At 39.4% G+C, this 58,352-nt stretch overlaps 3 protein-coding genes across 4 annotated transcripts; 2 read left to right on the forward strand and 1 right to left on the reverse strand.

Moving 5' to 3' along the window:
* Positions 1–2,507: 2,507 nt before the first annotated feature.
* Positions 2,508–21,246, forward strand: LOC103180389 (zygotic DNA replication licensing factor mcm6-A). Its single transcript, XM_007896211.2, has 17 exons — positions 2,508–2,706; positions 4,096–4,242; positions 4,551–4,661; positions 5,727–5,976; positions 10,151–10,316; positions 11,728–11,873; positions 12,560–12,710; positions 13,575–13,716; positions 14,425–14,566; positions 14,966–15,073; positions 15,991–16,146; positions 16,245–16,373; positions 17,679–17,840; positions 18,604–18,739; positions 19,112–19,267; positions 20,474–20,610; positions 20,942–21,246. The coding sequence occupies exons 1-17, from the start codon at positions 2,612–2,614 to the stop codon at positions 21,059–21,061; spliced, it is 2,454 nt and encodes an 817-aa protein (XP_007894402.1). The 5' UTR covers positions 2,508–2,611; the 3' UTR covers positions 21,062–21,246.
* Positions 21,247–24,784: 3,538 nt separating this feature from the next.
* Positions 24,785–42,695, forward strand: LOC103180388 (lactase-phlorizin hydrolase; the record flags this gene model as incomplete). The annotated part of the gene is made up of 17 exons (XM_007896209.2): positions 24,785–25,373; positions 25,937–26,022; positions 26,524–26,580; positions 27,298–27,357; positions 27,901–28,003; positions 28,924–29,023; positions 29,649–31,015; positions 32,175–33,731; positions 34,419–34,687; positions 35,344–35,634; positions 36,145–36,343; positions 36,545–36,747; positions 37,638–37,747; positions 38,311–38,445; positions 40,267–40,490; positions 41,212–41,442; positions 42,302–42,695. Coding segments are annotated over 17 exons (5,601 nt in total), but the record flags the coding sequence as incomplete, so codon positions are not given.
* A 1,013-nt stretch (positions 42,696–43,708) lies between these two features.
* ubxn4 (UBX domain protein 4) lies at positions 43,709–57,899 on the reverse strand. 2 transcript variants are annotated; one of them, XM_007896208.2, is made up of 13 exons: positions 57,722–57,899; positions 55,252–55,354; positions 55,082–55,110; positions 52,192–52,310; positions 51,391–51,601; positions 50,863–50,980; positions 50,319–50,373; positions 50,000–50,164; positions 48,867–48,994; positions 46,688–46,790; positions 45,935–46,066; positions 44,589–44,812; positions 43,709–44,242 (listed from the first exon to the last, which is right to left on the reverse strand). In XM_007896208.2, the coding sequence occupies exons 1-13, from the start codon at positions 57,801–57,803 to the stop codon at positions 44,104–44,106; spliced, it is 1,608 nt and encodes a 535-aa protein (XP_007894399.1). In that variant the 5' UTR covers positions 57,804–57,899; the 3' UTR covers positions 43,709–44,103. The 2 variants fall into 2 exon arrangements, with proteins under 2 accessions (XP_007894399.1, XP_007894398.1); XM_007896207.2 differs by having other exon boundaries at positions 50,863–50,983.
* Positions 57,900–58,352: the final 453 nt, after the last annotated feature.

Raw genomic sequence — 58,352 nt, forward strand, 5'->3', positions numbered from 1 at the left:
AGTCTGAGGGAGGTTGAGGAGTTCAGACCCACAGGAGTGAAGACGTTGACTGGAGCCAGAGTATGGCTTTTGTCTTGCCGACATTCAGCTGCAGGAAACTTGAGCTCATCCAGGCCTTAATGTTCGTCAAACAAGCTGACCAGACATAAGCCGACTGGGAGTTGCAGCTGGAGAAGAAGTAGATTTGGGTGTCATCCGCATACATATGGAAGTTGATCCCATGTCTATGGATGACATTAGTGAGAGGGAGCATGTAGATAAGCAAAAGCAGTCGGTCTTGGATGGAGCCTTGGGGTACCCTGGGTGGGGGAGGAAAAAACATTTGCTGAGATGTATTGTTGGCGGTTTGTTAAATAGAACTCGAACCATGTGAGTGCAGTCCCATTAAGGTGGATGAGGGAGTACAGGCGGTGGAGGATGGGGTGATCGACTGTGTCGAACATGGCGGAGTGGTCCAAGAGAACGAGGAGGCAGAGGGAGCCCTGGTCACAGAAAGAGGACGTCATTTGTTACTTTGACGAGTCTGTCTGTGCTGTGGACAGGGCGAAAATCGGACTAGAGGGGTTCAAGTCGGGAAGGGAGCAAAGTTGATTTCCAAAGATGTGTTCCAAAACTTTGGCCAGGAAGGACGGATTTGAGATAGGTCTGAAGTTTGTGAAGTTGAAGGTAGGTTTTTTTAAGGCGAGGAGTGATGACAGCGGTTTTGAGCGAGTGAGAGACAGAGCTTGAGGAGAGGGACTGGTTGATTGTGTCAGCCAGTAGTGGACAGAGGAGGGGTAGTTGAGTGACCAGAAGCTGGGTGGGGAGAGGGTCTAAGTAGCATTGATGGGCTTCATCTGGATGATGGTGGAGGAAAGGAAGAAGAGATTAGGGCAAAGGAGTGTAGGGTGTGGGCTGTGGTAAGAGGAGTGGGTGGTGAAGGAGGCATGTAGGGGGTGCGGTTGGCGACATGGGAGAGGAGGAGGCAGCCAGGCAGATATTGTCTCTTAGAGATAGAGGTCCAGGAGGTGGTGAAGGAGAACAGGATTTGGGGTTTATTTTTGGCCTTGATAATGACCTGTGAATGGAAGGCGGTTTTGCTTTAAGAGAGGGAGTGGCAGTATGTATGAAGACCCTCGAGCCACAGTTGGCAGTGAACCATGAGTCTGGCTTTGTGACATCTGTGCTTGACCAACCAGGTTTGGGATTTGAGGATGTGACTGTACCGGGGGAGTGGGCAGGCTTGGAAACGAACCTGGTTTTCAACGGAACAAGGGAATTGAAAGTTGAGGAGAAGTGATCATTTAGCAGCTTGATGGCTGCTATTTGGATCACTGCAGGTGGAAGGCCAGAGGAGAGAAGGGATGAAAGGGCATTCATGAGGGAATCGGGGGAAAGAGGGCGGAAAAACATGGTGGAGGGCTTGGAGGAGGGGAGGGTGGTCTGAGATGGCTTAAGTCATGTCTAGGTTCTTACAGCAACAAATAAGCAAGCGAGAGCTCTTAAGTATAAAGAAGGTGACTCAGAGGGGACCTCATTGAAGTGTGTAAAATTTTACAAAAGAGATTAAAAAAGTAAACCCAGATAGATCAATAGTTAAGGATGCACCGAGATACAGGTTTAGAATTGTAAAGGGTAAATTCAGGAGAGATGCCAGAAAGTTTTTCTTTACTCGGGTTAATCGACCACTGGAACAGGTTGCCAAGAAAGGTGGTAGAGGCCAGGACATTGGACTCATTTTTTTTTAAAAAGCAGCTTGATGCTGTGCCGAGAGGGTAGGTGTTGTGGAAGGATGAGGTGAGGTTGGCTTTTACAAACCTGCACCTAATACAATTACAAAGGGTATTCTTCAGACCAATCTTGTGATCCAGGTTTATGGATTTGACGAGCACCCTGTCAGCTCTGTGTCTGGGCTCCACTCTCTCACTCGCCTCTGTTTACGTCGCAGTAACGCAGGAACCCGGTCATTAAAACACTGAAAATAATTTGGCCGATTGTTTGTGGGACACTGCGGTGCGTAACTGGCTGCTGCGTTTCGCCCACAAAATATAGTCAGTTCACTTTACAGTGTATTCTGTGAAGCGCTTTGAGATGTCTCAAAGGCGCTACATCAAATTGCAAGGATTATTATTATTATTATTATTATAGGTTTGCCAGAAATTAAAATACGTTTGTAGCCCAAAGTCAACCAAATCCTAGCCCGAAAGTAGCCCAAATAATGCCTTGCCTCCTGTGGGTAGCAGAGTGACCAACCTGGGTTGGTGCTTTTCAAACTGCGTAAGAAAAGGTCTTCAAAGGCGGGAATGACACAGATTTGCAGAGGCCATTGCAAATGAAAACTTTTTTTAAAAAAAAGGTTTTTTTTTCACGCACAAAACAACAGCCCCACTCCGGCCGCTCGGCTCACCGGAAGTTCTGGGTTCGTCCGTGGGGGCGGAAGTCCCGCCTTCTCCTCGACAGCGCGTCCTTCCATTGGCTGGCCCGGGTCGGCGCGCCTTTCCATTGGTCCCGGAGTGGCGGGAACAGCTGGTCACGTGGGCAGCGCGAGCGGTGCGGGGGAACGAACGGTTCCGCTGTTGGTTGTCCGGTTTTGAATTGAATTCGGAATTTCAGCCGTTTAACGGAAGGAAACATGGACCTGACGGCGGCGGCGGCGGCGGGAGGGCAGCAGGTCAAGGACGAGCTGGCAGAGAAATGTCAGAAACTGCTGCAGGATTTCCTGGAGGAGTAAGTGCTGTGAGGGAGGGAGGGAGGGAGGGCGCTGGTCCCAGTCCTGGCACCAAACTTATCTTATTAACAATAATCTATTTTACTGTTAAAATAGATTATTATAATTGGGAGTTTAAATTCCCCGGAGAGGAGTTTTAAAAAGCCGAGATTCCTGACCCCCTCTTTCTCCCCAAACCTTCTCCCACCGACTACCCATTGACTGTCTTCCATGTCATGTGTTGATCTGCGGGCGCCGAGGATCACTGGCTGTAGCTGAGGGTTAGACCGCCCGCCTCGCAAGCGAGAGACCTGGGTTTGAGTTTCCTCACTCCACACTCCTCTGTTTACTTGGCAGTAAGTAGGAACCTGGTTGTTAGTCGATTGGCGGATCGCTTTTCCGGGGGTAATAGTTCCTTCAAAATAAATAATTTATCGCTCGATCCATGACTGTTTGTGGGCCGCTGCTATACGCAATTGGCTGCTGTGTTTCGCCCACAGAATTTACAGTCAATTCACTTTACAGAGTATTCTGTGAAGCGCTTTGAGACGTCTTGAACACGTGATAAGGCGCTGTATCAAATGCACGGATTATTATTATCCAAGTTGATGAAGATTTTAACCACTTTATCTTTGAGATTGAGAGATTGCCACCGCGGTGATTGTCCAGTGCCCTGGGACGCCTTTTCCGACATGAAGAGCACTATACACGTGTAATTTGTTGTTATTCCTGTAAGCCGAAGCCCTAACCGAAAGCTTGCCAGATAGTGCTCTCAATGCCAAGTTTTGTGGTTTTAGCTGGTTAGACTCCAGCAGTATCCCAGTGAATACTCTTGCGAACATGCACCTATTGCACCCGTGGAGTCCTGTAGCTCAGTGGTTAGAGCAAGCGAGACGCTTGGGTTCAATTCCAGGCAGCGCGAAACCTTGGGCAAGTTTCCTTACTCCACACGCCTAATAATAATCCCTCCAAAACAATAATAAATTGGTCATTTTCAATCCACGACTGTTTGTGGGACACTGCTGCCCCATTTTGCCCGCAAATAAATGATCACTTCACTTTACAGTATATTCTGTGAAGCACTTTGAGAAGCCTAGAAGACTTGAAAAGCGCTATATCAAATGCAAGGATTATTATTATATTAATTACTCCTTGGGATTAGGGAAGCAGGATGCAACACTCCAGGGAGAGACCGCGCATTCCAATAAATATCTTGGGAATTCCCATGTATAGGTGGGATGCATACAACTCAGTTTGGATTGGATACTCTTAAGCACAATGATGGGTTTCTGCGTGTATCAGCCATCTGGCTGACCAAAAAAAACAAATAAAGGACTGTTGTCTGCTCCTCTTTAGATTGCAGTATGTGGAAGCAGTTTTGTAGGAATAAACCTTTCTTCCTTATACAGATTCCAGAACAGTGATGGTGAGACTAAATACTTGCATGATGCTGAAGAGCTGATCCGCCCAGAGAGGAACACGCTTTCTGTGAGCTACATAGATCTGGAGCTGTATAACCAGCAGCTGGCTACCACTATTCAAGAGGAATTTTACAGGTAGAAAAAAANTACTTTTTGATCTTGGCATAAGATAAGCAAAAATAATGTAGAAAGATACAGAACTTCACATTGAAGACGCCGTTCGGCGTGGAAGACGATATATAAATCCCAAGTTGTTGTTATGTAACGTCATGCAATAGGTATTCAATAACTTTAATAGTATTTAAGATAAAACAATTTTGCTTTATTGGAGGGAAAATGTAAATTAAGCTTTTTTTAAAAAAAGCCTACCTCGCTGTAGAGAGAAAAGGAATAGCTACATTTTCTGTGTTATTATGGCTGAAGATTTTGCATTTTATTTCCAGGGTTTATCCTTTCCTTTGTCGAGCTGTTCGAAATTTTGCTAGAGATCATGGAAATATTCCACCAAACAAAGAGTTTTATGTCGCAATCCAGGACTTACCTGCCAGACACAAGTAAGAGATACTTTGATGTCTATATCAATATGGATAGATTTCAGTGAAATTTCTATGAGGTATATTGGATTGAAGTAATCTGTTAAAGTTGTATAGTAAAATTCAGTTAATTGAATAGTTTGGTTTATTGAATAGAATTTAGAGCTCCAGAGATGAATCTCATATTGTGTTTAGCCTGGTCATAAAAATAGTTTGTTTTATTGAATAATTTTCATTGTTAAATTGAGTATTCAATTAACAGAATTTCACTATATTTAGGTGAGAAAGAGACAGGTATTGCTGTCTAACATAAATACAATGGCCTTTTCAAATCATTATTGACTCGATTTGAAGAACTAATTAACTTGTCATTTCAGTGATTTGGCTGTTTGAGTCTGATCTGTATAAATCTCAAACAGTAGAACCTCACTAATCCGGTCACGTTTAAGAGTTTATATTCTATGCAAGCTTGGCATAACTCATACTTTGCATAAGTCGTATGAAGTGTATGGTCCCAACTAATACGACTTATGTGAGGATTAGTGTAGTAATAATCCTTCTATTTAGTAATAATTAATAATTACATTTGAAATAGAGCCCTTCAAGTCAACAGCAAATTGCATTTATTTTGTCAGGAGGATGTCTCAAAGCAGGGTACCCTTTGCAGAGTATACTGTAAAGTGGAGGACTTTATGGGTTAATTAATCTGGCTGTCAATTTGCACAAAGCAATGAACAGTCATGAAATGAATAAGTGAATTTTATTTGGGGAAATTGTTGGCCAGAAACTCCCTTCTGTCTTCATATAGTGCTCTGGGATCTTTAACGTCTACCTGAACAGGCAGACAAGACCTTGGGCAACACCACCTCCAAACATTGCAGCACATTGGAGGTGACTTAGAGGGGATAGTACTACCAACTGAGCCAAGCTGACACAATTAAATGTGGACTAAATTGGGGGTTTAATATTACAATGACTGGAGTTTTACTGTATTTAATCTGGTAACAATAATATACAAATTCTTCCATAAAAATAAATTTTGGATCAAAAGTTTAACCAGGTGACATTTGATTTACTCTAAACCAGAATAAGAGAACTGACTGGAGCAAAGATTGGAACCCTCCTGCGCATCAGTGGGCAAGTTGTTCGAACACATCCTGTTCATCCAGAGTTGGTCAGTGGAACATTTATGTGTCTGGACTGTCAGACAGTGGTCAAAGATGTGGAGCAACAGTTCAAGTACACACAGCCAAATATCTGCAGAAATCCTGTGTGTTCCAATAGGAGGAGGTTTATGCTGGATACTAACAAGTCACGATTTGTCGACTTTCAGAAGGTGAGCATTCAGCTACTATTAAACTTGGTCATTTTGTTTTTGATGTAGTGGTAAAACATTTTACATTTTAAAAATGATAAAATAAAACTTAGTTTGATTAATTTTTCTGGATTGTAGTGCTCCAGTAAAACTTGCATGTCTTATCTTTATAAATCGTATGATCACCTAATCATAGAATTATACAGCACAGAAAGAGGCCATTCGGCCCATCATGTCTGTGTTGGCTCTTTTAAAAGATTGATTATCCAAATCAATCCCACTCCCCCGCGCTCTCCCCATAGCCCTGCAAATTTGTCCTCCCCAAATAATTATCTACTTCCTCTTAAAAGTTGTTATCGAATCGGCTTTCACCACCCTTTCAGGCAAAGCATTCCAGATCCGAACAACTCGCTGTGTGAAAAAATTTCTTCTGAACCTCCCCTCTGTTTCTTTTAACAACATTTTAAATCGGTGTCCTCAGGTTACCGACCCACTCACCAGCGGAAATAGCTTCTCCTTGTTTACCCTATCGAATCCCCTCATAATTTTGAAACTTTATTAAGTCTCCTCTTAACTTTCTCTGCTCCAAGGAGAATAATTCCAGCTTCTCTAGCCTCTCCTCATAACTGAAGTCCCTCATTCCTGGTACCATCCTGGTAAATATCCTTTGCACCCTCCAATGCTTTGACATCCTTCCTAAAGTGCAGTGCCCAGAACTGAACACAGTACTCCAGCTGAGGCCTAACTAGTGTTCTATAAAGATTCATCATAGATTCCTGGCGTTTGTATTCTATTCTATTCCTATTTATAAAGCCTAGTATCCCATATGCTTTTTTTTAAACAGCTTTATCTATCTGTAGTACCACCTTCAAAGATTTACTTACATGAACCCCCAGGTCTCTCTGTTCCTTCACCCCTTTTACGATTATACCATCTAGCTTTTATTGCCTCTCACTCTTCCTTCCAAATAGCAACACATCACATTTCTCCATGTTAAACTTCATCTGCCATATGTCTGCCCATTTTATCAGTCTGTCTGTGTCTTGCAGTCTGCTACTATCCTCACCATTTACTACTTTTCCAAGCTTAGTGTCATCTGCAAATATGGAAATTGTACTCCCTATACCCATAACATAACTTGTAGGAGCACGAGTAGGCCATTCGGCCCTTCGAGCCTGCCCCGCCATTTAATTTTAAGGTTGTGACCCCTGGTTTTAGTTTCTCCAACCAGGGGAAAACAATCTCCCACTGTCTCCTCTATCATGCCCTTTGATGATCTTATAGGTTTCTATAAGATCCCCTCTAATTCTTCTATATTCTAGAGAATATAGGCCCAAATTGGTCAGCCTATCCTCGTAACTCATCCCCTTCATCCCTGGTACTAACCTAATAAATCTACGCTGCACCCCCTCCAAGGCAATTACATCCTTCCTTAAATGAGGAGACCAAAACTGCACACAGTATTCCAGGTGTGGTCTCACCAGGGCCCTATACAGTTGCAGCAAGACTTCCCTACTCTTATACTCTAATCCTTTCATAATGAATGCTAACATACCGTTCGCCTTCCTAATTGCTGCTGCACCTGCAGATTAACTTTCTGTGATTGGTGTACAAGGACACCCAAGTCCCTCTGGACGCTAACACATTCCAATCTCTCCCCTTCTAAAAAATAACCCGCTGTACTGTTTTTGCTACCCAGGTGGATGACTTCGTACTTCCCTACATTATACTTCATCTGCCACCTACCTGCCCAATCACCTAACCTATCTATGTCTCACTGCATTTTTTTAATGTCGTCCTCTGTGTTGACACTTCCTCCTAGTTTTGTGTCATCCGCGAATTTAGTTATATTAACTTCGATGTCCTCATCTAGATCGTTGATGTAGATGGTAGATAGTTGAGGCCCAAGGACTGATCCTTGTGGCACTCCACTAGTCACATCCCGCCAATCTGAAAAGGACCCGTTTATCCCTACTCTTTGTTTCCTACCCATTAACCATTCCCCAATCTACGTTAATATGCTCCCCCCAATTCCATGGCCTCTTATATTTTGGACTAACCTTTTATGCGGCACCTTATCAAATGCCTTCTGGAAGTCCAAATAGACCACATCCACTGATTCATCCATATCTAGTTTACTGGACATATCCTCAAAAAACTCTATGAGATTTGTCAAACATAACTTCCCTTTTGTAAAGCCATGTTGACTTGGCCTAATTATATTGTGCTCTCCTAAATACCGCACTACCACATCCTTAATCAATGATGCTAAAATTTTTCCTATCACTGATACCCAAGTCAAGGTCATTTATATAGATCAAAAAGAGAAGTGGTCCCAATACCGACCCCTGGGGGACACCAGCGCACGCTTCCCTCCAGTCAGAAAAACACCCGTTCAGCCCAAGTGGTATATTCACGCGAGGCCCATTCAGTTTCCTGTCAAAGCCACTTAGATTTCTTTGCACTTTTTGTATTTATTACCTCCTAACTCATAACGGTGCCCCTCATATCCTCCATTACTCCCCTTTTGGAGTCCTGTAGCTCAGTGGTTAGAGCACTCGCTTTGCAAGCGAGACACCTGGGTTCAATTCCAGGCAGGGCGAAACCTTGGGCAAGTTTCCTTACTCCACACACCTAATAATAATCCCTCCAAAACAAAACAATAATAAATTGGTCATTTTCAATCCACGACTGTTTGTGGGACATTGCTGTGCGCAATTGGCCTCTGTGTTTCGCCCACAAATATACAATCAATTCACTTTACAACATATTCTGTGAAGCACTTTGAGACGTCGAGAAGACGTGAAAAGCGCTATGTCAAATGCAAGGATTATTATTATTTTACTCAAGCACTTACCGGCTGGCTGCATTGAATCGTAGGAAACATAGTCTTGATCTGTTGACTGATGCGTGGAAGAACTTTTCCCGCGATTCCTTGCTGGTATATGCGGATGCTGCGACGCGTCAAGACACATTGAATTGTGGGAAATGTAGTCCTGACCTCTCATAGCCTGAGCATTTACTGGCTTCAGTGACAAACTACCACATGCGCACTCACCAGCTGCATTGAATTACACATGCTTATTGATTAAATCAGGTTTTACATTACTTATACAAGTTTGCTTGCAACTCGGGCTTCGCATAAGTTATTAAATGTTATGGTCCTGTCTACGAGCTTCACTGTACTAAACAAATTTAGATTCCAGTGCTCATTTTCATGTTGTACACCAACTATTTTTAATCATTAAATTCTGACACCTACTGATTTCTCTTTCCTGTGCTCTTTTGAGATTTCTCTCATCGAGACTACATCCTGTACTCTTTTAGTCATTGCTGTTCTCTCAACCATTCACTGGCTTGGCCATTCTTCCTTTGCCTACTTTGACCATTTCCTGCTTATGCACACAACATTCCTTTTCCTAGTATTGCCTTCCATTCACTCCTGCAAACATCATCCTTTGGCACACTCATCAATCCCTTCAGCAGTTGTAATGCATAGGCATTCATGTCATTTGGCTTCCTCAGTTCAATCCCTACCCTTTTAGGATGTGTGTCCAATCCTACTTCTTCCTCCTTTCTTTCTCAGACTCTGATTGTTACCTTGGTCAATGGTTGCAATTTGTCCACCTCCTTGCCCTGAATATGATATCTTTTTCTATGGAAGCAATTTAACACAGATTGGACTGCTTGCCCCTAATCTGCTTGAGTGGATTGTTAAATTCCAAATATTCATCCTAAATATTAGCATCATCCCACCAATTGAGAAAAATTATACCATACCAAAAAACAATGCCGTAGTTGAATGTGTGTGCAGTGATTTAAATCCGTGACTAGAAACTGGGCCCTCAAATATACTAAAATGGGGACTGAATGTAGAAAATGCTGATCGTCAGTGTAAGGTCTGTGCAGATAAAATAACTCTATGGAATCCCATGCAATTTTTCAGCATTGGTACACAATGGACTTTTTAGTGTTTCTTGTCTTGCTTCTTTGACAAAATAATAATTTTTTGAAACCGTAATAAAGTATATTATTTTACATTAGCGCCACCTTTATCTTTACCAAAGAGCTCTTGTTACTGCATTAAGTGCAAGCAAAGGAACTGCAGTATTTTATTTCTGTTGGATAAAGAATCATTAGTTTCTTTGTTCTTGATCAATTAAGTAGCTAACTCGCCACTGCTTTGCATACTCAGGTTCGTATTCAGGAGACTCAGGCCGAGTTACCCCGTGGCAGTATTCCCCGCAGTGTGGAAGTTGTCTTGCGTGCAGAAGCTGTGGAATCCGCACAGGCTGGTGATCGATGTGATTTTACAGGAATGCTGATTGTAGTTCCAGATGTATCTCAACTGTCTACACCAGGTATGAAGTAAAGTGAACATTAGTTAAGATCAAATACAACTTGCTGATTTTGATTTGTAACAGCGAGGTGAGATGTAATTGAATAGAAAAGTGACTAAAGTGTAAACTGAATATTGTAAAGAATTTGTAACCCAAGAAACCCATAACATGACATGTAGGAACAGGAGTAGGCCATTCGGCCCTTCGAGCCTGCCCCGCCATTCAATCATGGCTGATCTTCTAATCTAACTCCAGCTAATAACCTGACCCTGTCTTATCCCCATATCCCTTAATCCCTTTTGCAATAAGAAATCTATCTATCTCAGTCTTGAATATGTTCAAGGACTGAGCGCCAACAGCCCTTTGGGATAGTGAGTTCCATACATTCACCACCATTTGAGTGAAGAAGTTCTTCCTCAACTCAGTGCGAAAGGGCTGCCTCTGATTTTAAGGTTGTGACCCCTGGTTTTAGTTTCTCCAACCAGGGGAAACAATCTCCCACTGTCTACTCTATCATGCCCTTTGATGATCTTATAGGTTTCTATAAGATCCCCTCTAATTCTTCTATATTCTAGAGAATATAGGCCCAAATTGGTCAGCCTATCCTCGTAACTCAACCCATTCTTCCCTGGTACTAACCTAATAAATCTACGCTGCACCCCCTCCAAGGCAAGTACATCCTTCCTTAAATGAGGAGACCAAAACTGCACACAGTATTCCAGGTGTGGTCTCACCAGGGCTCTATACAGTTGCAGCAAGACTTCCCTACACTTATACTCTAATCCTTTCATAATGAATGCTAACATACCGTTCGCCTTCCCAATTGCTGCTGCACCTGCAGACTAACTTTCTGTGATTGGTGTACAAGGACACCCAAGTCCCTCTGGACGCTAACACCCAGCCAATACTATTCAGCTGTTGAAGGATTGTGTTCCAAGTTGGGAGAAAGTATATTTCAACTTGCTAATTTTGCAATATAAACATAATTGTTTGTATTCATTCTAAGCAGAAATAACTGTTCTAGTAATATGTTTGTATTTCTACATCAGGCTTTCAGTTTATTCACATTGTAAACGTACAAAAATCCTATATACTATCAGGTAAATAACCTGAAATCCCTCCAAAGACAATTTGTAAGTGATTTTGTAGATTTGATCCTTGCCACTTCATTAATATTTGTTAATTTTACAAATGGTAAGTTCCTAAGAAAGAATGACACTAATGCAATAGAAATTCGAGTAATTGGCAAGAGCCAAACAAAGTTCATTTTAGTGGTTTGCGGTTTTGGCTAGACATGATGTTTTATTGCTGCACCTTGCAATGTCCATTGTCGCTGACAGATTCATTGATGGATACTATTTTGGACTTTGTGTAACAACTGATCTGTAATGTAATTTGGTTGTTTTAAATCAATACTGTTATATTGCTTTAGGTATTCGTGCTGAGACTGGTTCCCGTGTTGGTGGTGTTGAAGGATATGAAGCTGAAGGAGTCCGAGGTTTACGTGCATTGGGTGTACGTGATTTGTCCTACAAACTGGCCTTTTTAGCATGTCACGTGGCACAGACAAATCCACGGGTAAGTGTTGTTGGTGTTTTTGTACAGGATATTAATATTCTAGACAAGGGAAGTTTGTACGTGAAAAGGTGCTTTTTTATAGTGCCTACCTCTCCGACCTCCTAACCCCATGTTAGCCTGTCCGTTCCCTCCGCTCGGCGGACTGGCCTGCTTCAGGTCTCTTGCACTTCCCACCCCACCATTGGGCATTCAGCATCTCTGCCCTCAAAATTTGGATCTTTATCCCACAATCCCTGTCTTGCCTCCTTCAAGTCCTGTCTAAAGATCTTCCTCTTCGACCTTGCCTTCAGCCACCCTGCCACGCCCCTAACCTCCATCCCTCCTGACCTCAACTCCCAGCTCGGTTCCAAAACCCTTGACTGTCCAGCGCCCTGGGATGTCTCTGACGTGAAGCGCACTATACAAGTGTAATTTGTTGTTGTTGTCATCTTAGGCTATGAGCATTAAATCTTGGCGTCAGTCCTATGGAGCTTGAACCTACAGTTTTCTGACCCTGAGTTGAGAGTGCTGCCAATTGAGCGAAAATTAGATGTGTAAAATGTGACATTTGTCCTGAATGAATATCTTAACTGGAATTTCTTATTAAAACTGTAACCACAGTCAGACAGAGGGAATGTTTGAGAAGATTAAATTAAGATTTTTCAGTGTCTTAAGTGTATGAGGCTAAAGTTGTCATTTTCTTTCAGTTTGGTGGTAAAGAGATAAGAGACGAAGAACAAACTGCAGAAAGTATTAAAAATCAGATGACCGTTCAGGAGTGGGAGAAGGTGTTTGAAATGAGCCAAGACAAGAACTTATATCACAATCTCTGTACAAGCCTCTTTCCCACCATTCATGGTAAGTGATATTTTGTAAGTTCTCTAAATGTTTCATGCATTATAATAATAATAATCCTTCCATTTCATATAATACCTTATTACGTCAGAAGTAAGGGTCTCAAAGTGCTTCCCAGAATTTACTTTAGGATGTAATGTCTGTATTTTATAATCGAACATGGTAGCTAATTTGCACACAACAATATCCCACAAATAGCCATGAAGCAATTGACCAGTTTTATCTGTGAGGTTGTTGGTTTAGGATACTGGGAGAAACTTCTGTTTCTTCAACTAGTAGGATGGGATCAGCCAAAATAGTCAATTAGGGCCTTGATTAACATCTCAACTGTATGACGGTACCTCTGACAATGCAGCTCACCCTTAGTCTATGAGCTCAGAGTTTCAATATGAAGCTTGAATCCATAACAATTGTCTGGAGAAAGAGTGCTAAAAGCAGCAGTAGTGAGCACACTTGTCAATTTATTAAATGGAATATTGCTGTGAGTGGCTACTTTTGTTAAAAAGAATGAAGCCCTGCCACATTTATGAACTGCCATCAATTTAAAAGAAGCAGAACCTTTTTTATTCCTAGTCTAAGCCTTGTAGAGGACTGGCAATTACTGGAAACACATTGAGAGGTATATTGCATCCACCTAATATCAAATTGAGGTGAACAATGATTTTAAATTCTCGTAGGTAGCTGGGTAATGCTATTTTGGCTCATTAATGTTTTAATGAGTTGTATAGAGCTGCAAGTTAAAGATTTTCTTTTTTTTATTAACGCTTGTACTTCTACAGGGCAAAAAACTTTGCAAAAAGCTAGTTTAGGATACAATACTTGTGAGCAAAGGGACATGATGAGTTAAATGTCTTGAATATGTTTTAGGTAATGATGAAGTGAAACGAGGAGTCTTGCTGATGCTTTTTGGAGGTGTTCCAAAAACTACAATGGAGGGAACATCGCTGCGTGGCGATATTAATGTTTGCATAGTTGGAGACCCAAGCACAGCTAAGAGCCAGTTCCTTAAGTAAGTTGTACTCAGCTAGTTTATCCAATTCTGATAATAAGTACTTGTGAAGTTCAATATCACAAATGTTCCCTCTGTTATCCAATCTGTTAGTAATAGTCACTCCTTTAATTAATGTATTGCACAGATGCTAATTCTATTTGATTAAGGGCTTCACCAAAAAGAAATGTAATGTCAATTATAGAAAGAAGACTCCACTGGTATTGAATTATTAAATGCAATTAATTAATTGACAAGGTGATAAACTATCCCTAACAAATTTGCATCGACCATGTTGATTATTTTAATGGGTGCAGTACCCTGGTTTATTGGCACTCTATTTTGTGCCAAGGAATAGAATAATATGGGTTTATGCGCATAATTCCTTTGTATACTATTTCGTGAACAATGAAAAGCGGTACAGGTACTTCTCCTTTGGTGATTGTATATCAAAGCAAGAACCGCCCTGTGTTACACCTGTATACCTTATGTCCTTGACAAAGTCTTGGGAGTTATTTGTCTGCCTTTTTTGGCCCAGGGTAGCTTAGAAAAAAAGTAGGTCGAAAGGAAGAGAAAATTCTGATAAATTGTGTTGGTATTCAAGTGGTAAATTTGTTTTTCATTTAATATTCTTATGAATAAAATATAGTTTATCTCTTTACAAAAATGGAAATTCACTGAAGGTTATGGTCTTTATTATAATTGGTTTATTTTTCTATATAAAACCAGGCACGTGGAGGAATTCAGTCCTCGTGCAGTTTACACAAGTGGTAAAGCCAGTAGTGCTGCTGGTCTGACAGCTGCAGTTGTAAGAGATGAAGAATCACATGAATTTGTCATTGAAGCTGGAGCATTGATGCTTGCTGATAATGTAAGTGTTGTTTGTACTACTTATTCTTAATTGTTGCATAGATTTGGTCTGAAATCCAATGAATGGTACTAGTTTAATGTTACTCTGAATTGCTGTACAAAAACAGCTGGCAAATATTTGCACTGCTCATGGGCTCCATTGTTCTTTTAATTCTGCAGTACTGGGTTTCTGTCACCAGAGCCCCTCATGAGCTTTAACCTTCAGCATAGTGTAATATTATTTTGTGTACTGTAAAATCTTGGTAGCACTTTCAGCATTAACTTGTGGAATTTCTTTTGTAGTTTACATTTACTATGATAGAAAATTAGTATAATATTTCTTTATATACCATGGTTGAGTCAGAACAACTTTCGACTTCCTAAGTGAAACCTATATCAACTAAATGCTTTCTGTTTTTAGGGTGTTTGCTGCATTGATGAATTTGATAAGATGGAGACAAGAGACCAAGTGGCTATCCATGAAGCTATGGAGCAACAGACCATCTCCATCACTAAAGCAGGAGTAAAGGTAGCTAGTTAAAATAATCAAACTACCTTTGAGTGTTTACTCTGAATAAAATCCTGAATGTGCTTCTCATAGAACATATTTATATGAAGCTATATTTAACTTGATGGCAGAGTCTTACACCGGTTCCAAAAAATAGGCTGATTTTTTTCACAGTCTCGTATATAACAAATGTTTTGCCCACAAAATATACAGTCAGTTCACTTTACAGTATATTCTGTGAAGCGCTTTGAGACGTCTAAAAGACATGATAAGGTGTTATATCAAATGCAAGGATGATTATTATTAACTCTCCTAACTTACAAGTGCTAGCTAATCTATAGGGATTCATACCTTTGGGTGATGATTCAATTCGGCAAGTTTTCAGCTCGATGAACTGATGGTGAAAAAATAATGCAGTAATAAAGCAATATTATTGTGATACTTAACACTGAGTACTATGAACACTCTGCACATGCTAGTAAAATCTTTAAGCCCAACTATTGACCAGAAGTGGGCGGGGGGACAAACCCACAACCAATCTTCAGTTGGACCGGAAATAGTGATGTAACATCAGTTAAGAAACGCATACAATTTTAGGTTATTAATTAGTATTAATATGTAAGGTAAGTCTTTATAGAAATTTTAAATTAGGATTTTTCTGGATTAAGATGTTTGACATAGACGGTAGACATTAAAAAGGAATTTAAAATGTTTGGTAAATTTCAAAGCAAAGGAGGACTTGATTCATAATAGAAATCTACACGTCAGGAGGTTCTGCGTGGGCAAATTTGTCTTTTTAATAAGGAAGTGAGAGTTTTGGGAGTGTGCCTTGTGATTCTCATCGAAACCTAACATTGTATAAATAATATTGGACTTTGCATTAGCAGCAAGTTAAGTATCAAAATTAATTACTAAAAAAACCCTCTGTTTTGGCATAGGCAACATTGAATGCCAGGACTTCAATTTTGGCTGCAGCAAATCCAGTCGGTGGACGATATGACAGGTCTAAGTCTCTAAAACAGAACATAAATCTCACAGCTCCAATCATGTCTCGATTTGATTTGTTCTTCATTCTGGTTGATGAATCTAATGAGGTAGGAATATTGGTCATATTCACAATGCTATTTGAAAAGCTTTTCCATTTTCCGCAAACTTGATTTTAACTATTTTTTTTAAAAAAAATCTGAACCAGGTTACAGATTACGCCATTGCCAGACGTATAGTGGACCTTCATTCTCGAATTCAAGAATCCATTGAACGAATCTATTCCTTGGATGACATCAGGCGGTACTTGTTGTTTGCAAGACAGTTCAAACCAAAGGTCAGTTACACCATGAAATGCAATGTTTGAGTAAATAATTTCTGTGTAATAAATGTATTAAATATTGAATAAATAATTTGTGTGGCATTACACAACAACAGCAACAACAAAATTACATTTGTATAGCGCCTTTCATGTTGGGAGGCACTGTGATGTCAATAAAGTACACTTGGAATGAGAAGTTGGCAAAAAGAGAGTCAGTTCTGTTTAACAAAGTCAGTCTGGCTCAGTTGGTAAAAATCTGACCTCTGGGTCAGAAGGTTGTGGATCCAACGTATTGGATCAGTTAGTCAGTCTGGCTTAGTTGGTAACTCTTATAATAATAATATAATCCTTGCATTTGATATAGCACTTTTCATGTCTTCTCAATGTCTCAAAGCGCTTCACAGAATAGACTCTTGCCTCTCGAGTTGTGGGTTCAAATCCTGTTAGGGACTTAGAGTTCATGGTCCATTGCTGACATTATGAGGGGGCGTTGCATTGTTGAATGAGCCATCCTTCAGGTGAGATTTAACAGTCCTGTGGAGATCTAGCGTATTGGTTAGAGCACTCGACTCACAAGCGAGAGGACCAGGGTTTGATTCCCGGGCAGGGTGAAACGTTAGGCTAGTTTCCTTACTTCTCATGCTTCTGTTTACCTAGCAGTATGTAGGAACCTAGTTGTTAGTCGATTGGCAGATGGCTTTTCCGCAGGTAATAATCCCTTCAAAAAAAAGTGTTTATTCAATCCACAACTGTTTGAGACACTGCTGTGCGCAATTGGCTGCTGGGTTTCGCCCACAAAAATACAGTCAATTCACTTTACACTATATTCTGTGAAGCACTTTGAGACGTCTCAATGACGTGATAAGGCACTATATCAAATGCAAGGATTATTATTATTAACAGGTCTACCTGTTCAGGTGGATACTAAAGAACTGACAATTATTTGAACAGAGAACAAGATCCTCCCCAAGTCCTGGCTCACATTTGTCCAGGTACATTTGTCATTCAACTTCTGGTTGTGAGAAATTCACTTACAAATAATCACTAACTCAACACTAATTATTGTGAGATGCTTTGAGATTTTTCAGTGTGATAAGACTATCAAATAATGTATTATAAGATTATAGGTCAATATTTTACATTTTAAATTTACAATTTTATTCATGACTGTACAAAATGGAAAGATTGATCATATATTCTTGGGCGCAGGGCATTATCTGCCATGATTTTGAGTTTGCTATAACTACTGTATTTAAAAACAAACTGCCGGGCTTATGCTTCCTCAATCAAAGTATGATTTCAGTCACATTGCTTTTCCAGATCTCGAAGGAATCCGAAGACTTTATAGTTGAACAATACAGACGTCTCCGTCAGAGAGATGGCTCTGGAGTGACCAAGTCAGCGTGGCGGATTACAGTACGCCAGCTGGAGAGTATGATTCGCCTCTCTGAATCCATGGCTAGGATGCATTGTTGTGACGAGGTATGTAGAATAAATTTAAGTGTGCACTGAATGATTCGGTTTAATATTGAAGGAAAAAAATGATGGCTTAGAAAATTGCAACTCCTTTTAGTATCACAACGTATTGGATCAGTTAGTCAGTCTGGCTTAGTTGGTAACTCTTATAATAATAATATAATCCTTGCATTTGATATAGCACTTTTCATGTCTTCTCAATGTCTCAAAGCGCTTCACAGAATAGACTCTTGCCTCTCGAGTTAGAAGGTTATGGGTTCCACATTGAGACTTGGACCTCACAGGTTCAATCCACTTTAGAGTACATTCTGTTACGTGCTTTGATGTCTCAACGAGGTGATCGGGCACTATATCAAATGCAAGGATTGTTATTATTTGTGCGAGGTGCCATACTGATGAACAATATCAAATGAAATATAAAATTTAGGCTTGTCTGTCTGTTCAGGTGAACATTACAGATCTTGTTGATTTTTCAAAAAGGGGAGAGTTTCTCCTAGTGCTGGCCCACAATCCTCCAGAAAAAAGAATGGTCATTCAGTTCATGGCTATGGGACGTTGCTATCTATGTATATTGTGGCATCGTAAACTGTATTTGCTTACATTGTCACTATACTTTACAGTGAACCCTGTGAAGCACTTTGAGACATGTTGGGAAGGTGATTAGGCGCTGTATCAAATGTATTATATTTACAGACAAGCAATCACTGGGTGTGGTAATTTTCTGCAGGCTAGATCAGGTAACAGTAAATGATGTTTTTGGCTCCTGTAGGTGCAGCCTAAGCATGTCAAAGAAGCTTTCCGCTTGCTGAACAAATCCATCATTAGAGTGGAGACTCCAGATGTAAATTTTGACCAGGATGAAGAACAAGAAGCAATGGAAGAGGAAACCCCTGAAGGGACTAATGGTAAAGTAACACTAAATGAAAAGCATTTGTTGTAATTATCCAGTGACCAGTGCCTTGATTAATTATTTCATTCCTCTTCTGTTTCTTAAGGATCTATTTCAGGAACTGAAAGGGCAATGAACACACCTGAATGTTTTTAGCTGCAAGTTAAACTTCAGTACTGAATACAGGCTGGATTAATATTCCACATAACTGAGATGAATTAAGTATTGGGAATGATTTGTTTTAGTTAGTTGCGTTTATGATCTTTCAAGTCTTGTATGATCCCCAGTGACCAGTGTCCTTCCTATTGTAAATCCTGGTAGATTACTAAAGTGTATGCCCACTTTAGAGGATTTCAATTGTTCCAATAAAAATTACTTGTTTTGACAGGACATTCTGTTATTCCAAATGGAATCAATGATGCCAGTAGCCACCCTGATAGTGGTGCCAAAGAAGAAGTGTCTAAATCGATAATAAGAATGTCTTTTGTGGAGTATCGCAAGATTTCTAATCTTATTGTCCTCCACCTACGGAAGCTGGAAGAAGGTAAGATTTTATGCAGTGGCTAAATTGTACATTGCAGCTTAAAACAATTTGTTGAAGTAGTAGCTCTATATTCAGATGTGCAGAGATATCCTACAATTACAGTGCTTGAAACTTGGGTTCTAAGTAAGGAGACAAATCCTTGTCTTTACTATTTTGGCAGTGGACACTTTTGTATTGACCAATAATTGACAGAGATAGTATAAGAAAGTGTTTGTAGGAGGATTTTTACTTGTATCTCACTCAACAGCACTTAAACCTAAGATCAAACTGGTTCTTCACTCTGTTTTTCTTCGTAAGCTCCTTGGGACGGCCTTCTGACATGAAAGGCGCTATACAAATGTTATTTTGTTGTTGTTTTAATTCTGCTGGGGCTCAAACAGCAATTACAATGCTGACCTAAACGCTGCTGTTCACAGGCTGCTGTTCTCTACTTCACCTGATTCTTCCACATGAATATCTTGGAAAGAGTGTTTAAAATCTAATAACTACATTGAGTTGCATTACCATTAGTGTTATTGGCTTCCTTAAATAATCCTTGCATTTGATGTGTAATAACATTCAAAAGAATATCTTAAAGTACACTTCACAGGTATTTGACAAATGTAGTTGATGTGTGAGCAAACGTAACAGCCAATTTGTTTTCAGCAAGGTCCTACAAAAACTATGAAGTCACCAGTTTGATTGAAAGGCAGAACGCTGGGAGAAGCTTTGTGAATAGTATCATTAATAGCCACACGAACAGCACCTCCGTTTGACATTTTCGCCCACAACATCTACAGTCGATTCATTTTATAGTATATTCCGAAGCGATTTGAGACATCTCATCAATGTGATGTAGCAATATATTAAATGCAGGAATTATTATTATTTTAGTTTCTCCATGTGCACAGTGTGGCAAACAGGTGCAGCTATTCTACTTGCTGAAGTAGCTGTGACAGTTTTGTCAATGATAGGTGCCTTGACTTCATGTTTTTCAGATAAGTTTGATATATAACTACATTTACTGCACAATTGTTTTGATATCTTGTTGGATTATTTGAATCATAACAGTCAGATACTAATAACAATGCCCAAAAGTGCTTGAAAGTTTTCTGTTCAATCTCGCTTTCAAAAATGGGAATGACTGCAGTAAACTCAGGCTTCAATATTTCTGTGCTAATGATGACATTTTGAATATTAACAGCTTTGCAATTTATTCATTCACAGAAGAAGATGTTTCACCAAAGAGAAGTGATCTTATTGACTGGTACTTAAAGGAAATTGAATCAGAAATCGATTCAGAGGAAGAGCTAATTAACAAGAAGAAACTAATTGAGAAAGTTATTCACAGACTTGTTCACTATGTAAGTAACGCTATCACAATTCTGTTGTAATATGATTAGTTTTGACATGTTTGGTCAGTGTCTTGTGTCTTCAGTATTGAATAAAGCAGAAATTCAGTTAATTAAGAAGTTAAAACATTTTGTACTATCATGCACATTAGATGATGTTAAGATATTTCACATAGAATCCTTGACATTAGACAGGAGACACGCAGCCTATCAGTGTAGCCTGCATTTCAACCAGAGTTCTAGAATTGAAAGTGTATAGTGGAAACCAGTCAGCTAGAATCGGTATTTTAAAGTTAACTTATCACATGGTCGAGTCTTGATATGCGTTTGAATTTATCCACAGGATCACATTCTGATCGAATTGAAACGCACTGGCCTGAAGAGCCGAAAAGAGGAGAGAGATGAAACATTGGAGCTGGATCCCTATCTGGTGGTCAACCCCAATTACACATTAGAAGATTAAATCTGCATTAGATGTTTGTGGCATTGATGGCTATTTTCATCAATATCACCAATGGACCCTTAAAATCAAGGGATACCAACTTCTAAGTGAGGTACAAATACTTCTGCTTTTATCTATGCAGGTTGTAGAAAGGAATTGCTTTTTATGAAAGTGTTGAATTTTGACTTACCTGAACTGTTTTATACGATTAAAATTTTGAGAGCTTTTACACTTTTTAAAAATCCGATAGTGCTGTGCTACTTTTACAGACTTGCTCTGCTTACACCTAAACAAACTTGGTTATATTTCAAACCTGCTTCTGTAATGACTGTTAATAAAATACTTGAAATACAAACCTGTTTCTTGCAGTTTCTAGTTATATTTTATAGGATTATGTCATTATTTCAGCCTCTAAGATGATGAAACAAGTGATTATTATATCAAGATTATGATGGAATCTAAAACAGGCCAGTTTGATGCTGGCAATTTAACACTGTTTGAGGAGGGAGAGAAATCAAGTTGCAGTATTCAACTTATAACGGTTTATGGTACAGTTACTGGCTCAAAGGGGCATTAAGAGGTTTGGAACAGGAAATAGTGTGGATGGGAGGAAATATATATTCAGTTTGAAATAAATGCACATTAACATGAGGATCTTTTACCAACCCAATTCATATTAGATAAGATGAATAGTTATTACCAGCATAATAACTGATCCCACACTAGCTTTCCTAAGTGAATGGATTTCATAAAATCACTTTCAATTCCATATGTACAGAAGTTACAAAATCATATACTTTCAGCTAAAGCATCATACATTTTATTGTTTTTGGTCACAAATTTAATATAACCAAGTTCTGTGCCCCTATACAATGATGAACGATTCCCATTTTTTAAAAAAAATCTGGAAGCTTCTTGTTATATGATTTGCGGACATACCACTTACTCTCAGAACCAATGGAGGGTCCCATTTGTGTATAAACTCTGGTAACACTTAATTTCTGTATTAGTTTATGAGCAGTATATACTGGAAATAAAATTGCCAAGCAAGCAACAGTTTATGAGCAGTATATACTAGAAATAAAATTGCCAAACAAGCAACAGTAGATAGCTTAATCTGCAATAAGTAATTTTTTATCAATACATTTTGCATTGCATTGTCATCATAAATGAAAGATTAAAATTGACCCTTCATCCGCCCACATAAACTTCTAAATATGATTGATATTTGAGTTTGGATGGCTATTGCATATTTAAACTTTGTTCTCATAAATAACTACCATAATTATGCTGACATTTCATTTTTTCCTTTATTGTCATGGAGAAAAATCTGTTATGAATTGGAGCTACATGCATAAAAATGTTAACATCAAGATTACTACAGACTGACTCCACAATAAACCTAATTTCAGAACACCACAACTATTTACTCCACTTTACAGCATATCCTATGAATCATTTTGAGTTGTCTCAACGATATGTAAAATCTGGTCATCTGATATCAGGTCATCTATACCAAGAATTATTAATAGACCAACCAGATACAATAAAGAAAAAAAATGTATCTAGCTTCCTGAACAACAACAAGATTCCATTTATAGAGCGCCTTTCACGTTGGGAGGACGTCCCAAGGCGCTGGACAGTTCGGTCAGGTCCCGAGCAGGGGGGAAATGGTCAGGGGGAGGGAAGGGGAGGGAGCGAGGAGGGGGTAGAGAGTCGAGAGGAGAGCTGAAGGTACTGTCAAAGAGAAAGGTCTTGAGACCGGCCTTGAAGGAGGAAAGGGAGGAGGCGGCGAAGGCACTGGGTGATAGAGTTCCAGAGCCTGGGGGTTGAGAGGCTGAAGGCCCGGCCACCGATGGTAGGGCGGTTGGGGCGGGGGATGTGGCGCAGACCGGAGCCAGAGGAACGGAGGGTACGGGCAGGTAGGTAGGGGGATAGTAGGTCAGAGAGGTAGGAGGGAGCAAGGCCGTGAATGGCCTTGTAGGTGAGGATGAGGATCTTGAATTCGAACTAAATACATTTCAAACTGATAAGAGCTAAAGTACTGCAAATTGCTGGTAATCTGAAATAAAATCAGAAGTCGCTGGAAACACTCAGCAGGTCAGGCAACATCTAAGGAGAAAGGAAAGTGAATCATTGACCTGAAACGTTAACTAATTTTCCTCTCTCCATAGATGCTGCCTGACATTTAAATCTTGTTTAAAGCTTACAAGCAGAGAAAAGTACCAGGTGTCCAGATTTGTTGCAGATTGATGGTTTTAGGGCAGCCAGTATCTGACGCAAGCCGTCATGCTTAAACAAATCCTAACTATGAAACCCATCTGCACAGGGAAATTCCCATGTATTGGAATGCACATACTCTTCCCTGGAGGGACTCATCCTGCTTACCAAATTCCAGAGAATATTGGGTACAAACTCGAAAAAGCCTAGGCTTGGGGGACCTACAGATTGTGCATTAGGTACTGCTGGAGTTAAACCAGCTAAAGCTGTACGGTTGGGCATTGAAAGCGACATCTGTAAAGCTTCCTGTTTTGTGTCCAGCTAAGACCACCTTACACATTTGAGCTTTGGCTTGCAGGGTTAAGAGAAGTTGGGTGGGAAGAATCCCTGCCCTCAGTGACTGAAAAATTTATGTTCAAAAACAGATATTCACATAAAGCCATCAATCTCAAGAGCATCAGCTACAGCATTTTACACCCAGTATCAATCAGCAAGAATCATAGAATCCCACAGCACAGAAAAAGGCCATTCGGCCCGGTGCCAGCTCTTCGAAAGAGCTATTCAATCAGTCCCACTCCCCTGTTTTTTTTCCATAGCGTTGCAATTTTTTTCTTTTCAAGTAAATATCCGATTCCCTTTTAAATAAATAATAATCCTTGCATTTGAAATAGGGGTTTTTACGTCCTCTGGACGTCTCAAAGTGCTTCACAGAATATATTGTAAAGTGAATTGACTATATTTGTGGGCAAAACATGGCAGCGAATAGCACACAGCAGTATCCCACAAACAGTCGTGGATTGAGTGATCAAATTATTATTGTGTTTTTTTCTTGAGGGATTATTGTCAGGCGTGTGGAGTAAGGAAACTTGTCTCAGGTTTCGCCCTACCGAGAATCAAACCAAGGTCTCTCGTGTGTGAGGCGAGTGCTCTAACCACTGAGCTACAGGATTCCACTTTTGAAAGTTATTATTGAATGCTTCCTCCACCGTATCAGGCAGGCAGAACAAATCATGAAAATATTCTCTAAATATTTCAAACTTCTTAATGCAAACAACCAACCTTCCCAACTAAATGTGAACCAAACTTGCTAGATTCATCAATCCCTTCACACTGACATTACTGAATAGCCTGACACATCCTTCCAATTTACAGAAAAACATGCATAATGATTCTTAACAATAATTCCACTCTCCATATTCATGATAAACAAAATATTGAAAAGTACTGAAAATTTAAATTAGATTGTGATCAGGTCCCTTTTATGGACTGTACCTTGTTTCATCGCATGATCATGTAACCTTCAAAGTAACCAATAATAAAATAGATTATTGATGTTGCAACTCCATTATCAGCGCTAAATTAAGCTATAAATTGCTTTAGAACGTTCCCAATGCATCATTGCCATGAATGAAGCAATAGACATCTAACCATGGCTCTGTGCAACATTTTCTTAATTTTGTTTTCCTTGAGTCTGTCTAATGCACATCACAAAGAAATAAAATTACCTCCTGATTTGATGGTAATTGCCGGCCCTTTAACACCTGCTTTAGTGCAGGCTTGGGCAAAAGAAGAAGAAATCCCCCAAGAACCACCTTTGTGATCGGTTTGAAAGAAGAAGCAAAATACTTTTGCCAAGACCCTCCTCCAACTCATTTAAAGAAACATCTTTCAACTCTCCATCACAGCGGAGTATCCCACTACAAGGTCATACTCTCTTGGTCTCATATTGTCCCTGACGGCACATCACAGAAGGTAGATGACAGGGTTGTAAAATGTTACGCAAACCTTCTAGACGAGTTAAAATCTGCACATCTGAAGCCTGTGGTGGTTCTACATGATGGTGGCATTCCACAAGCTCCGAATTCAAAGTTCGGTGACTGGGAAAAAGAGGCACTTGTTGACTCATTTGCAGACTATGCAAAGTTTGTTTTTTCAACTTTTGAAGACAAAGTTGAAACCTGGATAACATTTAACAATCCGTTGGAGATGATGAAAGGAAGATCTCAGTCAAGGCAAAGCGATCTGAACATGGAACCTTCAGTAGCTTTAAAGAACATAATCCTTGCTCACAAAAAGGCTTACAAGATTTATCACAGCAAAATACCACCTACAGGCAAGTAACAAATTAAAGCTTTCTAGTTTTCAAAACTGTGTCGGAATTTGTTTAAAACAAAATTGTTAACATATAATTGTAATGGTCTTTTAAAAAATCTATATTTTTAAAAAAAAAGTTTTTAAGAAAACTATTCGAATCACATTATGTAGATTTTAATGTATCTCTTGTTTTACTGTATCCAAGCCTTCCAGTGTGTCTGGGCAAGAAATAATATAGCACCGTAATGTTTGTTATCTTCTGGTTCTAAAGTCAACAAGATAAAAGGTAAAAACTTGTTTAGTAAGCTCAATAATATAAATTCTCTGACTCCAGTCGGTCAGTCAGCCATAGAAAACTACAGCATTTTCATTTAATCTGTTGTTTTGAGACTCGTCAGCCATGGTCTTATAGAATGGAGGAACAGGCTCGAGGGGCTGAATGGTCTACTCCTGTTTCTATGTTTCTATGATTCCCTCTTAGGAGGGCTTGACTTTCCCACAGTCGAAATTTACATGTGATCGATTGAAAGTACAATAATTAGTTTGAGAATTAAGTCTAGCATTAATTTATTTTATTTGCAGGTGGAAGAGTATCTGTTGCTCTGAACATTAATAACATGGTTTCAGCAGACAGCATGTCCCAGGCATTTCAACAAGTTATCACTGAGGTAAACTATTACAGCTTAATATGTTTTTAACAGCATCGAGTATAAAGACTAACTTCAGCTGTGTTGCAGCTCATTTATTTGCATCACTTCCTCTATCTGCTTTACAGTCGATGGTTATCTTTCTACAGTATTCATTTTCCCAAGAGTGCAAATATTCTTAAAGAAAAAATGCACCAAAAAATCTTATGTAGGATACCAGCATGCATAATTCTGTGTGTTGCTGAGAAGGGACAAGGACAAAAGCCATTTAAAGCATCGCACACAAACAAGATCATATAATTTTAACAACACAATGACTTATTTTGACATAATTTATGCCATCATGATGATTATTACACCTACAGTATTTGTATATGACAAAGGTTAGTAATTGTTCAGCTAAAAAACCTTACGGAATTTGATGTACATCTTTAGACAGTTATACAAAATGTGCTTGAATGCTTCAGGTTGGACAGAATTAACCACATGTTTATTCTCTAAAACACTGCTTTCTACTTCCAGGGAATGGTAGACTTGATTGCTGTAACTGTACAAAACGATTGTGGGCAAAATCTTGAGGTGAGATCAACTATGTGCTGCTAAGCTACAAAAGTATTATTAATCTTTAAAGTCTATCTTAGAAAATAAGAATACAGTATAATATGCAACAATTCCAAGTGGTGAATCATTCTGGTAACCAGAAGTATATCATGCACAACTGGAATGCATTGCCTGAAAGGGTGGTGGAAATTGATTCTATAACAGCTTTTAAGATAGAAATAGATAATTATTTTGGGAGGACAAGTTTGCAGGGCTATGGGGAGGGAACGGGGGAGTGGGATTGATTTGGATAGCTCTTTTCAAAGAGCCGGCACAGACACGATGGGCCAAATGACTTCCTTCTGTGCTGTATAATTCTATAAACCCACCACCTTATCCTTCGCCAAGTGTGCAGTTTGATCCATTGGATGTCACTAGCACTTGTCCATCATCCATCCTACCCCACTGGTTACCAGTGCCAGTTTACTACCTGTTTCTATGACTGGCAATGGTCCTTTCTAGCTCTGTATTACCTTACCCCAAGTTAAAGATCGCCTAATAAGCCATCTCATATAATCTTGCAAATGAGACTTAGCCAAGAAAAGTCTACCCATTCAGCTGTTCCTCTAGAACTTGATTGACAAAGAATCTTGGAGGATGTTCTATATGTAGTCAATGTGCGCAGTCAGCATGCCATATCTGTTCATTCTTGTTTTAGATCCACAGACACTGTAACTTCTCAGTAACTTCTTTCAGGTGGAGACTTCAGCAAAGGCAAAAGAAGATTCCTTACAGGAAAAGCTGACAAAAATCCAGGTACTACTGAAGTTAAAATAAAATGTAGGATTAGTTAGTAAAAATACAAAATGATGACTACATGCAATTGTTCTTAATTTAGCTAAAATGTTGCAAATCCCAAAGTTAATTAACAGAAAGCCAAAAATGTGTTTTATATTACATTTCTTTACTGCAATTGAAACACACTAGATTATATATAGTGTGAAGGTATTGCAGGCTGGAAATTTACTATTAGGTTGATTATTGTTATCCTCCAAGAAACCTCTACATAGACTATAGCAAAGGTTAAATTTGTTTCCTTGAAACAAACTAAATGTAGTAACTCACATAAGGACTTGTTGCTGAGAGAAAATGAGATTTGCTTTTCCTGATAATGAATTGCAGTTTGTACTTTGTAAAGCAGAGCCAATGAGGGTCACAGTAATATTTAAATGAGGAGTTGCTGATAAATAACTGTGATATTCCCTCTTTTGGTCATTGTAAAGTGAAAGATCAAATCAATGCTTGATAAGTTTTGGAAAAGTTCCTGTTTCTCAACTAGGATTTATTTTGACTTTGCAGAGTCCCAACACTTTACAGATTCTGGTTTTCAGCTTAGAGTTTTCGAGATGTTCTGCAGGCTCTCAAGAGCATCCAAAAGCTGAATTTGATGAAATTCTGAAAGGTTTGTGAGAATAATTCAGCTCCTTCCCCTTTATACAATACAAAATTACATTTGTGTAGTGCCTTTCACATCGGGAGGACATCCCAAGGTGCTTTATCTCTTCTTCAGTACCACATTTCAGTGTCAATTCCAAGATTGGTTAGCAATGATTGTGCAATGAAACTGCAGCAGAGATTAGCTGCAGGGTGAGGTGTGGAAACACTAATGATTAGGTAAACAGTACATAATATCATAATAATAATCCTTGCTTTTGATATAACGCTTTTCACGTCTTTTAGACATCTCAAAGCACTTCAGAGAATAAAGTGAATTGATTTGTGGGCAAAACCCGGCAGCCAGTGTCACACAGACAGCCGTGGATTGAGTGACTAAATTATTTTTTTCTTCTTGAGAGATTATTAGCAGGCATGTGGAGTAAGGAACCTTACCCAAGGTTTTGCTTTGCCGGGAATTGAACCCAGGTCTCTCGCTTGCTCCATCTTAGCTTAGCTAAGCTCCATTTAGCTCCATATTCCATCACGTGTATTGTGCGATTAGCGTTCACACTGATAGAATAGTTTTGGAAATTGTAACGTGCAAATTTACTGCCACTAACGGGTGTGGAGGGTGTGGGGGGGGTATAAGGAGGGGCGTACAAGACCCCATTTGATACTGCACCCTACAAAGAGCAGCAGAACCCTGAGGCGGGGAAGCCTTGGTCCCTTCAACAAAGTGGAGTGCGCAGAGGCTACCGCGCCACAAGGGTCTGTTGCGTCCTGTAACAGGATAATGACATGTTGCGTCTTTTTTTCTGTAAGGGTTTGATACTGTCTGAGATAAACGTAAATATGTATATATCAACAAATAAATATATATTTTGTAACAAAAAATGTGCAAATTATTGTTGTATTACATTGTTACTTACGTTTTCCCATTTGTAGCTGTAACTTCGGGGAAGTTGCGGATTGCAGGCTATGATGCAAGCAAACTCTTGGAGTATTTCCCCATTTCCCACCAAGAAACCTCCTCAGATAAAGAAAGGTATTGAACTGTAAGAGGTATGAGAGGTGTCAGCCTGGCTCAGTTGGTAGCATTCTCCCCTCTGAGTTAGAAGGTTGTGGGTTCAAGCCCCGTGTTGGGATCTTGTGCTGACACTCCAGTGCATTTTTGTGGAGTCCTGCAATGTCTGCTGTTCAGGTGGATATTAAAGATCTGATGGTCCCATTTGAAAAGAGAAGTGAGTTTCTGCTAGTGTCTGGGACACTAAACCCCCAAGGAAAAATTGGTCATTGAATTCATGGCTGTTTTTGAAGGTAAATTGTATTGGATGATGATGATAATAATAATCCTTGCATTTGATATAGTGCCTTAGCATGTCTTTTGAGACGACAAAGCGCTTCACAGAATATACTGTAAAGTGAATTGACCATATTTTGTGGGAGAAACGTGGCAGCCAATTGCACATAGCAGTGTCCCACAAACAGTCAGGGATTGAGTGATTAAATTATTATTATTTTTGTTTTGAAGGGATTATTACCTTATTTAAAATAAGATTCTTTAAAACTTCTGTAGCTTTTCACTGACAAAAGAACTACGGGTAAAACTTTTTTGAAAACAATAATTTGACTTTCAAAGTAATTGAACAAAATTTGTTTAATGTTTTCAGCATCGTTCCTTCTGTGGAACAAAAGCTGGGAGGGCAGGTTGCTGAGAAGAAGAATGAAGACATCCAACATACCCTTTCATCTTATGAAACCGTGCAGCAGAAGTTTTCCAAACAAACAGAGAAGGAGAGGGACGCCTTTCTGTACGGCACTTTCTGCACCGGTTTTCTCTGGAGCACATCTACTACATCATTTAAGGTTGAGGGGGGCTGGGCGGAACAAGGGAAGGGAGAGAGCATTTGGGACAGATTTGCTCATACGGGCAAAGTAGATAACAACCAGTCTGCAGACGTGGCCTGCGACAGCTTCAACAAAATCGACTATGATGTCTACTTAATGAGAGGATTACGATCCAACTCTTACAAGTTCTCTTTGTCATGGCCGAGAATTTTCCCCACAGGCTATCGTACCAAACCGAACCAAAAGGGGATAGACTACTACAATAAATTAATTGACAGTCTGCTGGAGTCCAACATTCAACCCATGGTCACCCTGTATCACTGGGATCTTCCGCAAGCTCTGCAGGATGTGGGGGGTTGGCAGAATGAGAGTGTAATCAAAGCTTTTGCTGACTATGCAGATTTCTGCTTCACCACCTTTGGGGATCGCGTGAAGCACTGGATCACATTTGATGAACCCTGGGTGGTTAGTTACGCTGGATATGGCACAGGAGAGCACGCACCTGGGATCAGGAATCTGTCCACAGCATCGTACAGGGTGGCCCATTCCATCATCAAAGCTCATGCCAAGGCCTGGCACCTTTATAACGACACCCATCGTCCTCAGCAGCGCGGTCAAGTGGGGATAGCATTAAATTCAGACTGGGCTGAGCCAAGCTCCCCTGATGATCCAGCAGACACCATGGCAGCTAATCGCTACCTACAGTTTATGCTGGGCTGGTTTGCTCACCCAATCTTTGTTAATGGTGATTACCCTCAAGCTTTAAAATCCCAAATCGAGAAATATAACCAGGAATGTGCTCCTTCCCCCGTCCAACTCCCATTATTTACAGAGAAGGAGAAGCAGTACATACGAGGAACCTCTGACTTTTTTGGTCTCAGTCATTACACTTCTCGACTGATCAGTTCTGCCACTAACAAAACACATTGTGTCATGGAATACAATCGCATTGGGGACTTCTCTTCACAGATACACACTTCATGGCCTCAGACTGCATCCCCGTGGATATACGTTGTACCCTGGGGGCTGAGAAGGTTGTTAAACTTTGTTACCCACGAATATACTGGTGCTGACATTCCAATTTACATAACAGGACATGGAGTGCCGACAGAATATGACAGCGGTGACATTATCAATGATACCTTTAGGATAGAGCACACTTCGGCCTACATTAATGAGGCATTGAAAGGTGAGCTTAACTCTTGCCTGTGTTAAGGAAAATGATCACTAAAATTAAATTAAATATGAAAATATATGATAATCGCCCAAAGTTATAGGTCGAGGCTGCTCTGACCTCGTTATGACCAACTACAACCCTTGCTGTTACATTTGTGTTATGCATGTGTGTGGGGGGGCGAAGAGAGAGGATTTGCGGTATTAGATGTCATACCATAATTTAACATAAGCAAATTTATAAACAACAAAGTGCTGCAGCTGTCTACTCACCACAGAAAGAAAATGGCATCCAGCAGTTTGTAAAGAACAGCTGGCTATGTTTTTAAATACACACTACAAACAACAGTCCCCTCTGGGAGATGCACATTTAAATTATTGCAGTAATTCCATCCAGAACTCCCAGTTCCCTCCACCCAGTCAAGACTGAAATGAGCACTGTCATTACAGCAACGGGTAAAGAAATCTTTAAAATCATATTCAGCCTCTCAATAGGAGAGTTTTTTACTATCAAAATGCCTTTTATAATATAAGCTTCCATCATCAGTTGTATTACTGAATGAATAATTCCAAGAAGAGTCTGACTTGTGATTTATGGAATTGGTCCTCATTCACTTTCCCACAAACCTGCCATGACTTTGTTATCCTGGCTGTAGTGCCAATCTCAGGGAAATTAACTTGTTTGCTTTATAAGAAAAATACATATTTTCTATCCGAAATCCTGGGTGTGCACGGTGCTATTTTAGAAAGATTGGTGGGAAATTGGAAAAAGCAATGTCTTGGATACGTTGCAGAAATGCTACTGTTTGCATTGGGTTAAAGTGCAGTCCCAAAAATAAAATGCTCAAAATCTTGTCGTTATAATGCAAGCTGGCCTTATGTAAAACAAGTGAGAAAAACAAGAGCACTTGGTAATATTTTGTGTTCCTTGCTTTTGAATCCATTTCTTAGTAGTGTATATCTTCAAAAGTATGACAATTGTTTGGTTGTTGATTTCCAACCAGCTCATTATAATAATAATCCTTGCATTTGCTATAGCGCCTTATCACATCATTGAGACGTCTCAAATTGTTATTTTCATTATTATTATTATTTGAATATTATCAAACTTACGATATGTGCAAAAGTTCCAAACTTTAACTAATATTATTGTCACTTTTACCCCCACTTGTCAGCTTTCATTACCGATGGAATAGATGTCAGGGCATTTACGGTAAGGTCATTAATTGACAGCTTTGAAGGTCCACAAGGATATAAGCAGAGGTTTGGATTACATTATGTCAAGTTTGAAGATTCCAACAGGCCCAGAACTCCAAAGGAATCTGCCTACTTCTACACAAAACTGATTGAACATAATGGCTTTGTTAAAAAATCCTCAAGCAACTTAATTAGAGTCTTGACACCCGAGAACAACTTTGAGAGATTGAAGGTTTTGTCAGCATCTGAAGTCCCTTCAATGGCCAAAGCTGTGTGGGAGAAGTTTTCAGGGCAGGACATTTCGGAAAGGGACACGTTTGAATATGGTACATTCCCAGAAAATTTTGCATGGGGTGTATCCACCTCATCATATCAGATCGAAGGAGGGTGGGATGCTGATGGAAAAGGACTTAGTATCTGGGACAACTTCACTCATCAACCTAATACGATTTTGAATGGTGACACGGGAGATATTGCATGTGATAGTTACCACAAAATTGATGAAGATCTCTACATGCTTCGAGCCTTGGGAGTGAAGCACTACCGGTTTTCTATATCATGGCCTCGTATTTTTCCAAATGGGAGAATCGAGTCCCTGAATCCTCCAGGTGTTGATTATTACAACAAGTTGATTGATGGCCTGCTTGCAAGTGACATAAAGCCAATGGTGACACTTTACCACTGGGAGCTGCCTCAGGCACTGCAAGATATTGGCGGCTGGGAGAACGAAGAATTGATTGAATTGTTTAACGCCTGGGCAGATTATTGCTTCAAAACTTTTGGAGATAGAGTGAAGTTTTGGATCACCTTAAATGAACCCTATGTAATCAGCTGGATGGGATATGGCACAGATCTATTTCCTCCTGCTGTTAAAAGACCAGGCGATGTCCCATACTTAGTGGCACACAGATTATTGAAAGCTCATGCCAAAGCTTATCACACGTACGATGATAATTACCGGAGCACACAGAAAGGCATAATTTCCATTAGTCTTAATTCAGATTGGGCTGAACCTAAACAAAAGAATGAACCCAGAGAAATCGCTGCCGCTGATCGTTACATTCAGTTTCAAGTTGGCTGGTTTGCACACCCCATTTTTAAAAACGGCGATTATCCAGATGTTATGAAATGGCAGATTGGAAACAGGAGTGATTTGCAACGCCTAACAACTTCGAGGCTTCCCGAGTTTACAAAGGAAGAGAAGAGTTATATTCAAGGCACTGCTGATGTGTTTTGCCTCAATACGTACACTGCAAGAATTGTACGCCATCGCATCAGAAAACTCAAACCTTTTTCTTATGAATACGACAGTGATACAGATTCAGAGGTGGACCCAAGTTGGCCAACTTCAGCTTTTGAACGCTTTAGGCCTGTGGCATGGGGCCTAAGGAGACTATTGAATTGGATAAAAGAAGAATACAACAACCCTTCCATTTATGTCACTGAAAACGGGGTACCAACAAATTACAAGTCCAGTGTAGATGATACAGACAGAATATTCTACTACAAAACATACATCAATGAAGCTTTAAAAGGTTATTTTTTTTTGGGTTGTCTCAGATATTTATTGGAATTCAAAAATACTAATTGAAGAATTTGCCATTTTAAAATGCATTAATAATCATTAGAAATCCCATTTAGTACTTCTATTAATTTTATTCAACACAATTTATACCAATACAGTATATCTGAATTTGTTTAGAAACTATTTTCAAGTTGCTTTACTTTATACGGTTATATAGTGTCAATCAAGTTTGTCTTTTTTGGTCTTAATTTAAAATATTAATCTGTCTTTCTATTGATTTCTTCATTTTATAAGACTATAGTACAAATTAGGAAACTAATAATGTGAGAGGCAATTGAATGGGAGACATTTAAAATACAGTGGGTCAAGATTAAACAAAACTTTCCTGGTTCTGCTCCATGCAGAATTTTTTTAACCCATTACCAATATTGCTTTACACAGTGCATGTTTATTAATAATCTTTACATTTGATATAGCACCTTAATGCATCATCGAGAAGTTCCAAAATGCTTCACAGGATTTCACTATATAGTGTAATGTAGTATTCTGCTACCTATATAATGTATAGAAATTCCAGAAAAACTGGAAAATGTTATTGTAGTGAGTAACAGTTTAAACTCTTAGAGGTAACTAACTTTAAACTATCGAACCTGTAACTACATGTTATTTCCTTTTTTTAAAAAAAATATAATTGCAGCCTACAAATTGGATGGCGTTCAGCTCAAAGGTTACACAGCCTGGTCCCTCATGGATAACTTTGAATGGATGAATGGGTACAGCTTGCGGTTTGGGCTCCACCATGTAGACTTCACAGATCCTAATAGACCAAGAACACCCAAGCGTTCAGCACATTATTATGCAGAGATCATTCGTGACAATGGTTTTCCGTTACGAAAAGAAGATGAATTTCTGTATGGAGAATTCCCAAAGAACTTTGTTTGGAGTGCAGCTACTGCTGCCTATCAGGTTAGCCATTAACCATTGCGATCAGAGGCTCAACATTTTTCATTATATTTAGCTGCAAGGTGAAGCATATTATCATGCTTCAGAGTTTCCAAATCAAAGAGAGTTCCATGTATGTATAATTGAATATGGACTTTTTCCCTGGAGGAGTGCACCCACCCTGCTTGTCTAATTGCAGAGTATTAGGTGCAGGTTGACGAGTGCCAAGGTTTTGTGCACTAAGGAATAGCTGCAGTTTAATCTGCTAAAATCACATAGTTTGTCATGGAAAGCATTCTCTGGTAAGCATGTCGCTGCTGGTAGGATCACTCTTCCTTCCCATTAAGGTTTTGGCTCGTAGGATAAATGAGAGCCGAGCAGAAAGAATCCCTGTCCCCACCTGTTCCTCTTAAGTTCTGTCGACAAGCCAGGTGGCTGGTCTGTACCATCAGTGCATTGGAATACTGTGGACCTGCTTGACTCCAGAACTAGACTGTCAAGACTGGCACAAAGGTTTGACTTAATAATGGCATTCCATTGACAAGCTCATCACCCTGGAGTCAGCTCAGCTCCAAGAAGACCCCACAGCTCCCCTCTTCCGCTGCAAAAAGTAGAGTAGTCAATAAAGTGGTAAGAAAATACATAGAGACTGAACAAATATATTTACTGTCATCTCACAGATTGAAGGAGCTTGGCGGGATGACGGAAAGGGGCTCAGTATATGGGACAAGTACGCTCATACTCCTTTGAAAATCGGCAATGATGACACCGGAGACATCGCATGTGACAGCTATCACAAAATTGATGAAGATGTAGCGATCCTGAAACAGCTGAAAGTCAACCATTATCGCTTTTCCTTATCATGGCCTCGCATTTTCCCAGATGGAACCACACGTTTTGTGAACGAAGCCGGATTAAACTACTATGTAAAGTTAATTGATGCTCTTCTTGAGGCTAATATCAAACCTCAGGTAAGGACCATCGATTGGCTTTTTCTTTGGTCAGCCAGGTGTCTGACACATGCAGAAACCCATCACCGTGCTTAAGAGTATCCAAACCAAACTAAGGTTTCCACGCACCTACACATAGAAATCCCAGAGATGGATTGTTGGAATGGAATGTGCACTGTCTCCCTGGTAAATTAATAGATAAATAATACTAAAGATATTATTATGTACAGATCAGGTTAGTGAAGCTAAAAATGAAGTACATACATTTCCAGGAATCATCAATATACACAGGCATTGAGATTTTCACTTTAGCGTTTGGTTTTCAGCATCGCATTAGGATCCATATCCCAAAGCAGAAAAGCAGAAGAGTACAGAATCAGGGTTGTGAAAAACAAGTCATCATTGTCCTTGAACACCCCCTCCTGGTCATTTAAGGATCTGCTGAACAGTTCCTCAAGACAACATGATAAAGCGCTATATCAAATGCAAAGTTTGTTGGTGTTATAAATATTACCTATTGATTGTCTACAGGTTACCCTCTATCACTGGGATCTGCCTCAGGCTCTGCAGGATGTTGGTGGCTGGGAAAATATTACTACAATTGATCGATTTGTAGAATATGCAAACTTCTGCTTTCAGAAGTTAGGTAATAAAGTGAAGTTCTGGATAACCTTGAACGAGCCTTATAACACCGCACTCCTTGGTTATGGATATGGCACAGCTGCTCCAGGTAAAGTACACACAGCTCTGTGTAACACTGTATAAAGTGTATAAGAGAAAAAACACAGGCAGCCAAATACTTCCAATAGGGAGCTGTCATTTTCTCAAAACATTAAGTATTTTCTTTCTTTTCCTAAATTCAGCCGTTGATATTTATTCTAATGACAATGAAATCCTTTCTTTAACCAATCATCATTTTTGTCATTGGAAGGTGTTGGTTCAAGATTAGGCACAGCTCCTTATATTGTTGCTCACAATCTAATCAAGGCTCATGCAGAGGTTTGGCATCTATATAATGAAACTTACAGAGCACAGCAAGGCGGTTTGATCTCCATTACTATCAACTCAGACTGGACTGAACCAAGAAACCCTTACAAACAAGAGGATGTTGATGCTGCAAGAAGGCATTTAATGGTAAGAGTCAATAACTTGCCTTACATTTATTTATTAGTTACAGTCCTCCATGGCCTTGCTCCTTCCTATCTCTGTGACCTGCTAACACCATATTAAGCTGCCAGCTCCCTCCGTTCAGTGGGTTATGTCCTGCTCCATGCTCAGCCCACCCCTCCATTGGAACCTTTTGGAACTCCATCCCTCCCTTGTCTCCTTGAAGGCATGTCTCAAGGCATGTCCTCTTCAGCCACACCTATGGCTACCCTCCTACCCCTATCCTCCCTGCCCAACACCCCTCCTGATCACAATCCCCTGCTCACATCCTCCTGATGTCAAAGTAGCTATACAAATGTAATTTATTGTTGTTATTGTTATTTGTTAATTTAAGATGAATCAGCACCAGATAATGTGGTGTCTATACGTCAGTCAGGATTTCTTGTGACATTCATAAGCTTCAGTCTTCATAATAGGAATACAGAAATGCACACAGACATGAAAACACACACATCAGAAAAGACCCTTGATTCTTTCTGGCCAGTCTAAATTAAACAATTCTCCCATGTTCACTTCAAAAAAAAATAACAAGATGCTCTATTGTGAGCGAAATATATGATGTTGAATCCTCAGCACAGGATTGTGTACATCTCAATAAATTGTTATCAAATTCCTACATAGTACTGAAATAAAACAGGAACCTACCTTTTGACATTCCATAATACCATACAACTCTTTTAGTTATGCTTATTGTTTGATGTTGGGTTCTCACATAACACCATTTTCATCCTAATACTGCAGAATAGATTTAAGTTGTAACAACTAACGATTTATCATAAATGTGTTGTAGCATCAATTTTATAGGCAATGCACCATTGAAATGAAAGTGTAATATTTTGCACTTTTTGTTCATTTAGTTTTATGGTGGATGGTTTGCATATCCAATCTTCAAAAATGGCGATTACAATGAGATAATGAAAGCGCGTGTGAAAGAGAAGAGTTTGGCTCAAGGCTTAAGTAAATCTCGGTAGGAAACTTTAATATTTATGAAATTTCCAAAGTGATAAATATAGGAGTACAATAATGATCGTACAATAGTCAAGAATAAAGTTGTGTCTGTTAAGTTGCATTATTTTCCTAAAGTTCGTTTTAATTTTTGAAAAATAGCTTTTGTAACAAATATATGTTGGATTCAGTCTTCTAATTTTAAGCAACATAAGAAATACAAGTTCCTTCCTCATTCATGCATCAAATTCCGTAATCTCAACTATTTCAAGATAGATTCCACCACTAAATCCTACACAAAACTGCTATAGAATCATAGAACTTTACAGCACAGAATAACGCTGTACCTGTGCTGACTTTTTGAAAAAGTTATTCTTTCAGTTCCATTTGCCTGCCTTTTAATAATCCTTGCATTTGATATAACTCCTTAGAATGTCTTTTGGCCCATATCCTGCAAATTACTCTAACAGGTGATAAAGTAAGTGGAAAGCCACATCACATGATAAATAAAAATGTGAGTAGAAACAGCCAATGTGATTAGAATACAAAATGTTACATGATTTAATTTGTTTATTGACTTTTCAGACTCCCTGAATTCACTGAATCTGAAAAACAGAGAATTAAAGGGACTTACGACTATATGGGGTTTAATCACTACACCACAGTCTTGGCATTCAATGTCAACTTTGGAAACGCCATACCATTGTATGATGGAGACAGGTATGCGTTTTATCTAATTTTCGAAAACAATGATGAATAACAATCAGTAAAACACCCTTTTCAGATCAATCAAGGTATTTTACCATAGTTCTTGCTATAGAATGAAGTGCTTAACTTTTGAATTCTACAATGTAAGTCGTTGCAGATTGAAATGTATATTACTTATCCAGTAGAGTCTTTTTTGATCTCTGTTTAATATTATATTCCATATAGAAACAATAGCCCAGGTCATTATAGAAAATTAATCCATCATATTGAGCGATTTTAAATAATAATGATTTTGCAGAAATTATTACCATCACGACTCACCTTACTTGTGTGCATGTTTTACAATAAAGAATATAACAGAATATAAGTATGTTTGCAGTAAATCCAATAAATAAATAATAATTTTAAATATTTGAACAGATTGAGATAGACTGGTTAAATACTTCTTCTTTCGCCCCAGATTTGGTTTGTATTTTCAGATATCCTTTAATTGGAGGAAAAAATTCAAACGGATTGGCTAGTGATCCTTTTATATTTTATAGTTTATGCAGCACTAATAACGTTTCCTGAGCAGATAGGAGTTTAACCTACTGCCAGCCATAACAGATTTATCTCTATTATTCTGTTCCTAAATCTTTTCTCCACTCATCCATCCTCTCCAGCAGGCAGTGACTAATCCCAGTAGCTCTCCACGACCTCACTTAAGTGATCATTCTTGCTAAATGAGTCCACAGGGTGCTGGTAATTCACCACTGGAGACATCACAGCTGAGCCCAATCCTGATTACAATGCTGATGATTTGCATCTTACAGTGATCATTGCTTGCAGCAGCTCTTGTTGATTCCCTCTGATTAATATGAACTCTCAAAATGAAATCTACAACTTACGAGTGTGCTATTATGAACCAGAGAAATATAGAATCATACAGCACAGAAAGGAGGCCATTCGGCCCATCGTGCATGTGCCGGCTGTTTGAAAGAGCTACCAACTAGTCCCACTCCCCCGCTCTTACCCCATAGACCTACATTTTTTTTCCTTTTTAAGCACCTGTCTAATTCCCTTTTGAAAGCTATTACCAAATCTGTTTCCACCACCCTTTCAGGCAGTGTGACCATACTGTAACAACTCTCCGGGTAAAAAAATTTCTTGTCTCCCCTCTGGGTCTTTTGCCAGTTATCTGTGTCCTCGGGTTACCAACCCACCCGCCAGAGGAAACAGTTTCTCCCTATCTACTCTATCAAAACACTTCATAATTTTGAACACCTCTATTAAATCTTCCCTCAATCTTCTCTGCGCTAAAGAGAATAATCCTAGCCTGTTTAATCTCTTCACATATTTATCGTACCTCATCTCTTGTATCATTCTTTGAAATCTTCTCTGAACTTTCTCCAAGGCCCTGACATCCTGCCTAAAGTGTGGTGCCCAGAATTGGACACAAAAGTTGAGGTCTAACCAGTGATTTGTAAAGGTTCAACATAACTTCCTTGTTCTTCTACTCAATGCCTGTTTTTTAAGCGAAGGAACCCATTTGCTTTTTTAACCTCTTTGTCAACTTGTCCTGCCACCTTCCGAGATTTGTGTGTGTGAACCCCAGGTCTCTCTGTTCTTACACCCCCTTTAAAATTGTATCTTTAAATGTATGTTTAACTAGAATACAGGAAAATGGAAAGAGATATGAAATTATTATTGTACTTAGAGCAGAGTGTAACTGAGGTATAGCAGAGAAAGACACTGCAGTTTAATAGGATTTCAAGGATTGTTTTGTAACATGTATTCAATTAGATATTTTGCACAAACGTTTGTAGTGCAAAGTCATTCATTCTTTATTTCCAGAGGAACAGGGACAACGACAGACCGCAGCTGGCTTGGTTCTGGATCATTCTGGCTGAAAGTAACTCCTTGGGGGTTTAGGAAAATTCTTAATTGGATTAAAGAAGAGTTCAACAACCCGCCTATTTATATCACGGAAAATGGCATCTCAGAGCATGGCGATAAAGGCCTGGATGATACTTGGAGAATAAATTATCATCGGAGTTATATAAATGAAGTTTTGAAAGGTAAAACATTTCTCCATCATTGTTCTGTTTTGCTAAGGTTGCGTCATCAAAGGTTTTAGTTCAGTTATCTTCATTCATCATAGAATTCACTTCAGCAGCGAAGGATTTCTACATGTAAGAAAAAATTGAGTTTTTTTTCACCAGAAGGAATAAACTTGTCACACACCATTGGTTACATTTATATTTTAGGTAGCTGATCAGTGCAGTGGGCTGTTACCTCAGGGACCCAGGTTTGAATCCAGCCCACACTGATAGCATGAAAGTCTCCTCTATCTGTTAGTTGTGCTTAGTGAAAAAAAGCTTTTGAGCAGTCATTCACATTGGTCAGCAAAGGAGGTTGAATTTGAAAACATATTGATGGTACTGTATAGCGCCAATGCATTGTTACCCTGGCCCTTGTTATACTGAACCAGCAGTGACTGGATGTAGCAAAAAATAGTTTTCCTCCCAACGTTGGCATAATTTACCAAGTTGAGCACAATTGTAAATGATGCAAGATTTATCATAGGTCAAATATGTTTTTTTTTGTATATCATTTTAAACTGCTCAACTGAAGTATTAATTGTATAAAAACTGTTGTGGTTCTTTTAGGATTTGTTTCTTAAATTAGTTCAAATTCAAATGTCCGACTGCATTTATAACTTGTAAAGAAAAACTGATGAAACCACTTTTTTAATATTGGAAAGATGTGTAAGTAACATTTTTCTTCCTGTGTATGCAGCTATCAATGTTGATGGAATCGATATCCGTGGCTACACCGCATGGTCATTAATGGACAACTTTGAATGGGCGATGGGCTACGCTGATAGATTTGGTTTATTCTACGTTAATCATACCGACCCTTCATTACCTCGCATTCCTAAAGCTTCTGTTAAGTATTATTCTTCGATCATTCGCTGCAATGGCTTCCCTGATCCTGCAATGGGACCCAACCCATGTCTACAGTCAGAAGGTAATAAAATAAACATGAGAAATAAAGGCTACAAATAATCTGTGCTCAAAATACATTGTAATTAGTTTTTTTAATCAAATACATTTCTGAATTTTACTGTTACAGGGTTTGTACTTTTCTGTTGGTCATTCTTATTAAACACTTAGCTGTGATTATTTTAGAATTAATGTCCCCTCTCCCCCCCACCCCCTGAGTAAATTACTTGATGGGTAACACAAAAGACCACCAACCTTGTTCTTGTGTTTGCTTTCAGTTATGAACATGAGTGAGTATTTTCAATTAGAGTAGAATACTGACAATTGTTTGTGGACTATGGAATTATTAATCCATGGCCCATATCTTGCTTGAAATTGTTAGTTACCAGTTGGAATTTATTAACGTGAATCAAGTTTATTTAAAAAGCTCCCTTTTCTTAGTTTCTTCACGTGTTTTACATAACTAAGAGAACTGTTTTAGTGAAAATGAAGATCAGATGATCTTAAAAAAATTCTTCACACTCATTTTAAGTTATCTGAACTCCTTGCAATACATATTTACCTAAGGAGCCAAAGAATTACAAGACTCCAGCAAACTATTATTTCCTGATCCAGTACTTTCATGAATTAAATGTTGATGCAGTTCTGAAACTAGTTAAAGGTAAATACATTTTGATAATTGCAACTAAAAAAGAAATGCAGAACACAGATCAAGAATGGTACTTAATGTATATAATCCTAACATTTGATATAGCGCCTTATCACATCTTCGAGACGTCTCAAAGCGCTTCACAGAATATACTGTAAAATGAATAAGTATATTATGGGGGCGAAAATGTATTAAATGATCTACCACCTAAACATCCATTGTTTTAATTTTTCAGATCCTGCTGCAAGACCTTGATGGTGAAAACCACAGCAGAAACCATCAGTTCCAGATCTCTTGCTCCTAACAAATTTCATTTTCTTAGCAATATCTAGTGTGAATGCAGCATGCTTTGTTTGGTATTTCAATAATTATGGCTGTTCTTTTTACTTATCTTTCCATTTATGTATGGAAGAGCTACAAAATGTTTTTAAGCAAGTTAAATGAATGTGATAAAACTGAACTGCAAATGATAGAAATGGAATTGATATTAAATAGAATAGTATCCGCAAGTGTTAAATTATCAATAATCTTGATTACTTGTGTCGCATTATTGCTTTTTTATTGTAAATCTGGTATATAAAACCTGATCTGTCTTAATAAATTGATTGAAATATTTTAACTACTTTAAAGCTGAAGCAGTCAATGTGTTAAATACAATAAGTTTATTAAATAATTCCCATTCTAGTTATTACTCAGAACTGCAAACTCAAAATGCAACCTCATATGGGGTGGCACAGAAATTCATTCCATCCAAAATATCCAAATGTAACAATTTATTCCTTTCCCCCCATTCAAATTTTAGACATATTTCATTCATGTCTCCTACACATTTCACATATGCTTGTGGTGTGTGGGAAATTGAATTGACATTCTCCAAATGTACCTCCAAGGGATTCAACACATTCACTGGTTTCATCAGGTACAAAGCCACAAATATGGTAGTCTGACAGTAACTTAACTACCAATGCACCATAAATTAATTATACCTAAACCAGATACCGTTAGTGCAAGAGATAGTTTAACCAGTAGTTTTTTTTAACTTTGATCAGTAATTATTAGTAATTTACGTGTTTTGTGATTCCCTTAGTTCTTAAACTGGCTTAAGCAAGATGGACTTTTAAATGAACCACAATTAAGATACAGTTCTGCCATTTATGTAAACAAGTATCCAAAACCTACTCAAGCCATATAGATTTGTTATACAGTGCATCACACTTCTCTGTAACATGCAGTGAAACACAACACAATATCACCACTGTGCAAATCACACTGGACATACATTAGCACTTTTTAGAATCATGCAGTTTAATTATGGAAACTTCATCAAAAAGCAGCCTTATATAAAACAAATCCTGACCATGAAACCAAACAAAACCATTCCTTAAAAACTCCACCTGTACATGATATAAAAGACAAGATGAAGTGCATCTCTAGGTCGAGGACAGTAATAAACCACTTGGACTCATTTTATATGGATAAAACATCTGAACATTGAGATCTTTTACTGCTTTGTAACAGTTCAAACTCTGCATGATGTATGCAATACATTGCAACCATTTGTTATTCCATGTTATTCCACCTATTTTGCAGATGTGTTGTAAATGCATTAGGATTTACATTACATGTAAAGCACACAAAGAAGTTTGTTGAAAATTTTAAACATTTTATTGTCAGCTTTAAATTAAAAGTGGCCAAACCTTGAAGGTGGCCAGGGCTCTCAGTTAGTGTCTTATACAGGCAAGGAAAGATAAACTTGAAGATGGGATCCTAGACACAAATTACTTAGAAACATGTTTTAAACATAATTATGAATTTGCCTAAAACGTTTTTTTTGCACATTCGCATAGTAGCATTTATTGCCCCTCCAGAATTACTAAAATCATAAAAAAAAACCATGCAACTGAGCTGGAGTTAACAGATTATGGCTAAATTGTACAAAATGCAACCTCTCTTCCGTCCCCTTTTCTTTTTAATTGGAAGTATACATATATAATTAAGAGCAAACAGTACAACTGGTTTCTATCAATAAGGCATAAGCTACATCTGCTGAGTTGAGTTCCCGTTCCATGTGTTGTTTTCATCGTCTGCATCGCCCTCCGTCCGCAGTCTGTAAATCTTGCCCTCCCTCTTGAAGTCCTCTCCTCGGTTCTCAAGCAACCGTCGTCTTCTTACTTCCCTGAAAATCCAATAAAATATACATGAGGTAGTGCATCCCGGACCAAGTTCCCTCCCCTGGAAAACAAGCTGTGAAATTTGAGATAAAAATGAATTTATATTGTAGAAATAAATAAATTTTTAAAGTTCACATTGGACCTAATATCACCGAGATACCATAGTTAAAAAGTCATCATAAATACTCAAGTGCATTAAATGATTTTCACTTTACTGTTAAAAGATCATTATCTGCCAAAATTGAATGAAATTTTCAGACTACATAATTCTGAAATTTAAAAATATTTTGTATGCAATGCATCTCTTTGAACTTAGTCTAAACTCTACAAAGTAAAAATATTACCAACTACCTGTCTGAATCTGATGCAATGGAGGTCGATGGTCTGGAAGTGGATGGTCTTGAGTTTTCTTGCTGAGAGACATCTCTGCCAGACGATCTTGGCATTGTACCACTACCAAATATGTAGCTGCTAAGAAGCCGCCATACTGTAATAAGTGGGTAAAATAACACATTCATGAAATCCCAAAATCCTCCTCCTGAAGATGGCAATACTGATGAAGGTGATCTTCCACCCTATGAAAAGAACAGAAGTATTAATGAATCCATGAGTTTAAATGGCTACAAAAACTAAAGTTTTAACAGCAGCAAGTTGCATTTATATAGTGCCCCTCACGCAGGGTAGTGTCCCAGAGCGTTTGACAGTGGCGGAGCATCACGCAGAGCCGGAGTGAGGGAGAGATGACTGTAGGCACAGTCGAATAGGAAAGTCTTCAGGCATGACCTGAAGATGGGGAAGGAAGGGGCAAGGCGGAGGGTTAGAGGAAGAGTGTTCCAGAGTTTCAGCAAGTAGTGGCTGAAAACGCAGCCACAGATGGTGTAACAGCTCTAAATAGGGATCAAAGCTTAAACATAGTTATCTGTCCAAATGTTTTGTGGCAAATTATGGTATTTAAGTTTATTTTGGGTGCTACATCTTTGAATATAATATAGATCAACAATATTTGCAATAAATGCCTTTATGTTAAAACCTCTAATCCCTCCACAGTTAATAGTTTTGAACTAGAAACAGTAATCTCTACCAATTAAAACGTCAGGGGGAAATGTAAATGTTTCTGCCACAAATAGCTCAATAAGAGTTTTGTTTCCTATCCAAAAGTTAAACCCAGAAGAGTTCAAAATTATAGTACCTCAAAATGGGGGTTTGCTAATAAAGTGCCATTCAAATTGCTCAGTTAATTTTTCAAAAGAAATTTCTCAGCATCTATTTGCAAAATGTTGAATTTCCAAATTCATAAAATAGATTTTCTACTTTTCTAATGAGTATTTATAAGAATTAAAGGAAGGGAAATTAGGATCATATTTTCACTATAATGAAAATACCTTTTGATGTGCATTATCTTACTTATATAATTTTTTTAACAAAATATTTAATAGGCGGTCAGCGCCACAAAATGAACATACTCTGACATCAGCCAAATTGATTACAGATCATCATGAATTAGGTTCATTATGAAGCACTAAAGCCACCTCATTCACTAAGTTTCCAAACTGATTAACTTCTTAAAACTGTGTATATCCTGTTGAATTGCTATTTATAGGTTGCTGTTCCACAAAAATACAAAAATCTTAGAAAGCCACATGGGAATAAGGGGAACGGAGACAGGAGAAACAGAGAAAGTATTTCCCCAAACTTACTGGAACTAGGATAATTGAGGCACTTGGTACCAATTCCAGCTCAGTTAATGTCCGGTTGTAATCTTCATTTGTAAATTCTCTCCTTGGAAAAGTTGTTGCCAATTCAAAAGATCCATATACACCACCAACTTGCTGCAAGAAAATGTTCGGGTTGGATATCAAAAATATTACATAAAACATTGATCTACTATGGCATAAAAAGAAATATTCTCCAGAATAGCAGTCTATAACAATCCAGCTACAATAATCCAACAAGCAAATTCAGAATAAAGATAATGCATTGTTGTGTAGTGGGCATCTATACAATGAGTGTGCATCATGGAGCTGCCCAGGTGCTCATTCTCTCTTCTAATTTCACAGCCCATTTCCTTCAGCTTCATGACATCTGCAAACTCCCTCTCTTTATCTCCAATTTCAGATTATATATACTACAAACAGGAGACTTCCCAGCACACATCCTTAAAATCACTCCACTTAAAATCTCCCCAATTTTGACCTACCTCCTTTCTGCTTCCTCCCTTTAGCATGTTACTAACTTAGTTTCATGACCAACCCATAGCATTTTAATAGATCCCTTGGATGCAGTCTAGGGGAGACAAAGACAGTGGCCTGAAAGCAAATAGCTTGCTCAGGGGGGACTGGTAAGATGAAAAAAACACTAGGTAATGAAGGTCAACATTAAGAGGCACAAACTGTTTAAAGGAGGAAAATCCAATCCATTGAAACTAGTTCGAAAAATGTACAAACACTTACCCTTTCTGCAAATTCCCTAGCTACTGATAAATGTGCATCTGATGGGAACTGGTTTGTGAAAGAGGATCCATCAGGAAGTCTGAACTGGAGTCTAGACATTTTGCTGAAAGATACAAGAATCAAGTTTAAAGTGAATAATTTAGCAAGCTTACTACCTTGTGAACTTATTTTCTCCTCGCCTCAAAAACAAAAATAGTTTAAAAACCTAAACATTGTCATATCCAGCTTTTTAGATTTTTAAACGTTCAAAAAGTTGGAAACAACTGACCAACAGAAGTTAGTCTTACATCAAACCTCATCGAGGTCCAACAAACAGATAACCAAAACATTCAGAACATTAATTACTGAACATGAATAACCAGTTCACATCACCTGCAACTAAAGATTGTTGAGATCACATAAAGTTTGTTCTGTTGCACTGAAATGTCTCAACAGTTGCAACATTTTAACCCTTGCATCACTGAACTGATGATCTTGCCAGGTGCTCAGGCTGGTTCAGCTACCCAATTTATGCACAGAAACAGTGTCACATATTTGACTTGGTCACTCAGTGACCCAAGGAAGTCAAACCTTTAATATTCAGGTTGCTGCCTGGATTTTGAAAGAATATTTAAAAAGCAATTGCAAATTAGGACCTATTTATTATTTGTTTACAACTTTCTTCAGCTCAATGTGCGCAAAACTGAGGCCCTTCTGATTGGTTCGCGTTAGCGCCTCCGCACCTCAGGTGCTGACAGCATCAGCATCCAAGGCTGCACTCTCCACCTCTCAAGGCCAGTCAGGAACCTCGGTGCTCTGTTCGACCCTGAGCTGTCCTTTCTTCCTCATATCCGCACCACAACTGGCACCGCCTTCCATCACCTCCGAAACATCGCCAGACTACGGCACTACCTCACCCCTCACGCGGCTGAAACTCTGGTCCACGCCTTTATCACCTCAAGGCTGGACTATGGGAACTCTCTCCTCGCCGGCCTTCCCGGCACCTCCCTCCACAAGCTGCAGGTCATTCAGAACTCTGCAGCTCGTGTACTGTCCCGCACCAGGCTTCGGACCACATCACTCCCACCCTCGCTCGCCTCCACTGGCTCCCCATCCCCCAGAGGATCGAATTCAAGATCCTCATCCTCACCTACAAGGCCACTCACGGCCTTGCTCCCTCCTACCTCTCCGACCCCTACCTACCTGCCCGTACCCTCCGTTCCTCTGGCTCCGGTCTGCTCCACATCCCCCGCCCCAACCGCCCTACCATCGGTAGCCGGACTCTCAGCCCCCAGGCTCTGGAACTCCATCCCCCAGTGCCTTTGCCTTGCTTCCTCCCTTTCCTTCTTCAAGACCTGTCTCAAGACCTTTCTCTTTGACCGAGCCTTCAGCTCCCCTCTCGACTCTCTACCCCCTCCTCGCCTCCTCCTTTCCCTCCCCCTGACCATTTCCCCTCTGCTCGGGTCCCGACCCAACTGTCCAGCGCCTTGGGACGTCCTCCCGACGTGAAAGGTGCTCTATAAATGAAATCTTGTTGTTGTTGTTGTTATGTGCTTCCCAAGGTAAATAAAAGACACGGAATCGACAGAAAGGTGCATTAGGTAACACTACGGTAAATTCTTTGAATTTTTTGTCAAATTTCAACTTCTAATTGGCAGAAGATATCCTACTGTCGTCTGAATAAGCTAAAACTTAAGAATATTCGCATTACTGATCCTCTTAAGGTTTAAAAGGAGTCCTGAGGCTTAGTGGTTAGAGCACTCGCCTCGCAAGCGAGAGGACCTGGGTTTGATTCCCGGCAGAGCGAAATGTTGGGCAACTTTCCTTACTCCACACACCTCTGGTTACTTAGCAGTTAAGTAGGAACCCGGTCTTTAGTCGATTGTTGGATCGCTTTTCCGGGGGCAACAATCCCTTTTTAAAAAAAAAAATTTGGTCACTCAATCCACAATTGTTTGTGGGACACTGCTGTGCGCAATCGGCTGCCGCGTTTTGCCCACAAAATATACAGTCAATTCACTTTACAGTATATTCTGTGATGCGCTTTGATACATCTTGAAGACGTGATAAAGCGATATATCAAATGCGAGGATTATTATTATTAGAAGTATTTCAAAAGTTGGGATGAAAGAATTCAATAATTATGCTGCAATTTCTTCTACAGGCTCCAAGTTCAGTTTGACTTTGACAAACAAAGTACCTTCTTTGGTTTTGTAGGGCTTTTCTTTTAGCTTCTTCTTCAGCCTGCTTTACTTTCTCAGCTGCTCTTTTTGCAACTTCAGTATCTTCCTTGGTCTTTGCATAGCGTGCAGCTCTGTCTGCACGATCCTGATAAGGAAACAAAGTCCCCATGTTTTACTGCAACCATTCATTCACTTCATTTATCTATATCACAATCTAGATTACAGTATTAGTGCACTCTATGATCTTATCTTTTATGTCAAGGAACTTTGATTTCAGCTTATCCCTCTAAGGTTGTCCAACATTTCATTCTGATCACCATAATAATAATCCCTCCAAAAACCAAAAACAATAATTAAATTGGTCATTTTCAATCTACGACTGTTTGTGGGACATTGCTGTGCGCAATTGGCTGCCGCGTTCGCCCACAAATATACAGTCAATTCACTTTACAGTGTGTTCTGTGAAGCGCTTTGGGATGTCCTCCCGACGTGAAAAGCGCTATATCAAATGCAAGGATTATTATTATAGCTCACAATAATAAATGTACAAAAAAGGTAGGTCAGGGTATTTTTGGTAGGTCAGGATATTAAGAGATATGGGGAGAAAGTGGGAAATTGAAATTGAAAGGATTACTTGAGGTATAGATCAGCCATGATCTAATTAAATGGTGGAACAGCCTTGAAGGGCTGAATGGCCTCCTTCTGTTCCTATGTTTCTACAAACAAACCAGTTTGTAAAGATCTGGCTAGTTACAAGAACGTTAGACAACAAACAAAAAGGAACAAACAACAAACATGTTTGAATCTCAGTATTTTGGGCACACATCTTCATTCTTGACCAAATCAACTCATCTCAGGGCGAAAAGACCAAATAGAGTGAATTAAAGTAAGATAAGAAAGTCCCTTCTTATCTAAATTTAATTTACATCCAAGTTAGCTGACGCAGCCTAATGTTCATGGAAGTGTCCACAGTTGGACATCGTTACCTTCTTGAATACAAAATATATGGATGTAATGGGCCAACTGTGGGGAAATAAGACTAATCTTCTGCTTTCCTGCCCCACCCCCCCCTCCCCAATTTATAATTATGATCCAAAGAGAAACGTTCCAACAATTTGTGGAATAGGATTTTTTTTCTCAAAGTACACACCAAGGCAATCTGCTGTCGTATTCTTTCTCGTGCTAAACGCTCTTCCTCCTTGTCTCGGGTTCTTTCTTCCAGCAATCTTTTTGTACGGTCCTCATCCTGTTTCCTCTTGAAATCCATCATGTCTTTGTTCACTTTTCTACGCTCAAGTTCAGTTTTAATTTCAATCTGTAACAGTAACATTTTCAAAAACTAAGAACCAATTCATTTCATTCCACTATGTCATGAAACAAATTCTCAGACAGAATTGAAACAATATGGCTATGTTAAGATTAAGAATTGTGAAGAAATATTTCAGAGTGAGCAAACACAATCTGTCAACCTTTGCTTCTGTCTTCTTCTTCTCATCTCTTTTGTCTTCCAACTTCTTTGACAGCCTATAAACAATAAAAGATTTATCATAAAATCATAGAATCATACAGCATAGAAGGAGGCCATTCGGCCCATTGGGTCCGTGCTGGCTCTTTGAAACAGCTGTCCAAATTAGTACCACTCCCCATAGCCCTGCAAATTTGTCCTCTCCAAATTTGATGGATATAATAGTTCCTTTGGTCATTAATTTTATTTGCACACAGTTCAAAACAGATGGATTAACTTGACCCAGACTAAGTGTAATAATACTATACACTTGAAATGGCAGGCATTGAGCCAAGATGTTGATACAGCATAATGTTACATCAGCAGAAATAAAGTCAATTAGACAAAGGCAATGCTGATTCAGATTAATAGTTTAAGCTTGATCCTTATAAATGTTTAAATTCACCATTTGTACAATTTAGTCAAATCTGTGGTGCTATTTCGCCACCCCCCCCTCACGATTTAATTATTTGTTTAGGAAAAATACATCATCTAAACTTATTAAATACCTTTCAACTCGGATATCAAGTTCTTCCTCTTGACCTGTCATATTCTCTGAGATATAAGCGATTTCTTCGGCAGAACTCATCTCAGTAACAATACTTCCAACTTCAAGTCCTTCAGAAACTGCTGGAAAAAGCACAAATAAAAACAAATCTACTTTCAAATAGAAAAGCCTTGGCAGTCCAAGACTTCTTATGCCATGGAATCCACCCTATTTACACTGCGAGGTAGAATGAACTGCCCCGCAATACAAGAATTATATAGTTTGTTGGCCATGCATCTTCGCTGGTGTGCAATAGGCCAGCAATATAAAAAAAGACATTAGCAAGCTGAGAGCATGGTGAAAACACGTTAGTTGAACATACAACTGAGCTAAAATCAACTTTGAGCTAAGAAATGATACTAGCCACATCAGTCAAACAGAGGTATCTGCAGTATAGTTAGGTCAACAACAACAAATTGCATTTGTATAGCCTTTTCAAGTTGGGAGGAAGTCCCAAGGCTCTGAAACCAAAGAAAGTCAATTCCTTTACCTAGACTTTCTGCTTCTGACTTCTTCAATGAGCTTTTCTTGAATAATTTAGCACAAGGTGGTGGTGGACTACGTGGTTGGACAATTTCTATAACCCCGTGTGATTCATTTGTTTTTTCTGCATTTGTTGCTTCTGCATTTGATGTTGTAGCCTGGATTTGATCTAAATTGGTTTCATTGTTGGCACCTCCTGCATTCCTTTCTGCATGCATCTGACAAAAGCAAAGAAAATGCAAATTAATTTTGGATCAAATCATATAGCTTAGTATTTGACTACATAGGTATTGAACTCTTGAACCATTTCTTCAGAAAAAGCATTTGATGGAGAAGGCAATTGAAAGGTATAGGGAGTAAGGAGTGGGTTGAAACTCACGTGGAGTACAAACACCAACATGAATTAGCTGGGCTGCATGGCCTGTTTCAGTGCTGTACACTATATGTAATTAGTTGAAAATGGACTAAACAGAACAGTTATAAGGGTAAATCCTACTTCCAAAATTGGTTCACTAAGTCGACTCGAAGAATTAACTGGAAAATATGAATCAAGAGCCCAAGACATAACCAAAATAATTAGATCCAATCATAATTCAGTAATCTAGGAACTGGTAAAGCAAATGGGTTTAATTTAAACTACAATGCACACTCAAAGCTACCACTTCAGAGATTGTGTACAGCAGGTGATGGATTGGTAGTTCATTGGTTTTCCAATGGTTTCCCTTCATCTTTGTTAAACATTAGAAACTAATGTCACATATGTATACACTTATTTCTTTTCAGAAAACGATAATTTTTAATTGCTTACTTGCTTAACTTTCTGAATCCGAGCTAATAGTTCCTCTGTACTGATGCTCCCAGCAATAACTTCCAATGGGATTCCATCGTTTCCTATGAAAAAGCTTGACGGAATGCACACAACAGGATCTGGATGGTATCAGTTCAGGGGACTATACTGAGGTTTGTAGACAGTTGGACTTTGTAGCCAGTGATAATATAAAATATAAGTGAATTTAAGTCTACAATTCTGGGACTTAGTCCAACAGAAATACCTTTCAGTCCCTACAGGTTTGCACAATTAAAAGTACTTATTTGGGAGTTATTCGTGTGCTGAAGCTAACCTTAACTGATATAACAACAACAACGATTACATTTGTATAGCGCCTTTCACGTCGGGAGGACATCCTAAGGCGCTGGACAGTGTAACAACAACAACTTGGATCAATATAGCGCCCTCCACGCCGCTCGGCGTCTCAGAGCGCTTCACAGTAACGGATCCCGGGACCGAGCCAGGGGGAGAGGGAGGAAGGTGACCAAAGGTGCGGTCAAAAAGAAAGGTCTTCAGCTGAGACCTGAAAATAGGAAGAGAGGGGGCAAGACAAAGGGAGTGAGGAAGGGAGTTCCAGAGCCTCGGGTCGTAGTGGCTGTGTACAGCATTTCAGAATCAAGCTGAGGTCAGGGAGGGAGAAGGGAGGGAAGGGGAAAGGTGTGACCGATGGCATGGTCGAAGAGGAGGGTCTCAAGGCTACGGAGGGGACGAGGCGGAGTGATTGGGAGATAGAATTCCAGAGGTTGAGGACAGAGTGGCTAAAGGCTCTCCCGCCAATGGTGGGGCGGCTGAGTGGAGGGAGCGGGCGGGTTGGTAGGGGGTTAAGAGGTCGCAGAGGTAGGGTGGGACGAGGCCATGGAGGGTTTTGTAAGTAAGGATCAGGATCTTGAACTGGATCCTTTGAAGGATAGGGAGATAATAAGCATTCTACATCCCTGTAAAGCATGTATTTTGCAGCCAAACCCAATCCTATTCTCATCTACATGCACCCCTTAAGCAAGATCCACTGGCTGGCAATCAGGATGAGAAATTAGATTGTTTTACTCTGCAGTGACACCCTGTTATACTGTATACTGTGTGTGTATATAGCACTGGTGCACAGTGGACAAGTGCGGTGCACTTTGCATAGACTGGCTGGCTTCCTGTGCATAGCATCCAGGTGTAGAAGACATCCCAGCAAACACTGGAAACCCAACCCAGTATGGTTATGGCTGACCAGGCAACCTGCATCAATATCAGCCACCCTGAAGTTAATTATAGAACATTAGTGCTACCTACTATAAGGCAAGGTTATTGGTCCTAACAAAGTTTGGTGGCACCTTAATATTGTAAGGAAAGATTCATTTTATAGATCCAATATATAACTTCGGACTTGGAAATTAATTGTAGTACTATAGTAACACCAAACTGAGAACTAACTAGACATAGACAAAACAAAGATTAAAAAAAATAATCTTCGATATTGTCTGTCATAGAATTATACAGCACAGAAGGAGGCCATTCGGCCCATCGAGTCCATGCCAGCTCTTTTAAAAGAGCTATCCAAATCAATCCCACTCCCCCACTCTCTCCCCATAGCCCTGCAAACTTGTCCTCCCCAAATAATTATCTACTTCTCTCTTAAAAGTTGTTATGGAATCGGCTTCCACCACCCTTTCAGGCAATGCATTCCAGATCTGAACAACTCGCGGTGTGAAAAAAATTCTCCTCACTTCTGTTTCTTTTAACAACTATTTTAAATCAGTGTCTTCGGATTAACCCGCCAGTGGAAATAGCCTCTCCTTGTTCACCCTATCGAATCCCCTCATAATTTTGAAAACTTCTATTAATTCTGCTCCTAACCTTCTCTGCTCCAAGGAGAATAACCCCAGCTTCTCTAACCTCTCCTCATAACTGAAGTCCCTCATTCCTGGTACCGTCCTGGTAAATCTCCTGTGCACCCTCTCCAATGCCTTGACATCCTCTTAAAGTGCAGTGCCCAGAGCTGAACATAGTACTCAAGCTGAGGCCTAACCAGTATTTCAAAAGGTTCATCATAACTTCCTGACTTTTGCATTCTTTGTCCCTATTTATAAAGCCTAGTATCCCATATGCTTTTCTTTAAAAAAAAACAGCTTTATCTACTTTTCCTGCCATCTAAGATTGTACCATCAGCTTATATTGCCTTTCCTCATTCTTCCTCCCAAAATGCATTTCTCAACATTAAACTTCATTTGCCACATGTCTGCCCATTTTACCAGTCTGTCTATAACCTCTGGTAATCTGCTACGATCCTCATCATTGACTACTTTCCCAAGCTTAGTATCATTAAATGCATGCCAAATACCCTGTCAAATTAAAAAAAATCTAAACTCAGTATCCATATATGTAACGCTGATAAAAGCTTGTTAATGCATTCAACACTTCCAATATCTGTCTGACTACATTTTATTAAGAGAATATTGGAATCACTGGGCAGATTCCTTACTTTCAAGAATTCAGATACCATGATCTACAACATATGATTTATATCTCCACAAATGGACTGATCTAATCATCATTCATGAAATGCAGTCAAGGCCATGATTGCACTCTGCAGTTTATCATTTGAAACCACATGTTAGGTACAAATATGGATACAATATACATTTTAAATGCAAATTATATTGCTACAGAAATAATTAGTTATAGTGTTATACATTTTAGTACATTTCAAAATTTCCTAAAAAATAATTTTTTACTGTCAGTATTTTTCTATATGACAAAGAATCAAAAGGAAACGGAAACAAATCCTTAAAGGGTTAGGGTATATAACGTTTTGCTAAATAAATTACCTGAACTTGCTAATCAGCATTTTACAATTCTATTTTCAACATTGTAAAAAGGATACATATTTGAGAAAACTGCAGGCATGATTCACTAATAGAGAAAAAAAAGTCGAATTAAAATCTTTCCTTGTGACAATCACTTTACAAAATTTCATATAAATATAAAACAGATTTTAAGTTGAAACAGCTCCATATCAATGATTGAGACAAATGGATCATTTTAGAGACTTGCCTTTCAGCATCTATTTTTATAGCAACAAAAGAGTCTGCAGTTGCTTCTGCTATTTCTTCTGCCTCCCAACATGCAGCCATCTGTGTCGACAGTTCATCATTCTCTAAAAATAAAATCAACACAACTGAAGATACTATTCCTAAGCAACGCATTACATTACAATATACATGTTTTAGTGAGTCTAAATTTAGATGATACATTTAGATATACATCTAACTTTTACTGTAGACTTATGAAAAAATGTATATTGTAATGTAATTAAAACTGTATTTAATATTGATGCAATCTAGAAGTATAGAACATAAGATACCTCAATATGCACATGTTCTTTAAACTTTATTCATCAACTGTACCATTTCACATATCCAAGTGCAATAATTATTACCGTGTTAAAATATAGCATATGAAAAACACCATAACTTTTTACTTTGGCCAGTCAGGTGACATGCGTGAAAACCCATCACCATCCACAAAAATCCACAAACCAAATTATTGAGAGTTCTGCAATATCTATGGTTTCCATTTATCTGATATCGAGTGCATACTTTCTCCCCGTAGAAACATACCCAATTTACCTAATCCTATAGAATTTAGATACATGTTAGCAGAGGCTTGAGGTCTCAAAGCGTGCATCCTGTGATGCTTTCCTATGAATTTTTTTTATCTATGTCACAAATTATCTTGGGAGGCATCAAGTGTATATTTAAAAAAATTGGTACTTTCTGTTCATTCTCCAACGCCAAATACCCAGAAATGTCATAGTGACCGAGCAAATATAGTAATAGAAAACTTATTTTCTACATGAATGTTAAGTATAAATTCGGTTCTATGCTCATATTTCCCAACTTTTTTTTAGATTTGACCTTTGATTAATGCTTACACTCATCCTCATAAGTTAAATTGACTGTCACTGCTACAAAGCAGTAGCTAAAATAAATCTCTTCATCTTGAAAACAAGTTTCAATCTTCTGTTAAGAGTATTAGAAGCAATTATTTACTCAATAATTACTGCCATAAAAGGCCGGTTCAGGCAGCTCAAGCATTAAGGGCACAGGCTTCGTGAATTACCAGGCCATGAAAATTCAACCGAGCAGGTACAGTAACTTCATACCAACAAAGGACACATTGGAAAAAGTCAATGATCTGGGAGCAATAGTATTTGTTTTCTTCATTCCCTCAAGTTAAATTTCAGATTTCGCTTTACATTCACCTCATTTATATTTTTACTTTAAAAATAAAGTTTTGAAGTACACTCAATCAAATGAAGTGGCATTAAGGAACACATTTAAGGAACCATCACCAACAGATTAACTTTTGAATGTAAACTGTATTGTAGTTTCATCAAATGATTGGATTTCATGAAAGTTGTTTTAAATAAGTTAAGATAGCCATCATTCTGTAGGAAAGAATGGTAACCCTGTATGCGTGTGGGCGGACCAAAAGTTGTGTTCGTTTAAAATGAAAGTTGCACACAACATGGTGGGTTGAAACGCATATTTTATTTGGGGGAATGTTGGCCAGAACACAGGGAGACATTCCCTGCTCTATCATAGTAAACTGCTGGACACGCTTTCTCAATCACCCATAGTACAGTAAGTACTGCAAACCAAAACAAAGTGTTTAGTTGTGTGTAGGGTAGTGAGAAGAAAACGTGTTCCTTTAAATAGTTTAAAGGTAAGAATTGTCCCACAGAAAGAAACAGCACTTGGGTAACTTTTGTGTGGTTTGTTTGGACACACGGTACCCAAAGGGCGTTCAAGCACATCACTGTGGCTCCTGTGCAACTGGACGACATTGCGATGACGAGGAGGAGCCGCAGTTCCCATCTCAATCGTTCAACAAACACAAACAAACACAAAAGTGTTTTTTTTTGCCCCAACCCTCTCCCCTCCCCCCCTCCCCCCCTCCCCAGGTGTGACACCGTGTAAGGGTTAATATCCAGGGGCGGTATCTAACCGTCAGCCTCAGGTGAAAATAATGAATCAATCAATAAATAAATTAAAACAAAAACACCTGCACATATCAAATACAATTTAAATACACAACACTGACTGAGGGTAAAATACACAACACTGACTGAGGGTAAAATACACAACAGTGACTGAGGGTAAAATACACAACACTGACTGAGGGTAAAATACACAACACTGACTGAGGGGAACAGACGCTTCTGCAGTTACTGACTGACATCACTGGTGACACCGCAGAGCTCAGACGGACATGAACCTCCCGACATTTTGAACGAAACCTTCGTTGCCTTTTTTTTAACAATAACAACAACAATAATAATAATTACAATAATAATAACAATAACAATAATAATAATGACGGGCGGGTTGAGGGGCAGCACAGTCCCCGCCTCCCCGGTGGCCGAGCGCAGGTTGACTGTGTGCTGAAGCGGCCGCTGGATGACGAGGCTGCTTTCCGGGAAGGCCTCACCGCCTCCGCCTCCGCCCCACAGCCTCCGTACCTGTTATAAACACTACAAACACCGCGTTGTCGTGTTTGGCGGCGCCGATGGCCGCAGGGATCGATCCTCCGAACCAGCGCATGGTGTCCGGGCCGAGCGGTCACCGCCGCGAGTGTCAGTGAGTCTCAGCCTCAGCTCTGCTCAGCCACCGCGGCCCTGACTCTCTGCGCAGGCGCCGACTTCCACTGACGGGCACTCGGCCTGTCAATCACCCGAGAGGGGCGGGCACTGGGGCTGCCAATCACCCGAGAGGGGCGGGCACTGGGGCTGCCAATCACCCGAGAGGGGCGGGCACTGGAGCTGCCAATCACCCGAGAGGGGCGGGCACTGGAGCTGCCAATCACCCGAGAGGGGCGGGCACTGGGGCTGCCAATCACCCGAGAGGGGCGGGCACTGGGGCTGCCAATCACCCGAGAGGGGCGGGCACTGGGGCTGCCAATCACCCGAGAGGGGCGGGCACTGGGGCTGCCAATCACCCGAGAGGGGCGGGCACTGGAGCTGCCAATCACCCGAGAGGGGTGGGCACTGGAGCTGCCAATCACCCGAGAGGGGCGGGCACTGGAGCTGCCAATCACCCGAGAGGGGCGGGCACTGGAGCTGCCAATCACCCGAGAGGGGCGGGCACTGGGGC

The sequence above is a fragment of the Callorhinchus milii genome, unplaced genomic scaffold, assembly GCF_018977255.1.
Source record: "Callorhinchus milii isolate IMCB2004 unplaced genomic scaffold, IMCB_Cmil_1.0 Scaffold6, whole genome shotgun sequence".
Lineage (NCBI taxonomy): Eukaryota > Metazoa > Chordata > Chondrichthyes > Chimaeriformes > Callorhinchidae > Callorhinchus > Callorhinchus milii.

Bases quoted from the DNA above. Each gene is read 5' to 3' on its own strand.
- LOC103180389 (XM_007896211.2), top strand. From the start codon at position 2,612: ATGGACCTGACGGCGGCGGCGGCGGCGGGAGGGCAGCAGGTCAAGGAC. The intron at 2,707-4,095 runs GTAAGTGCTGTG...TTCCTTATACAG, and splicing joins CTGCAGGATTTCCTGGAGGA to ATTCCAGAACAGTGATGGTG. The intron at 11,874-12,559 runs GTAAGTGTTGTT...ATTTTCTTTCAG, and splicing joins TGGCACAGACAAATCCACGG to TTTGGTGGTAAAGAGATAAG.
- ubxn4 (XM_007896207.2), bottom strand. From the start codon at position 57,803: ATGCGCTGGTTCGGAGGATCGATCCCTGCGGCCATCGGCGCCGCCAAA. The intron at 55,355-57,721 runs GTACGGAGGCTG...TTTTATTTTTAG, and splicing joins GTTTGTAGTGTTTATAACAG to AGAATGATGAACTGTCGACA. The intron at 51,602-52,191 runs GTAAGCAATTAA...TGCTTTTGTCAG, and splicing joins GGATTCAGAAAGTTAAGCAA to ATGCATGCAGAAAGGAATGC.